Source organism: Crinia signifera, chromosome 5 (genome assembly GCF_055691185.1).
Source record: "Crinia signifera chromosome 5, ASM5569118v1, whole genome shotgun sequence".
NCBI lineage: Eukaryota > Metazoa > Chordata > Amphibia > Anura > Myobatrachidae > Crinia > Crinia signifera.
Genome location: NC_139221.1, coordinates 40,241,269 through 40,313,357, shown reverse-complemented (window position 1 = coordinate 40,313,357; position 72,089 = coordinate 40,241,269). Strand labels below are relative to the sequence as shown.

Below are 72,089 nucleotides of genomic sequence, written 5' to 3'. Positions count from 1 at the left end.
GGTATTGCACATGCCGTTATGTTATTGCGTAGAGCTACATACAGATTCATGTCTAGAGCTTTGTGCATTGCACATGCCGTTATGTTATTGCGTAGAGCTACATACAGATTCATGTCTAGAACGTTGGGTATTGCACATGGCGTTATGTTAATGAGTAGAGATACATACAGATTCATGTCTAGAACGTTGGGCATTGCACATGCCGTTATGTTATTGCGTAGAGCTACATACAGATTCATGTCTAGAACGTTGGGTATTGCACGTGGCGTTATGTTATTGCGTAGAGCTACATACAGATTCATGTCTAGAACGTTGGGTATTGCACATGGCGTTATGTTATTGCGTAGAGCTACATACAGATTCATGTCTAGAACGTTGGGTATTGCACGTGGCGTTATGTTATTGCGTAGAGCTACATACAGATTCATGTCTAGAACGTTGGATATTGCACATGGCGTTATGTTATTGCGTAGAGCTACATACAGATTCATGTCTAGAACGTTGGGTATTGCACATGCCGTTATGTTAATGAGTAGAGATACATACAGATTCATGTCTAGAACGTTGGGCATTGCACATGCCGTTATGTTATTGCGTAGAGCTACATACAGATTCATGTCTAGAGCGTTGGGCATTGCATGTGGCGTTATGTTATTGCGTAGAGCTCCATACAGATTCATGTCTAGAACGTTGGGTATTGCACATGCCGTTATGTTATTGCGTAGAGCTACATACAGATTCATGTCTAGAACGTTGGGTATTGCACATGCCGTTATGTTATTGCGTAGAGCTACATACAGATTCATGTCTAGAACGTTGGGTATTGCACATGGCGTTATGTTAATGAGTAGAGATACATACAGATTCATGTCTAGAACGTTGGGCATTGCACATGCCGTTATGTTATTGCGTAGAGCTACATACAGATTCATGTCTAGAACGTTGGGTATTGCACGTGGCGTTATGTTATTGCGTAGAGCTACATACAGATTCATGTCTAGAACGTTGGGCATTGCACATGCCGTTATGTTATTGCGTAGAGCTACATACAGATTCATGTCTAGAACGTTGGGCATTACACATGCCGTTATGTTATTGCGTAGAGCTACATACAGATTCATGTCTAGAACGTTGGGTATTGCACATGGCGTTATGTTAATGAGTAGAGATACATACAGATTCATGTCTAGAACGTTGGGCATTGCACATGCCGTTATGTTATTGCGTAGAGCTACATACAGATTCATGTCTAGAACGTTGGGTATTGCACGTGGCGTTATGTTATTGCGTAGAGCTACATACAGATTCATGTCTAGAACGTTGGGCATTGCACATGCCGTTATGTTATTGCGTAGAGCTACATACAGATTCATGTCTAGAGCGTTGGGTATTGCACATGCCGTTATGTTATTGCGTAGAGCTACATACAGATTCATGTCTAGAACGTTGGGCATTACACATGCCGTTATGTTATTGCGTAGAGATACATACAGATTCATGTCTAGAACGTTGGGCATTACACATGCCGTTATGTTATTGCGTAGAGATACATACAGATTCATGTCTAGAACGTTGGCTATTGCACATGCCGTTATGTTATTGCGTAGAGCTACATACAGATTCATGTCTAGAACGTTGGGTATTGCACATGGCGTTATGTTATTGCGTAGAGCTACATACAGATTCATGTCTAGAACGTTGGGCATTACACATGGCGTTATGTTATTGCGTAGAGATACATACAGATTCATGTCTAGAACGTTGGGCATTACACATGCCGTTATGTTATTGCGTAGAGATACATACAGATTCATGTCTAGAACGTTGGGCATTGCACATGCCGTTATGTTATTGCGTAGAGCTACATACAGATTCATGTCTAGAACGTTGGGTATTGCACATGGCGTTATGTTATTACGTATCCAGTTCGGTATATAGTCACTAGGTCGACCACAGGAAGGTTGACATGCATTTGGTCAACCACCGAAGGTCAACGGGCCTTAGGTCGACACACTCAAAAAGTCAACATGCATTTGAGTCAACAGGGTCATTAGGCCGACACAAGTATTAGGTCGACATGGGGAAGGTCGACAGTCAAAAGGTCGACATGGGATTTTAGCTTTTTTTCGGAGGCGACATTTGCCGACAGCCGGTATATCATGTCCTACCATCCACTAAGTGTAGAGGGAGAATAGAATAGTGTGCCGAGTGCAGCGAGCCATGCGAGGGGACACAGTGCACTGATAGGGTATCCATTCTGGGGGGGAAAATGTGAAAAACCCATGTCGACATTTTAACTGTCGACCTTCCCCATGTCGACACAATGCTTGTCGACCTAATGACCCTGTCGACCTAAAGTCATGTCGACCTTTACGGGTTGATGTAATGCATGTCAACCTTCCTGTGGCGACCAAATGATCCCAACCCACTGGTTCTTCATTATCTCACTCAGGGTTGCCTACTTTTAAAGTCTCCTGACGGCCCGGAGCGGAGAATGTCAGCAGCATGAAGACGTCACCAAGCATCGCCCCCAGTTCCGCAAATGCCGCAATTTGCGAGTCTTCCAGGAGGAGGCGGGGTTAAATGAAACAATTTGAATATTTAGCCCCGCCCCTGAAAAGCCGCAAATCATGGTAATTTACCAGTGCGGCCATGGAGATACGGGAGGTGCCGCTGGTATCCAGGAGGGTTCCCCACCTTTCCAGGGGTCGGGAGGGGGACCTAATTTTCCCGAGAGCGTCGGCAACCCTGATCTTACTGTATTTTCTAACTGCTCATTTTCAGTTGTGCTTTTATACCACGCTCACCACAGGATCTTATTAGCTGTCATCTCTTATTGGAATTATTTCTGATGTGCGAAGAATGTGACCCCATGCCGGCAGGCAACGTTATCAGTTTATCCTGTTCAATAAAAATAAATTACTGTTATTTGTAGCCTAATTTTTTTCCCGTTAAAAGCTTTAAAGGGTTCAAACACTTGGGTTGGCAACCAATATGTACATAATGAGCTTTTACTGAAGTAATTAAAATTTGTTTATAATTAATACAGATGAATTGGTTTCCTCACAATAAAGGAGATTAACAGAGTCCACATTTTGGCAAGAAAGACGTATTCTTTTCCAAGTGCTGTGGGATATTATCCAATACATGCCTGTGTAATCCGGCTGAGCCTCCGTTCATGCCATATGGCGCGGCTATACATTACATAAAAAAATAATAATAGGGGGGGGGGGGGGGGGCGGTTGTGCTAGAACGTTGCCAAATGACATAATCATTCTTCAAAATGTTGTCAGGAGGCTTTACCTGTGCAGGCGGCTGCGAGTTGTTTTTCCAAAAATGTAGCAAGCACGAGGCCTATTAATTATAAGCATTATAAATGTGCACGTACTGATAATACTTGGCAGCCAATCCGTGTAGTGAAACAGGCAGCTGAGCTTTCAAACGGCGGAGAATAAGAAAGCCGGTTGTTTCACTTCATGTAGGCAGCGATTGTACAGATGCCTTATCAGGAATGAGGATTTGTTCTGTTATTCGATTATTTCGCTAAAGGTTCAGAACTTGTGGACTTCTTTTGTTGAATGGAAAAAAAATATAAGACTCTGCTAACGATTTATAGGGGACTGTCCGGTAAGTATGGGCACCGCTGAGCATGACCGGTGCGATATAACGGTCAGTCTATAACTAGGACGGGGTTTTTTAAAGCAACAATATAAATATTTAGTTTATGGCATATTGATGGCAGGAGTCATATGGATTTGTACCAATAGGCTGATTAGGTCCAGGGCACCAGGACTGGGGGGGGGGCACCTTAGAGGTGACAGCCAAGGAATAAAAAGAAGGCTTAATTTACTCCATGCTCCTTAGCTATCACCTGTCCTGATGTACTGTGGGGGGTAAAGATCTTAAGGTGACTGGCGGGTGGCTTTGCCAATGTAGCTTACTGATGGAACCGTTACTTTATGTACATTGTGCTACAGCACCTGCCTAAAGCCAAAGGGTGACGGATCCCTCACACAGTGCTGCGGTAAGAAGCCCATAGGCTTCTGCAGGGGATCGCCAGCTTTTGCTGGCGATTCCCTCCACAGCGCTGACCCTGCGGAGGGGGGATAGACCATACAGAAATGCGGTAAAAACCCAGATAACAGGGTTTTTACCGCATTAATGGTTTAGAGCATCTCGCCCAAAGTCTCCTTCACACGCCACAAGCTTTAGATCCTACATGCCAGTTGTATAACCTTCATTACATGCCCATGGGCAGTATGACTGGTGAGTACCTGAGCGCCCATACACGTGTGTTCAGCAGCAGTACAAGGGCAGCTACATGTGTATTAGCCTGGGGCACCTGGAACCTTCAATCAGGCCGTGGAAGTCCCCAATAATGTGGGTTTACATGTTTGTGCATGTGTGTGTGTGTGTATGGGGGTTCTTGATAAGACAAGTTACTGCGATCAGCATCCAGATCGGAGTAAGTTTTACTAAGATGGGCATTCCATTGAAGATTGGATGTTGCCCATATTAACCAATCAGATTATCATCTAGAAGGTGAAAAATAAATACGAACTCCCATCTTAGTAATATTACCCCGTAGCGTCATGACTACTGGATTTCTCCCTTGGACCTTGCACTGTATATAAGTACCTTAATTACCAAATATGCAGTTGCTGCGCTCTACTGTACATCGTTTCTGTAGTCTATATAAATGGGGTGACCTGGGGGTGTCTCTGCTGCTTTATTTACCGTCTAAAAACATGTTATTGTTTCTCATCAGTGTGTGAGCAATACTAATGGGGAGTTGGGTGCTACATATTACACCCTGCCGGCAAATAATTGTCATATCTAGTTTGATTGCCTGTAGGTTCCTAAGATAAAATGCACCGATGATTAAGACAAAGAGAGCCACGTGCTTTATCTCTGGAGCCGCCATTGTCTACCTTTGTGCAAAGTGCTGTTATATAGAATACAACAAACTTGAATGTACTACTTCTAATTTAGCAATGGGTGGCCCTGGTTCTATCAGTTTGTACTATGGCATTTTTTTGTCTCCATTGAATACTTTTTTGTTTGTCATTCAGATGCATAATCACCTTCTTTTGTAAGATAATCACACATAATTAACTTTCCAACTGCTTTTGTCCTTAAGATTGTTAATTACCTGTCTGTGGATCTCATATCTCTACAGCTTCAAGAAAATAAAAGGAGAGAAGATAATCTGCACAATTTAAATACATTCAGGACTGTAACTGATTATGATTGCCAATTGTTTTAAATGCCTTATGCTGTATTACACCTTTCGTGCATAGTCTGTATGTCCAGCTCGGCAACTGCCTCCAGTGCTCGTTACCCATCCTTGCATTTTAATGGAGTGATTGGTTTTATACTGTATAACAATTTGAAAATGTGCTGCAAAAAATGGCCCTTATTCTGGTTCACTCGCAAAGGCAAATTCCTTCTCAAATTGACAAAACCATGTGCACTGCAGGTGGGGCAGATGTAACATGTGCAGAGAGCATTAGATTTGGCTGGGTTATTTTGTTTCTGTGCAGGGAGAATATTGACTGTTTTATTTCTACACTACAATATAAATCTCACTTTAAAGTAAAACCCCACAGAAATCTAATTCTCTCTGCACAAGTTACATCTGCCCCACCTGCGGTGCACATGGTTTTGTCTATTTGAGAAGGAATCTGCATTTGCGAGTGAACCAGAATAAGGGCCTTTGTGTAGTGTACAAATTTATTTTAACACAATTACAGAGTGTTGTGTCAGCATTTATTATTTCTGAAAAATGCACACAATATTATTATGAAATGTTTCTCTTACAGGACACTTTTATATCAGAGAACGTGACTACTGCAAATACATTAGGCTAAATATACATAGGAATTTAACCCTGTATACCTGACACATCAAGCAGAGGATCATTATATTGATCATCCTAAAAATAGCATATTGGAAATGAACAAAGGTGGAGATGCGGAGCTGGAACTAATGCGGTCTGATTCAGACCTCCCCGAAAGAGTGAAAACCCAACTGTAAGGCTGCAAATGGTTTGCGAAAATCACAACGATCGGCAGCTGGCTGTAAATCCTTCAGCACAGGGCCAGACAGGGACCAGAAATCGGCCCTGGCATTTTGGGCATACATGCACACCTGCAGCAGGCGGGACCCTTGCGCAGTGAAGCTGTGCAGCAAAAAGGCGGTGCGGCCTCATGGAAAGGAGTCATTATTACACATTATGGAACACACAGTTATGCCCATTACACATTATGGAACACACCCTTATGCCCATTACACATTATGGAACACACCCTTATGCCCATTACACATTATGGAACACACCCTTATGCCCATTACACATTATGGAAAACACCATTATGCCCATTACACATTGTGAAACACACCATTATGCCCATTACACATTATGGAACACACCATTATGCCCATTACACATTATGGAACACACCTTTATGCCCATTACACATTATGGAACACACCATTATGCTCATTACACATAATGGAACACACCATTATGCCCATTACACATTATGGAACACACCATTATGCTCATTACACATAATGGAACACACCATTATGCTCATTACACATTATGGAACACACCCTTATGCCCATTACACATTATGGAACACACCATTATGCCCATCACACATTATGGAACACACCCTTATGCCCATTACACATTATGGAACACACCCTTATGCCCATTACACATTATGGAACACACCATTATGCCCATTACACATTATGGAACACACCATTATGCCTATTACACATTATGGAACACACCCTTATGCCCATTACACATTATGGAACACACCCTTATGCCCACTACACATTATGGAACACACCGTAATGCCCATTACACATTATGGAACACACCGTTATGCCCATTACACATTATGGAACACACCTTTATGCCCATTACACATTATGGAACATACCATTATGCCCATTACACATTATGGAACACACCCTTATGCCCATTACACATTATGGAACACACCATTAGGCCCATTACACATTATGGAACACCCAGTTATGCCCATTACACATTATGAAACACACCCTTATGCCCATTACACATTATGGAACACACCATTATGCCCATTACACATTATGGAACACACCCTTATGCCCATTACACATTATGGAACACACCATTATGCTCATTACACATTATGGAACACACCGTAATGCCCATTACACATTATGAAACACACCATTATGCCCATTACACATTATGGAACACACCATTATGCCCATTACACATTATGGAACACACCCTTATGCCCATTACACATTATGGAACACACCCTTATGCCCATTACACATTATGGAACACACCATTATGCCCATTACACATTATGGAACACACCATTATGCCCATTACACATTATGGAACACACCGTTATGCCCATTACACATTATGGAACACACCCTTATGCCCATTACACATTATGGAACACACCATTATGCCCATCACACATTATGGAACACACTGTTATGCCCATTACACATTATGGAACACACCATTATGCTCATTACACATAATGGAACACACCATTATGCCCATTACACATTATGGAACACACCATTAGGCTCATTACACATAATGGAACACACCATTATGCCCATTACACATTATGGAACACACCCTTATGCCCATTACACATTATGGAACACACCATTATGCCCATCACACATTATGTAACACACCATTATGCCCATTACACATTATGGAACACACCCTTATGCCCATTACACATTATGGAACACACCATTATGCCCATTACACATTATGGAACACACCATTATGCCCATTACACATTATGGAACACACCCTTATGCCCATTACACATTATGGAACACACCCTTATGCCCACTACACATTATGGAACACACAGTTATGCCCATTACACATTATGAAACACACCCTTATGCCCATTACACATTATGGAACACACCATTATGCCCATTACACATTATGGAACACACCGTAATGCCCATTACACATTATGAAACACACCATTATGCCCATTACACATTATGGAACACACCATTATGCCCATTACACATTATGGAACACACCATTATGCCCATTACACATTATGGAACACACCCTTATGCCCATTACACATTATGGAACACACCATTATGCCCATCACACATTATGGAACACACCATTATGCCCATTACACATTATGGAACACACCCTTATGCCCATTACACATTATGGAACACACCATTATGCCCATTACACATTATGGAACACACCATTATGCCCATTACACATTATGGAACACACCCTTATGCCCATTACACATTATGGAACACACCCTTATGCCCACTACACATTATGGAACACACCGTAATGCCCATTACACATTATGGAACACACCGTTATGCCCATTACACATTATGGAACACACCTTTATGCCCATTACACATTATGGAACACACCATTATGCCCATTACACATTATGGAACACACCCTTATGCCCATTACACATTATCGAACACACCATTATGCCCATTACACATTATGGAACACACAGTTATGCCCATTACACATTATGAAACACACCCTTATGCCCATTACACATTATGGAACACACCATTATGCCCATTACACATTATGGAACACACCCTTATGCCCATTACACATTATGGAACACACCATTATGCTCATTACACATTATGGAACACACCGTAATGCCCATTACACATTATGAAACACACCATTATGCCCATTACACATTATGGAACACACTATTATGCCCATTACACATTATTGAACACACCATTATGCCCATTACACATTATGGAACACACCATTCTGCCCATTACACATTATGGAACACACCATTATGCCCATTACACATTATGGAACACACCATTATGCCCATTACACATTATGGAACACACCATTATGCCCATTACACATTATGGAACACACCATTATGCCCATTACACATTATGAAACACACCATTATGCCCATTACACATTATGGAACACACCATTATGCCCATTACACATTATGGAACACACCCTTATGCCCATTACACATTATGGAACACACCCTTATGCCCATTACACATTATGGAACACACCATTATGCCCATTACACATTATGGAACACACCATTATGCCCATTACACATTATGGAACACACCGTTATGCCCATTACACATTATGGAACACACCCTTATGCCCATTACACATTATGGAACACACCATTATGCCCATTACACAATATGAAACACACCATTATGCCCATTACACATTATGGAACACACCATTATGCCCATTACACATTATGGAACACACCCTTATGCCCATTACACATTATGGAACACACCCTTATGCCCATTACACATTATGGAACACACCATTATGCCCATTACACATTATGGAACACACCATTATGCCCATTACACATTATGGAACACACCGTTATGCCCATTACACATTATGGAACACACCCTTATGCCCATTACACATTATGGAACACACCGTTATGCCCATTACACATTATGGAACACACCGTTATGCCCATCACACATTATGGAACACACTGTTATGCCCATTACACATTAGGGAACACACCATTATGCCCATCACACATTATGTAACACACCATTATGCCCATTACACATTATGGAACACACCATTATGCCCATCACACATTATGGAAACACCATTATGCCCATCACACATTATGGAACACACCATTATGCCCATCACACATTGCTGAACACTGTATTGCCCATTACATATTATGACACACACCGTAATGCCCATTACACAGTATGGCACACACCGTGGTGTCCATTTGAGACATAGACAAAACAAGAGCACAGGACACTTACTAGCAGTAGCTAGTCTTGCAGTCTGTGGCACTGGCAGTTCAGCAGGACAGAACCGACTACACCACCCATGTGACTGGCTCTGCCTGGACCTCTGCTTAAATAGAACCACGCTGTGGGGCCATGCAGCTTTTCCTGCCGGTGGGAAATTAATGTTGTATCAGCTCCACCCTCAGACTGGATGGCATTGGCGGTCAGGTGCGTCCGCATCATGACACTGCGGCGCCATGACGTCAAATTCAAAAGACATGCTGGGGAGCGTGGCACAGAGTGATGGCCAGGAGTCAAGGACAGAGGCAGCGGACTCAGGGGCGGCCACGTCATGATGTCATGGCGCTGCATTAAATGGATGGAATGGGAATAAAAATAGGCCCTGCGTTTAAAGTACACAGGCCCACCTTGGCGACAAAAGTGAAGGATGTAGTTGTGCACGCGCTGAAGGTGCGCTTCGGAAAAGGGGGTGTGGCCACTCAAAAGGGGGTGTGTCCTTGAGTTTAGTGTACCACACCATTTACAACTTCTTCACATTATGCAACAAAATACTAGACCCATTTTACTTGCCCCTAAAACGATGCCACACGAATTGAGCTAAAATTCATATAATGCCACACTGATTGAGCCAAAATTCACATAATGCCACAGAAATTGAGCTAAAATTAACATAATGTTACACTGATTGAGCCAAAATTCACAATATTCTTTATAAAAAGGGACAAGTGCGCATTAAAAATTTACACCATAATGCCCATTACATGTTAAGCCACACACCATAAATGCCCATTACATGTTAAGCCACACACCATAAATGCCCATTACATGTTAAGCCACACACCATAATGTCCATTACGTATTATGCCAAACGCCATAATGTCCATTACGTATTAAGCTAAACTCCATAATATTTGCATTTATATCTATTTATATTTATTTTCCATAGTTATTCACAACTATTACCTTTATATTCAGGTATTCTCAGTTACACCTCCATCAATCATACTTCCACAATTATAAGTATTCACTCTTCAGTTTCAACATTTAATTGTACTAGTAATACATACCATACTATAAATATTATTAGGAGTTATTTAATGCATCTCATATCCCTAATGTGTCTTTGTCCAACGTCTTGTGTTAAATGAGCTATTCAAATTGAGCGCAAGCACAGTGCATGGACCTTCACTTCAACAGTCGACACCACCTAACAGTTGACACAGAATAAACGGAGCCCCATCCACACCATGAAATCTCCCAATCCTCTACCCTACAACAAGGTAGAGAGACAAGTGCCTGAGAGTTAGCCGTCATACTGGCACAGCGAGAGCGGACCCCGAGATAACAGCGAGGGCTGCTCTAAGCTGACAGCTGAACTTAATTGAAGATCAGCCAGTACGAGCGGCAGGAACACAAGACGCTGCGTAAGCTCCCGCCCCCCTCTCTCCGAACACAGGACAGACACGGAGCGGAAAGTGACGCCGCCCACCCGCCCCCTCACAGAGTGACGCCGCATAAACACGCCCTCTAACGCTGCCTACCCGCCCTCACAGCTGAGTAATCATCAGCGCTCCATCTACCCGCCCCCCGCACACAGCTGATAGCGGGACAGCTAATACAAACTAGCGGGAATAAGAATGAAGGGGATGACACCACGATCCAACAACCAATGATTGCTTACTAAAGTTCTAACCACGCCCACGCAAGGGCAAAAGTCACAATAAAGACAACATAAGATTGCCTGACGCCCATACTGGGGCGTATAGGAAAGAACCAATTGGAGGACAAGAAAAACGTACTTAAACCCCAGCCTGCAGGGGCACCAACCACACACATCATCCTGAAGAAGCCTATACGGCGAAACTAGTCGATGCATGTGGAGATCCCGCCTATGCCGATTGCGCAACACGGCATTGACGGGTAAGTCTGCCGGCAGACCCCTTGTACCCTGGGAACAGGTATTTTCTCCAAATCGCTCTAACAAGCGTATAAGACTCTGAACAAAACTACTCCTTTACACCCACTTGGCCAGTGCACCAGGACTATATATGTTTGTCCTGTGACCCCCTGTCCTTTTGTGTGTGTATACCGGTAGTAGCAGTCAGTAGAATTATTTTTAATATCATTATTTTTATTGAGCTGTATATAGTGTATTTTTAACAATACAGTACTTAGACATTGCCATTTAAACTGATCCTTTTATATTGTTAAACCTGTTGTAATAAAAGTTACTTCTATTTTTTATCATAACCAATGTGTATGTATATTATTTGAATATTGTTAGTAAAGCGCAGGGTGTACATCCCCATTTGCCTACTCCATAATGCCTATTAAAAATTATGCTACATAAGTGCTGCTTACCTACATGCTCATTGCCAAGGGTTCCAGGCGCATTGCCAGGGGGTTCCATGCTCGTTGCCATGTGGGATTACATGTTCATTACCAAGGGGCAATATATGCTCATGGTAACAACCGCTGCCGGGCAGAAGTGACAGCCAGGCAGAGAGCGGGGGGGGGGCTGCCCGGCTGTATTCAGGTCCCAGCTATCGAAATAATACCCCTTTCACAACAGGTAATGCATTGAATCCGGGAATATGGTCCCTGGATCATGCAAGGACATTCCCGGGTTGGCCCCTTTTACACCAGCATAGTTCCTGCATTTTCTGGTGTGAGGGGGAGAGAAAATGACCCCCCTCCCCCCATCCTTTCAGAAATAAAAAATCGGTTTATTTATTTATTAACCGTTTCTTCACATATTCCGCAGCGCTTTACAGAGAATATTTGAACATTCACATCAGTCCCTACCCCAATGGAGCTTACAATCTATATCCCCTACCACATGTACACACGCATACAAACTCCCAGGTCGTTCATAGCTCCTGTTGACTCTCAGGTCGTCAACAAGCTCCTGTCGACTCCAAGGTCATCAAGATCCCTCCGGCTCCCAGGCCGCCGACTACCCTCCGGCTCCCAGGCCGTCTACAGTACCGTGTCGGCTTCCAGGTCATCAACACTCTGTGCCGGCTCTCAAGCCACTGCTATAACTTTTTTTTCCTTCCAGGCCAGTGCAGACCTAGTTCCAAGTTCCTCAGCTCCAAGCTCACTGCCACTAGTCACCGTCCATCTCCCGTGACTGGCCAGTTAGCTGCGGGGAACTCAGGTCAGAGGGCCGCGACCTCTCCCTCGAACGCAGCGGAGTCCAAACCTCCTTCCGGGGGTCTTTGGTGAAAACCGTCGGTGGTGTTAGACTCCGCGCCTCTGACCAGAGTCTCATCAACTCCCCCCACATAGCTTTGCCCGCAGTGCCAGTGATACTTCTATGAACTGTCCCTACCTAAAGCCTCCTGTGTTCCAGTTCCCAGCATCCACCACTGGGCCACTGCTGCCACAGCCGGGAACACCAGAGACCCGAGCCCTGACACAGAATGATAAAATGGAGAGCGATAAACAAATAGTCAATCAGCTCCCAACTGTCATGTTACAGTCTGGATTTGAGAAATGACAGTTATCAGCAGATTATTTTTATAATTCTCCATTTTATCACTTTTTGAAGCTTGATGCATCTCTGGCCCAGGGTCCCAAAATTTGCAGCGCACCAATAACCCCCCTCAAAATAAAGAAATAAATATCCAGCTCATAGCTTGGAGCATACAAAGGGCTTTCAGTATCACTGAGAAAGTTTTTGTCAGGGAAATCGGGAGAGAGGACAGTGTTCAGCTTAGGGCCTCCTAGGAAAAGATAAAGAAAAAACAATGCTGAGGTAAAGTAGCAATTACACTATAGAGAATACAATAAATGGATGAAATGTCCATCTGGCATGTTCACATGTTTCACACGTATGTCAATTATTCATAGCCAGCAGTCAGTGCGCAGCTGCACGCGCTTTCACACCTATATTCTTATAGTACTTGGATAAGTAATGAGGCATGTAAACTGGTATTATTCATGACAGGGCATCCATTAGTGCCATAAGATGGCCGCTGTTATGTTATGAGCAGATCTCACCTGCTGATTGGTGGGAGAGGATAATTGTTTCTCTCAGTGTGGGCCAAATAGATCATGCAACATAAAGGGAATGACATTTTGTAATACTGAACTAGCTTTGTAACAGAGGTGGTGGCCGTGAATTCATGATGACCTGAGATTCAAAATATTCTGGGGGTTCAGAGAGAGGATGGAGAGATTAGCGGGCCCAGTTACAGTCTCTCTGCCTTTGAGTAGACTGTGGCACTGTGCTAGAATCTATTGCATGTTCACTCATCTCCAGGAACATGGCGTCTGCACCATTTTCTCGGTGACCACCCTACTGGGCATAGGCAGATCTCTGGAAAATGGCATCTGCAGTGCACCATTTTCCAGGTGATTTCTGCCTCTCCAATGGACGTGCAACATCTATGGTTTGAAGCTCTGCAGTAGGCAGTGTGGCTCATGTGCACAACACTGCATCCATAGTGGCTTCCCATTCATTTGTATTCATTTGCCTAGCTCCCCCTGCGCACCTCTCTACATCCCCTCGCCAGCTCTCTGCGTCTCCTGCCCACCTCTCTGCGCCCCCCATCCGCCTCTCTGCATAGTCCACTGACTCCTATCATCCCCGCCCCCACCAGGCTCCGGGCTGCACATAATCATTTATGTGCAGCTCTTCCGACTTCCAACTTCGATCCGATGCGCAAACACATGAGATTTGGGCCGATTTATTGACTCGATCCATCGGAATCTGTTCAGATCGGACCAAATCTCATTAGTGTATTGGGGCTTATAGATAAATCAATAATTGTACTCCAGTGACAATCAGGGCATATGTCCCACTACAAAATGCTATATTTGTGAGAGGGGAACAGTGTGAATCCTGTGAACCCTTAATAGGGGCTATGATTATACGATACCTTAAACTTTTGGTGGGTGCTGGTTCAGGCCATGGCACACCAAAAATTTGGCTGTAACAGAAGGGGACAGGACCTCCAGCAGAAGGGGCAGAGCAGAGCGCTGTGACCAGGGGTGGATTGGTAACTAAATCCGGCCCAGGAAAAATCTTGAAGCAGCCCGAGGGGGGTGGGGATGCTACTGACCCGGGGGGAAGAGGTGCCATGCTTCCACCCACCACACCGCCACGCTGAAGCCGCACAGTTCTGCACTTCAAACTGGTAAAAGCCGCAGCCAGCCATGGCCATATTCACTATGGGCAGCACAGCCAGTGGGGAAAACAGTGGCCCAGCCTGGGGTGAAAGCGGACAAATCTGGAAATGGCCCGGTTTCCCAGCAGGCCAATCCAATCCGGCTGTGACCCCATGGTTTTGTATTTTGTGGGGTGTGCCCAGTGCCCCCCGAGTAGCTGGGAAGCCCCCAGCTCCCTCCCCACATAGAAGAGATCACTGAACGGTGATCTCCGGCTCCCCCAGCTGTGTCAATGTTATAAGAAAAATTATGTGTAATTACTGCCAGAACCACAAATCTAACTAACTGTTAAGGCTTCAGTTTACATTGTGGCACACATAATATAAAGGAATATTTACTAAGATTAAATGGGTACGAATGCAACCATTCATACCCATTCGATCTTAATCACGGCCGGGACCCGCCGTTCGGCAAATTTACAAAGGGCAAAGTTGTCATTTTGTACGAACGGCGAGCTTAGTTGAATTCGGCATTATGAATAAATATACCATCAATAGAATTTGGCCACATACCTGTATGGCCATAGAGTTCTATCACATCATCATTTGTATGGCTTAATTCGGCCTTGAATTCAGCTCAAAATATGAATGGAAAATAGACCACATTTTCCATCCGTATTTGCTGAAACATCCCCGAATCTGTGTAATATATGCATGCTGTGTAATAAAAAGAAGGCTTACAAATGTAGGAGCATAACCAGGAGCATAACCAGCCCCCGGCCCTTTGAGACAGTCCTGGTTTCTGAATTAAAGGGTACAAAAGAACTGTGATGCCCCTGTATTTCAAAAACCAGCATGGGCTTTTGGACCGGTCTTGGTTACAAAAATGCAGGGGACAAAGAGAGTAGGAGGTCCCTGTATTTTTGTAACCAGCACCGGGCTCCAACAGCCATTCGGGTAATGCCACAGCCGGGGGACACTTTAGAACAGTACCTCTGTGGCTGATGCCACCCCCAGCAAGGGCTGAAGCCCTGGGCTATTCCCGTCACACCGAGATGGTGGGAGCCAGGTTGATAGTTTAAGTTTTAAAAATAGAATTAAAGAGTATTGGATTTTGCTGTGGAACAACAAGTCCCAGCAGGCACTTGGAGAATTACAAGTCTGGTCATGCCCGGCATTAAAGGATCTGCTTGGACTTGTGGTTCCACAGCAGGACCATTACAAAACCCCACACCACAGGAAGTAGAACTTTAATTACATACACGCACACACACCATACATACATACATGCATACATATATATACTCACCTAACTTGACGCGTAGGCATGACCACCTTGTCCTATAGAATCCAGTATTGATTATACTCACCTCCTCCTGCATAGATTGGTCCTCTTTGGTCCAAAGTAGGCAGCAGACTTAAAGAGCTACATGTTTACACATGCAACTCCTCCCCAAGACTCAGGAGAGAGCTCTATAGGAGTTCAACGCCTGATAGGATGTACGCCTCTCCATAGATGTCCATGTTAAGCAATTAACATGGGTGTCTATGGGTGGTTCTCACCATAGAAGCCCATGTTAATAGTTAAAATGGGTGTAAATCACCCTAGACCGCTAAGTTAATTAGAGGAAAAGGAGCTCTCTCCTGAGGAAAAGGGGCGTCCTATCGAACGATTATTGAATGCAAATCGAGCAATTATCAACCTTATCCGCATGCGTATCAGTAGCGTAACACATGCACAAAGGGAATTAGCGACTGAAATTAGATGTTTTTTGGAAATGTGAATGTATTTGCAAAATGATCATGATTAGTGATCCAATTCCCTCACAATTTTGCACTAGGCGTTTTCTCTTTCAGATTGGGTAGCGGATTTCTACTCGCAGTTCACCCACAATCCAATTACTGATCCATGCTGAATTAGGCACAAATCCTCCAGTTTACGTTATGCCAAAGTGCACCTCACACCAGGGCAGAGTGCACCCTGTGCTAACCCCACCCCCTAATCACATGACATCATGCATAGTGATCACTGATGCATGCCTGACTCCCTGTGTGACCTACCTAGCCACCCTGTTGTTAACGCAGCCCTGTTGAGGAACCTGTGACTAATCAAGCTCATCCTAAATATGTATGAAAAAATAAATAAACATAAAACAAACAAAAAAAGGACTTCCTGCAAATACCATAGCAGTGTTTAATGGGTTTATAAATTACCGCTAAGGTTATTAAAGGGTATTCATTATAATTACATGTTGCCGCTGAAGTAAGGACCTTTTTTTTTTAAATAATGGTTTATGGTTAGTAATGATTCTATGAAATACTTGTTTTTTTTTATATATTTAATGTGTTGTTCTGTACATTGCATTTTTTTGTGGTTAACTCTGAAATACTGCAGCTTTTATGGTCACATCTAATGTAATGGGTGTTGGTAAATCTCTTAGCCGTATCCATAATTTACTCCATTCAATATTTTCAGGAAAATATTCCTGTATTTGCATTTATTTGTAGACTTGGTGGTATCTCTGACCACGTAGTGCCCAATTAATTTTGGGCGTGATTTAGACTAGCGAACAGGTAAATGCCTACCGCCATCAGCCCGAATGCCCGCCTCCCCCCCACTGCACAAATCCCCTCTCTAACATGCAAGGGGATGTGTACACTAAAGGTGCCCACACACCAGAAAGATCTGCGATCGTAAGATGTGCGCATAAATTAGCTTTGAAATCTTTTGTCCGTCCTGGACAAAAGATTTCAGGCAAGCGCACATCTTTACCAAGGATTTTTCTTAAGATCCCGTGTGCGTTCCTATGGATCTTTTGTTAAAATTTCTGATCTTTCGTGCAGCACGTAAGATCAGAAGATTCAGCTAAAGATCCACGGGAGCGCGCATCGGACCGATATCGGCCGATTTTCGACCGATTATCGGTAAACATCGGACGATATATCGGCCGATTTAACGAAAATCGGCCAATCTGACCAAAAATCGTTCTAGTGTGTGGGCACCTTAACACATCCCCTCGCATGCCGCCACAAGGAGGAGATATTATTAGATGGACGCTCAACAACGAATGATTTCTCCAACCTTCAGCCTGGACTGACTTTTATAGCGCCTGCTGTCTTCCAAATTTGGGGGTGGGTGCTGCCGTCAGCCCCAAGCAGCCTGCGTCTGCAGGGAAACTCCCATAAAACTCTGGGCTTTCTCCTGCTACCCGCCCCCTTTCCACCACCTTCTGGAGCGAATGGTTCAGCGAATGTGAAACTCGACCACGCCGCTCACTCACGGGGTTTGCGCATGTACATATTTTGCATACGCATGCGAAACCCCAAACCCCGAATTCAGTGGCTTCTTTATTACCTGCAAACCTGCTGGATATTAACAATAGTTAACCAGCCAATCACACGGCAGCAACTCAGTGCTTAACACCATGCATACATGGTCAAGAGGTTCAGCTGGTTGCACAGATCTTAATGAAAGAAATGTGATCTAATTGACTTTGACCGTGGAATAATTTTTGGTGTCAGATGGGGTGGTGTGAGCGTATCAGCAATTGTTGGCAAATCCTGAAATAACCATGTGTTACACCAGTGATATGCAGTGTCACAATGGATAGAACATCATACACCAGCAGAAGACCACATGGTAGCTGTAAGATCCTAGTGGACTAAAGGACCTATGACATCACAACCACAAAGAGAGGAGAGCGAAGCAAGTCCACGAGGGTACATTTGGAGACCCATGTTCCAACTTTGCTCCTCTACTTGTTGTAGCGTGTCACATGCTTGTGCCATCCAGGGTGGTATGTAATAGGGATCAATATTTTAGTAGTTTTGGGCTAAAATACGTGTTGCATGTTTTCTGCAAACCGCACATGTAATAGGGTGTGATTTGCGGTACAAATTGCACAGTTTAGCCTGTCATAAACTTTGTACATCACAAATCGCATCCATCTGTTTTCTCATCGAAAACGGAAAAATTGCAAACGTAATAGGGTGCAAATTTCAAAACCACAAACATGACAAAAAGTCGCAAAACAAATAGACCAGGTCCAGGCTGGTGATTTTTAACACCCATACAAGTATTTTTTTTTATTAAAAATACACAAATGAGAATGTATAAAAAAAAAAATCATAAAAAAATAAATACACAAATGAACCCTATAATCACCAACAACACCCCTATATGTATACACAGGGCTATTTTTCAGCAGGCTCCAGCAGGAACTGAGGCCCTTATTCTAGTTCATTCTTTCTGACAAAATATTTCTTAGATGGACAAAACCATGTGCACTGCAGGTGAGGCAGATGTAAAACCCCACCCAAATCTAATTATCTCTGCACAAGTAACACCTGCCTCACCTGCAGTGCACATGGTTTTGTCCATCTAAGAAATATTTTGTCAGAAAGAGTGAACTAGAATAATGGCCTCAGTTCCTGCTGGAGCCTGCTGAAAAATAGCCCTGTGTATACCCCATTCTCATCAATGGCACCTGTGAGGGTGTTTGCTATGGAGTGGTTGCAGCATGACTTTGAGTTCTGTTTCTGGTATGACTTTGAGTTCTGCCTGTATTATGGCTTGTGTTTGGAGAAGCTGTGCAGGAGAAGAGCGCAGGAACAGCACCAGATCCAGGTCCCTATTCGGCTCTGTGTTCCTTGGACCTACCATTCAAGGGTGGTCCTGGACTCCCTCTCTGATCAAGAGGTGGCGCAGCTTTTTAGGCTGAACTGCATAAACCTCCTGTATTTGGGAGTTGATTTGGAGTCTTTTGCTGGTACCAACTATGAGGTGTCTGGGCTGCAAAAAAATAATATGTGCCTTCCATTTCTTTGCCACAGGCTCCTTTCAGCGTGTGAGCTTATGGTCTCTGGGGATTACACAAGCCACTTTCTCTATGCATTTAACTTACGTGTTTTATGCCATGAAGAAACGGTGGCATACATATATCACATTCCCACGTTGTCATTTCGAGTGGCAGGACCTAAAGGTGACTTTCTACTGGCTCTCAGCATTCCTTAATGTGCGGAGACATAGATTATGCAACCACTTTGGCTACTGGATAGGTAACATTTTCTATATTGCTAAATATCATGGGGGGGAAGGGGTGCTGCATGGACTCAAGTACTGTGTGTAGATAGAAAGGGGGACCATGACTGGAGTTTAAAAAGTATACTTTGTCCAAAACAAATTTCCCATTTCTCTTGAAGAAATGTAGAGGTTGGGTAGTGTGGCCAGTGTGGGGTTGATGACGTATCCCCAGTGTGGGGTGTCAGCAGCATGGGGAGGTGCCGGCAGTGGGTGTGGTATGCACCTTCGACAGTGGGGATCCCGACAGTTAGTATCCCGACGTCAGGATCCCGACTGCCGGTGGTTCGACAGGGGGGGTGCGAGCGAGAAGAAACCCCTTGCAGGCCCGCTGCACTCGCCACGCTACGGGCCCGGTGGCTCGCTTCACTCGCCACAGGTTCTGTTCTGCCTCTATGGGGGTCGTGGACCCCTACAAGGAAGAATAGCCCCTGTGAGTCGGGATCCCCCCTGTCAGAGCACCGGCAGTCGGAATCCCAAGGTTGGTTTTTTCATTACGATTCATCACTAAATAAAAATATTCGTAATCTCCAAGCAATCGCTGTACCCATTATACCATCAATAATCGATCACAAATGCCAATTTCTGCTCAAAATTTTTACATTTGCGTCTGACATTTTTCCACTAAAACCCTAGAGTCACTAATAACCTCTGCACTGAATATCTCTGAAATTGCCCGTTCATTTATAATTTGAAGAATGCTAATTATGATGTTTAACTTGAGGAACACAGCATGTCAGAGGAGACAATCTATATGAAGTTGCTGTGATTGATGATGCCTCTAATATAACGATCCAGCCTCGCATGGAGCCAGACGATAACATGTGGGCATTATTAAATTCATATAACGTCTGGTATCTCCACTTTGCCAGCCGATACCAGAGCAGTTAAATGGAAAGAAATTGACAACCATCTTTGATTGTATGATAATGCAATTAGACCTGGCCTCTCATGAGCTTATCATAATCCACAAAGCCCACTCCAGTCGTCAGGTCATAAATATATGATAATTTTTCACACTTGAAAATGTAATGATGCTCAAATGTGAATCAATAAATCTTACTGAAGTCATTTAGGTTCTTTCGTGTACTCTGTGTCGTTTTTTTTAACGTCATATTAAATCTTATTTTCTCAATTTGTACAAAGCACAGTTAACAAAAAAACTAATGTGATTCTGCCATGGTGACAGAATGGATAGAGCTGCTCAACAAATAGAATTAGGATGTTGATCGAGACGCTTTAAAGCATTTAGTCTAAGCTTGTATAATAACCATACAATGCATACTGGTGGGGCCCCGGGAGAAGGGGAGCCTCGCTGACAGAAGGAGGAAGACGAGGGAGGTGGAGATGAAGACGGAGGGTGCCGGAGCACCAAGTGTATCAGGTGGCACCACAGCTGTGGCCCGCAGCATGGCAACGCAGAGCACAGAGGGTGCAGGAGCACCAGGTGTCTAAGGTGCCGCCACAGCTGTGGCGCCCGGCATGACCCCCAGGCGCTGCAACACCATCCTGGGCCAGCAAGAACACCGGCCGCGGCTGCTACACAAAGACCCCAGAATCTCGGTCCGCGCAGCAGAGGGACTCCTGGTCTGTGGGCCCCGGCTTAAACGGCCTCTGGTGCTGGAAGAGCCCAGCTGCCCCAGCACCAGGACTGAACCCAGCGCCCCCCCCCCCCCAAGAGAACTTCAGAAGCCCCAAGGAGGAGGTATGGCTACAGTACTGGGGTGCAGCGGATGTGGACCAACTCTGGACCTAGACCTCACTGACTCTCCCTCCCCCGACACCCTGGGTCTCCCTCCAGATGTGACTCCAAGAATGGCCCCTGACATGCTGCCCCCCACCAGCCCCACAGCAGGACGGCCTCAGGATCCATCGATGCTGGCTGACTCCTGTGGGTGCTGTAGGGGAGATGGTCTGTTGAGCAGTTCCACTGCTGCCCTATGAGTAGCATGATCAAGATGGTGATGCAAATGGCTGTCTAGGAACTGTGCCACATGTGCCCCTGTGTCTCCGCTGTGTCGTACACTGGAAAGCAATCTATAACTGTACTGTCTCTGCTTATTTGTTACCTAACAGGCTATTGCAACGACCAGTGGCGCGGCTGATGGGTGCCACTGTGCAGCTCGGCGGTTACGTGTTCCCTGTCTATAATCCCCAGGGTGCATCTAGCGTATACCTGTATGTGTTATGTATATCTGTACTGTCACTGTGTAACTGTTACCTAACTGGCTGTTGCGCAGCAAACCAAATCTAATTCCTAGACTAGTTCCAAGTACTGAATACCTGGCCAATAAAGCTGATTCTGATGTTGTTTATACTGTCGGTGGGGACGATTCACCGACAGTGCGTGCCAAATTCGCTACCCCAGCCAGTCGTTGGGGTTTGCGCATGCACGAATATGCACATGTGCAAACCCCCCGTGGGGACGCATTCGGCGAGTATCAGCCAAGCTGGGGCGTTCGCTCCAGGATGAGCGGGCAGGGGGCGAACGTAGGGGACCGCCAGGTTTTTATCGGCACGCACATAGAAAAGCCTGGCATACTCTTGCAAATGCAGTCATGTCCATGCCTGCTTGGGGTAGGCGGCTGATGTCACATGACATCAGTGCCCGCCCCCAATTGGCCGGATAGCGTGCATCTGAAAAGTAAGCATAGACTTATCTTTTCAGAGAGAAGGCGAGAGAAAACATTCGATGGTGAGCAACCATCGAATGATTTCTCCTCCATGTGTAAGCATACACATCCACTCGCATGCAAGTGCAGGAACTGCTCAGAGTGGGGGGAGGGCATGTGCTTGGCGGGGCGGCTTTTACCTGATTGCTAGGCAGCAAATATATGCTGCGTAGTGAACAGGACTGAATCAGGCCCGATATACTTTAGCAATAAGAATCAGACTGTAAGCAGACTGGTTCTGGGACCTGGAATTCCTACCAGGTAATGCAATGGTAAGAGCCCAAGCATAAGGGGAGTGGACATCCACCAGAGGGGATGTGGCCAGTCACCATAGAGGAAATGAGTCATCTAATAGAAACAACATGTATAGAGTCCCTTTAATAAAGAGGGGACAAGGGTGTCAGGACCACCCTCTTTGATTGGCAGAAAGACAGATTTTTTGTTGTACAGATCTAGCCATGTACATCGTTGCTGCGTCAATTGCCAAATGCAACGCCCATGGCAATTGGCGCAATCTTGAAGCGATGTGCGTGTGTCTCCCGCGGCTCACAGAAAAGCATTGAGAGGCTATATTACAATGCAGCGATATAGCGCCACGGTTGCGAAATTGGCGAACCAAATGGGAACGAGCGGTGGCAATGAGTGCGGCTAACATAGAAACAAGCCATGCAACCATTCATCCGTGATTTTGCTCCACCCTAGAGGAGGGGGTGGGCCCTCAGGCAGTGAGATCCACCAGAGATTACCCCAGTACACCTGTGAGCGAGTCTTGCCCCAAATAAATATAACCCTAGGTGTACATTTTTTTATTTCTCGTTGCTAAATTATTCAGGGAGGCTGTTTGGCAGCAGTTGCAGCATCACCCAGAGCCCCCCCCCCCCCTGTGGAGCGACGCAGTGGCCAGCGCAGCATCACCCAGCAACACCCCCCCCCCCCCGTGGAGTGGAGTGACGCGGCGGCCGCATCACCCCCCCCCCCCCGTGGAGCAACGCGTCGCAGCCACCAAGCCCCACCCCCATTGCAGCCCTGTTGCACATACCTGAAATCTTCCCTGTAAGGTCTATGTCCTGGGCAGAGCGGGCACTCTGACCTCTCAGCTTACCAAGTCCACCAGAATCAGCCCCTTAGGGGAGAAGAGAATTAGACAGAAAGGTAGGAGAGAAAGAGACTTAGGCGGAGGAGAGAAAGAGACTGACAGTGTAGTCACTCGGTTGATAAACAGGTCTTGTTGCTTGAAACGCGTCAGCCACTATCAGCATGCTCTATGCCGGCACCAGGTCGCCAGTATTCAAATGAAAAAAAATTGGTCATTGGATTGTTTACTGCAAAATAATGTTACCTTATATAGGAAATAAAATTGATTTTTACACAACATTTTTTATTTGAATTTATATAACAAATGTGAGCGACGCCGGCATTTTTAGTGGATATTTTGAACATCTCTCACAGAGATGTTGGCACTCAAAAGGTTAATACCAATAAATAGTAAGTGCTGCCATTTGGTCCTCCAAAAGCCAGCAATGCCTAGGGGGCCTATTTTAGCCCCAATCGTTGGGCTGCGAATCTGCCACCTGAGCGATGATCGAACTACCGCACATGCGCGCGGATCGTAGTGAGGTCTCGCTGTGATGAAAGCCAGCAGGAAATACTTTTATCACTGGGTATCAGCAAACCTCCAAATTTGGAACTTAAATTAAGCAAATCATTTATGGATTTGAGAGTTTGCTTTATCTATGTTAATTAACATATTATGTATCAAGATAGTACGGATCAGTACGGATGGTGTAATGGTTAGCATTACTGCCTCACAGCGCTGAGGTCATGGGTTCGATTTCCACCATGGCTCTAACTGTGTGGAGTTTGTATATTCTCCCCGTACTTGCGTGGGTTTCCTCCGGGTACTCCAGTTTCCTCCCACAATCAAAATATATACTTGTAGGCTAATTGGCTCCGAACAAATTAACCCTAGAATGTCTGTGTGCGTGTATATGTGGTAGGAAATATAGATTGTAAGCTCCACTGGGGCAGGGACTGATGTGAATGTTCAACTATACTCTGTAAAGCGCTGCGGAATATGTGTGCGCTATATAATAAACTGTTAATAAATAAATAAATAATAATAGTATATATTCCATCTACATATACAAATATGTATTACATGACTTGTTTACATTTTGTTTATATACACATTCAATAACATTTGTGAAAGCCCAGTAATTTGTTTTATCCTTTAATCTCAATTAATGATCCTTGAAATGACAATCTCATCTGGGTGTGAGCATTCATACCTCTGTGTTCCGGCAGTTCGTACCCCCCCAAATGAGATTCATTATCATTAAAAAGTACTTAATGGAGGATCAGCTGTTCAACTCTAAATAGATCCCTGTGGACCCATTTTCCGAAGTGACCGATCTTTATACGGACTTTCTATTTTATTTTACGTATGGCAATGGCAATTACTATAATGGCAGATGTTTATGTTATTGCTCATGAAGACAATAGGGGAAAAATTTCCTAAGATGTGTATTCTACTTCACATGTGATGTTGCTATGGGCAACCAATCAGCATCTACTACTTATTTATTTAGAACCCTCTAGAAGATAGTAGACAGGATCTGATTGGTTGCCCACATCACATGTGAAGTAGAATACAGATCTTAGTAAATTTCCCCCAATAGGTTTAGATACAATTACTTTGTGTATAACATTTAAGTGTAAAGTTAAAAACTTGAAAATCAATTATTACAAATCTGCTGGCAAAATTGGAAAAGTTAAAAGTTAAGCCCCATGCACACGGGGTGATTTCAGCCAATATCACTGAGCGACCCAGTGGCGTTGCTACGTTTTGGGCGCCCCCCTGCCGTTAGGGGGGGCGCCCCCGCCACCCTGCCAAGCACCCCTACCCCCTGCCCCGCCGCCCATGCAAACCCCCCTTAATCCCCCACAGCCTTACCTATCACGCTGGTCCCGGTGGCTCCGTTCTTCTGCTGAGGACCACCAGAAAATGGCCGCCCCATACAGCAGACAGTTTCAGAGAACTGTGCGCTATATGGGGGCGGCCATTTTGTGGTGGTCCTCAGCAGAAGAACGGAGCCGCCGGGACCAGCGAGATAGGTAAGTCTGTGGGGGATTGGGGGGGGGGTTAACTATAGGTGGCGGGGGCTGCGGTGCTATAGTTACGCCGCTGGAGCGACCATATCTCTGTGTGTACGGGGTGAGAGTCGAAGCGAGCATACTCCCGCAATCAGCCCTGAAGACCAACAGCTTTCTCCGTCCAGGGGCGGATCCAGGATAAAATGACAGGGGGGGCACCATGATAAAAGAGGGTTTAGGTGGGGGAGGGGCGGTGTTAGTGGTGCCAGTGTACATGCTAAGAGAGCGGCAGAGAGAGGGTGGGAATGGAATTAAAAATAGGCCCTGGCATTTAAAGTACGCAGGCCCACCATGTTGACAAAAGTGAAGGATGTAGTTGTGCGCGCGCCGAAGGCGCACTCCGGAAAATGGGGTGTGGCCACTCAACAGGGGGCGTGTCCTTGAGTGTAGTGTACAACACCATATACAACTTCTACACATTATGCAACAAAATACTAGACCCCATTATACTTGCCCCTTACACATGATGCCAAATGGAATGAGCCAAAATTCACATAATGCCACACGGATTGAGCCAAAATTCAAATAATGCCACATGGATTGTGTCAAAATTCACATAATAACACATGGATTGAGCCAAAATCCAAATAATGCTACATGGATTGTGTCAAAATTCACATAATGCCACACGGATTGAGCCAAAGTTTACATAATAACACACGGATTGAGCCAAAATTCACATAATGCCAAATGGATTGAGCCAAAATAAACATAATGCCATATGGATTGTGCCAAAATTCACATAATGCCACACGGATTGTGACAAAATTCACATAATACCACACGGATTGAGCCAAAATTCACATAATGCCACACGGATTGAGCCAGAATTCACATAATGCCACACAGATTAAGCCAAAATTCACAATACGTTTCATAAACAGGAACATTGTTCACCAAAGGCGCGCATTAAACATTTACACCATAATGTCCATTACACGTTAAGTTACACGCCATTATGTCCATTATGTATTATGTCAAACACCATAATGCCTATTAAAAATTATGCTACATAAGTGCTGCTTATCTACATGCTCATTGCCAAGGGTTCCATGCTCATTGCCAGAGGTTCCATGCTCATTGCCATGTGGGATTACATGCTCATTGCCAAGGGGAATACATGCTCGCGGTAAATGGGGGACAGCCGCCAGGCAGAAGTGATAGCCACTGATAGTGGCAGAGACTGGCTGTATTCAGATCACTGCAGGTCCCGGCTATTTGAAATAATACCCCTTTCACACCAGAAATTGCATTCCCAGGTTGGCCCCTTTTACACCAGCCTAGTCCCTGCATTTTCTGGTGTGAGGGGGAGAGAAAACCACCCCTCCCCCCCCTTTAACCAGTTATCTTATTTAACCGGCTATATCTTCGGAACCAACTGATCCATTTACATGAGACAAGTATCATATTGAAGAACTTTTGAGTGGGCTTTGAATGATTTTGGTCCAGTGAAACTGGAACGTTTGGTTCCAGAGTAATCTGCCCTCAAAGAACAAGAGCAGCCATGAAATTACATTTCAAAAATAAAAAAAATTAGTTTACACGTAATATCTCTAGAACCGATTGACCGATATGGACCAGCCTGATATCATATTGAAGGCCCAGCGATTTGGAATTGAATGAGATCAACCAAAAGCTTCTGTGATGCCAGGGGGAGAACTGGTAGCCGTCGGAACCGGGTGGGGGTCGGAATTGACGGGTCCCATATATCCTATGGGGAAAAAATGTTACAGCTTTGCCAGGCGATATCTCTGGTTCCCGGGGGGCTAGAGACACAGGTCTGGGCTCGTTGGAAAGCCTTGGTCCTCAGCTACAAAATATAATGTCAGGGGGGCACGTGCCCGGGTGCCCCCCCCCTGAATCCGCCACTGTCTCTGTCGACTTCCCAGCGACTTTCCCCGGCAGACAGTGTCTCGTTTTAATTAGCGACCATCCCTGGCAACCTATCACTGATACTTTAAGGACAAGATTGATAACATCCGAGATTAAATGTTATGCTCTTCTACAGCCTCTAACCTACTTACTTTACCACCCAAACCCTCTGGCACTTTCTCTTCATTTGAGCCTACACATGAAAAGGACGTATCCACATTCGAAAGACTGGTATTGAACCATCTGAGGGAGGTGACAAACACCCATCTCGACCCCCTTACAGTTCGTCTACCGAGCAAACAGAAGCGTTGAGGATGCAGTTAACCTAGGGCTGCATTATATCCTGGAACACCTAGATCATCCAGGCACCTACGCGAGGGTCCTATTCATTGACTTCAGCTCTGCATTTAACACAATTGCCCCCCTGCTATCCTAAAGCCCAAGCTTCTCTCCCTAGGAGTTCCAGAATCTACCTGCTCCTGGATTGTGGACTTCCTGACGGCACGGAAACAGGTGGTGAAAGCCGGAGCCTTCACATCCGTCATTCGTACGATCAGCACTGGTGCTCCCCAGGGATGTGTCCTTTCCCCCCTGCCCTGTTCTATCCCTGTCTACAATTGTAAAAAGCAACGGAATCTGCTGCGCTATATAAGAAACTGTAAATAAAGTAATAATAAATAAATGATTCCTATCACATTGCTGATCAGCGTCAGAACTTGTGAGTTGCAGGCCCAGGTGCAAAAGTATAATTTTGGCCCCATACCAGTGGTTGACAAGTTTACAAAATGCTGGTCTGGGCAGAAGTGGGCCCCTTAAGAGCCCTACATACGCAGAGATGTGTGCCAGAGATACATAACGGGAGATTCAGCACAAGAGATTTCACTCTTGTGGCTCATTTCAGACAATGAGCCACATACAGAGAGATTTGTGTCAGAGATTCAAATTGGGAGATTCAGCACGGGAGATTTCAAATCTGTCACAGAAAGTGAAGTACAACACTGCACTTCATCACAAAAATGTTATTATTACTGAACATTACTTATTACTCTTTAATAAGTATTCTTTCACCTCCCCCTAATATTGCCCCCCCCCCCCCAAAAAAGTTAATCATTGGTGGCTAGTGGTTCCCCCTGCACCGACCGACCCCCCCATATGCAAACTTTTAAACATTGGTGGTACAGTGGGAACGGACATAAAAAAAAATACTTACCAAGTCCGGGGTCCAGCGTCTCGTCCTGTCATACAGACAATCATTTTGTAAAATAAAAAAATGGCATGGGGTCCCCCCCCCCCAGGCATGACCAGCCCCGGGCTTTTTGAGTGGTCCTGGTTCCCAAAATCCAGAGGACAAAGTGCGTGGGGTCCCCCGGATTTTGGGGACCAGCACCAGGCTCTTGAGCTGGCCCTGGTTTCCAAAATACGGGGGGACAAAATGAATAGGGGTCCCCCGTATTTTGGAGACCAGCACCAGGCTCCACTAGCAGGGGGTGTAATGCCATAGCCAGGGGACATGCTTGATGGTGTCCCGTGGCCAAAGCATTACCCACCCTAACTAGTCAGCCCAGGCCGGGAGTTTTTGGGGAGGTGGGGACCCCCCAAATAAGGGGGTCCCCCCTCTCCAGGGCACCCCAGGCCTGGGCTGCAGCCCGGGGCTATCCCCTGCACCCCTGGGCGGTGGGTGCAGGGTTGATAGCTTGTTTAACAGTTATATTGTCTTTTACAGTAGGACTACAGGTCCCAGCAAGCCTGCCCCACATGCTGGTACTTGGGAGAACCACAGGTACCAGCATGTGGGGCATTAAAGGCCCGCCGGTACCTATAGCCCCCCTGTAAAGGAAATATTAAAATAAAACACACAAACACTGGTTTTTAAATATTTTATTAATCTGATTCTTCTTTTTTCACCCAGGGGAGCTCAGCCCCCCAGGGCTTCTGCGGCATCTTCACCTGGGGGCGGCAGCCGCCTAAGCTCTTTTGCATGGCTGCCGCCTCCCAGGGCTTCTGCCTCTTCATCTGTGTTCTTCACCTGGGGGCGGCGGCCTTTTAAGCTCTTTTGCATTGGCCGCGCCTCCCAGGACTTCAGGAGCTCTTCTCTCCTTCTCTGCCGTCGGACTGACTGCCCCTACCCCGTCTCGAGCTGGCTAATATAGCCAGCTCTAGGGGGCGGGGCAATGACGCGGCGAGCCGTGATTGGCTGGCCGCGGCCATTTTGAAATTTAAATTTATTTATTTTTTTTTTTTTTTTAAACATGTCCGCCGCGCTGCCGCCGAGAGGAGAGGTGAGGTGGGGGTGGCGATGGGTGCTACAGCTGGTGGGGGAGGGGGGTCAGGGGTGGCGGCGGCGGCGGGTTCTGCGGCGCGGGGTGCGGCGGGTCTGCGGCGTCCGCAGTCGCTCGGCCCTGCTCATCTGCCCGCAGCCACACATGCGGGAGATGAGCAGGAGCTTTCTGAGCGACTGCTCTGTATTGTACAGCCCGTCCGTTCTGAATCTTGGACAGATTCAGAACGGCGGGTGCGCGCATGTAAATCGCTGTGTGGGCTATATACACAGCGATTTACATGCATCTTCAGGCATTTTCTGAGCGATTTGTTAGAATCGCTCAGAAAATGCCTGAATATCGTGCTGTATGTGGGGGCCTTTACTTCTAATGTTTATTTATAACCAAACCTGTTATTGCATTAAGGTGCTCAACCTGAGTACCCTGCTTTTCTCTTTCTGGGGGAGATGTACTACGCCTTGAAAAGTGATAACATGGAGAGTGATAAGCCTCCAACCAATCAGCTCCTACCTGTCATTGTTCAAACCCAGCCAGTGACATAACAGGTAGGAGCTGATTGGCTGGTGGTTTATCACTCTCCATTTTATTATTTTTCAAGCTCATCTCTATGCATTATTGGGTCACTCATCACAGTATCCTACCAAGACTTATCCCAATCAGTGAGGGGTAAGTATTGAAGAAATGGGTGCAGGGTGTGTTGTATGGGCCCTCACTTACCATCTCCGTCACTGTCCCCCCTGCCTCCCCAGTCACTTACCATCTCCGTCACTGTCCCCCCGGCCTCCCCAGTCACTTACTGACTCCATCATTGTCGCGCCTGCCTCCCAGTCACTTACAATCTCCATCACTGCCCCCCCTGCCTCCCCAGTCACTTACCATCTCCGTCACTGTCCCCCTGTCTCCCCAGTCACTTACCATCTCCGTCACTGTCCCCCCTGCCTCCTCAGTCACTTACCATCTCCATCACTGTCCCCCCTGCCTCCCCAGTCACTTACCATCTCCGTCACTGTCCTCCCTGCCTCCCCAGTCACTTCTCATCTTTGTCACTATACCCCCTGCCTCCCCAGTCACTTACTATCTCCGTCACTGTCCCCCTGCCTCCCAGTCACTTACCATCTCCATCACTGTCCCCCCTGCCTCCCCAGTAATTTATCAACTCTGTCACTGGCCTTCCGTCTCTCTAGTCATTTTCTACCTTTGTCACTGTCCCCTGTGCCTCACTAGTCACTTACCATCTCCATCGTTGTCCACCCTGCCTCCCCAGTCACTTACCATCTCCATAACTGTCCCCTTTGCCTCCCCAGTCACTTACCATCTCCATAACTGTCCCCTCTGCCTCCCAGTCACTTGCCATCTCCGTCACTGTCCCTCTGCCTCCCAGTCACTTGTCACCTCCGTCACTGTCCCCCTGCCTCCCAGTCACTTGCCATCTCAGTCACTGTCCCCCTGCCTCCCAGTCACTTGCCATCTCCATCACTATCCCCCCTGCCTCCCCAGTCACTTACCATCTCCATCACTGTCCCCTCTGCCTCCCAGTCACTTGTCATCTCTGTCACTGTCCCCCTGCCTCCCAGTCACTTGCCATCTAAGTCACTGTCCCCTCTGCCTCCCAGTCACTTGTCATCTCCGTCACTGTCCCCCTCCCTCCCAGTCACTTGCCATCTCAGTCACTGTCCCCCCTGCCTCCCAGTCACTTACTATCTCCATCACTGTCCCCTCTGCCTCCCAGTCACTTACCATCACCGTCACTGTCCCCCTTGCCTCTCCAGTCACTTACCATCTCCATCACTGTCCCCTCTGCCTCCCAGTCACTTGCCATCTCCATCACTGTCCCTTCTGCCTCCCAGTCACTTGTCATCTCCGTCACTGTCCCCCTGCCTCCCAGTCACTTGCCATCTCAGTCACTGTCCCCCCTGTCTCCCCAGTAACTTACCATCTCCGTCACTGTCCCCCCTGCCTCCTCAGTCACTTACCATCTCCATCACTGTCCCCCCTGCCTCCCCAGTCACTTACCATCTCCGTCACTGTCCTCCCTGCCTCCCCAGTCACTTCTCATCTTTGTCACTATACCCCCTGCCTCCCCAGTCACTTACTATCTCCGTCACTGTCCCCCTGCCTCCCAGTCACTTACCATCTCCATAACTGTCCCCTCTGCCTCCCAGTCACTTGCCATCTCCGTCACTGTCCCTCTGCCTCCCAGTCACTTGTCACCTCCGTCACTGTACCCCTGCCTCCCAGTCACTTGCCATCTCAGTCACTGTCCCCCTGCCTCCTAGTCACTTGCCATCTCCATCACTATCCCCCCTGCCTCCCCAGTCACTTACCATCTCCATCACTGTCCCCTCTGCCTCCCAGTCACTTGTCATCTCTGCCACTGTCCCCCTGCCTCCCAGTCACTTGCCATCTAAGTCACTGTCCCCTCTGCCTCCCAGTCACTTGTCATCTCCGTCACTGTCCCCCTCCCTCCGAGTCACTTGCCATCTCAGTCACAGTCCCCCCTGCCTCCCAGTCACTTACTATCTCCATCACTGTCCCCTCTGCCTCCCAGTCACTTACCATCACCGTCACTGTCCCCCTTGCCTCTCCAGTCACTTACCATCTCCATCACTGTCCCCTCTGCCTCCCAGTCACTTGCCATCTCCATCACTGTCCCCTCTGCCTCCCAGTCACTTGTCATCTCCGTCACTGTCCCCCTGCCTCCCAGTCACTTGCCATCTCAGTCACTGTCCCCCTGCCTCCCAGTCACTTACCATCTCCATCACTATCCCCCCTGCCTCCCCAGTCACTTACCATCTCCATCACTGTCCCCCTGCCTCCCAGTCACTTACCATCTCCATCACTGTCCCCTCTGCCTCCCAGTCACTTGCCATCTCCATCACTGTCCCCTCTGCCTCCCAGTCACTTTTCATCTCCGTCACTGTCCCCCTGCCTCCCAGTCACTTACCATCTCCATCACTGTCCCCTATGCCTCCCCTGTCACTTACCATCTCCATAACTGTCCCCTCTGCCTCCCAGTCACTTGCCATCTCCGTCACTGTCCCCCTGCCTCCCAGTCACTTACCATCTCCATCACTGTCCCCTCTGCCTCCCAGTCACTTACCATCTCTGTCACTGTCCCCCTGCCTCCCAGTCACTTGCCATCTCAGTCACTGTCCCCCCTGCCTCCCAGTCACTTGCCATCTCAGTCACTGTCCCCCCTGCCTCCCCAGTCACTTACCATCTCTGTCACTGTCCCCCTGCCTCCCAGTCACTTGCTATCTCCGTCACTGTCCCCCTGCCTCCCAGTCACTTGCCATCTCAGTCACTGTCCCCCCTGCCTCCCCAGTCACTTTTTATCTTTGTCACCCCCCCTTCCCCCGCCTCCTCAATAATATAAGAGAAATGAACCAGGTCTGCTCATATAGCGATATGGATTGTTTGAGGGAGGGGGGCCCAAAGCAGTATCTTGTCTAGGGCCCCATGAGGGCTAAATCTATCTCTGCACCCATCACTCATTATAGTTACACCCCTAAGAGGAAGCCATTGGAGGGGCATGCATCTGTGGCAAGCACTCAGGCTCCCATTGAAAATGCACATTAGAGTTGGAACAGATCTATTATATAGATCATGGGTTCTCAAAATCAACCCACAAGTTTTCCCAGCAGGTCATGTTTTAAGGATTTCTGTCCATGAAAACACGTGGGAGTATTACAGACCCATCAAACAGACGAACTCACCTGTGCATGATTAAAGATCTGCTGGTGGAAACTGAGGAATGAAGCTGAGATCCCCTGACACAGATATATCAAAATGTGTTCTGTTTTTCTAATACAGTAGTTCTTGAGCAATGAGTAATTTTCTGTATTTCTGTCATTGTAGAAATGTCAGATGCAAAATACAAACATACTGTCGTCTGATAACAAATTATTAAGGGTAAAGCTCATCTGTCAGTGGGACTGAGAGATTAGACCACAGAGAAATAATTCATTGATGCTATTGAACTGGCAAGAGGATATCTGCAGTGGTGGCACTGATTGGCATTGTCCCTTTCCCCATTCATCAAGCGATGCCAGACTTCCAGAATCATCTACCAGATGGGGCAGCCTGTCAGTTCAAACACCTGATATAGAGCCATTCGTCATCTGATAACATGAGGTGGTTTCGCAGCAGCTGGCTCCCAGCTCTGCATCCTAAGTACACATGTGATGGACGGCAGCCAGCGAAACAAGCGCAGCCACCCTGCAGTCCTCTGATACCACGCACAGTCCTCCACTGGACCAGAGAACAGGTGGAAGCTGATAGAATGGAAAACAATGCCATGTGTTGCAAGGATCAGAAGAGCAGGCACTACAAAAACATCACCATATGCAGGGCATAAATGCGTTATATCCATCAAGGAGAAAACATTTCTGTTCTGTGTGTGTGTGTGTGTGTGTGTACGTGTGTGAGTGGGCTGCTTCTTAATGTGATTGTTCACATACAGTACATCTTTGCACAGATCATGCAAATATGTACGGATAGTGTAATGGTTACAGGTCATGGGATCGATTCCTACCATGGCTCTAACTGTGTGGAGTTTGTATATTCTCCCCATACTTGCGTGGGTTTCCTCCGGGTACTCCGGTTTCCTCCCACAATCTAATAAACTGGTAGGCTAATTGGCTCCCTACATAATTAACCCTAGAATGTCTGTGTGCATGTACATGTGGTAGGGAATATAGATTGTAAGCTCCACTGGGGCAGGGACTGATGTGAGTGTTCAAATATTCTCTGTAAAGCGCTGCGGAATGTGTGTGCGCTATATAAGTAAATATTTATAAATAAATTAGGAAAGCCAAGGACTGGTGCCAAGCATGCCTACAGAGTCTCCTTCTTTCTATATGCATCTTATTTGCATCACTAATTACACTGCAGGGTACAGAGAACAGTAAAGCTGGCATAATCCGGGTACAAAGGCAACAGACAAGATTCTGATATGAGCGACTTGGAACATTCCCACCACTATGGCACCAGGCCCACTTGCAACGGATACCTTTAGGCTTAACCTGCGAGCTTATACCAATTCCTCAGCGACAAAAGTAATAATCTAGGGAGTCACCACAAGCGAATTTGTATACGGCTATAATGCAAATAACATGAAAAATTTAAGGAAAACAATCAAATGGTTACCATGGCAGAGAATCTACGTTGCACCAAGTGTCTTATTTATTATTTATATATTTACAGTTTCTTATATAGCGCAGCAGATTCCGTTGCGCTTTACAATAGTAGACAGTGATAAAACAAACTGGGTAACAACAGACAGACTTGGAGGTAGGAGAGCCCTGCTGCAAGCTTACACTCTATAGTCTTACATCATATTATGCAAAAACACTAGCTGAGTGACACTTTTGTGTGCACATAGCCCAATGTTATTACAATGTTATGCTAGAAGAGGCGGCCTGCTCTAGTATCCCTAAAAACGGTCTGCTGTAAGGGGGCAGACATTTTGTTGGAGGCATTATACAATAGCAGCAGGAAGAGCGCCAGGACTGCAAGCAAGATGCTGCGGTGGCAATTGGAGGACCGTAGGAGTGAATTAGATGAAACTTTACTGGTAGGGAAGGGGGAGAGAGAGAAGGGGGGGGGGGGGTGTTGGGGGGGGGGGGCAGAGGTACTTTTTAATTATTGCTTTGTTTGGCACTTTTACAAATAGGTATTTTAATATACGAAAAAGTCAAAATATTAGCGGCTGAATATTTTTTGGTGTGGACAGTTGATTTAAATGTATTATTTATTTTCTATGATGCAATAGAGGAATGATAGATAGAATAGAATATTGGTTGCTATGGGAAACATAACCAATTTTCATTTTTAAACCTTTAGTAAATTTACCCCTAAAGGCTCCCATACATTATGCAATTTGGGCCCAGTGGATCGTGGGCGATAAATCGCATGTAAGAAAAAATGGCTCATATGCGAAATTGGACATGAGGCTCATGTGGAGGGATTAGGGGCCAGATGTATCAAGCTTCAAAAGTGATAAAATGGAGAGTGATAAACAGCCAGCCAATCAGCTCCTACCTGCCATGTCACAGGCTGGGTTTGAAAAATAACAGGTAGGAGCTGATTGGCTGACTGTTTATCACTTTCCATTTTATCACTTTTGAAGCTTGATACATCTGCACCTTCGTGAGACTTCTCCCCTCGGAGTCCGCATAGTGTATGAGGACTGTATGAGAGTTGATCTGCAGCAGGGGAGACTGAGTAAAGCAGTAACCCACTATATTCATGCTTGTGTGCCTCTTGGTGTAAAGCTATTTCTGCTAGTTATTCACATCAGTGCCATCTTTGCCATTGGGCTTAATGGGCCGTTGTCCAGGGGCCCAAGGATTCTAGGCAGTGGCAGATTAGGGGGGGGGGGGGGTACCCAGGCACGTGCCCCCCCTGTCATTTCATTTTGTAGCTGAGGACCAGGGCTTTCTAACGAGCCCAGCCCCATGTCTCTAGCCCCCCGGGAACCAGAGATATCGCCTGACAAAGCTGTAAAGTTTTTACCACGTAGGATAATATGGGACCCGTCAATTCCGACCCATACCTGGTTCCGACGGCTGCCAGTTCCTCCTATAGCATCACAGAAGCTTGTGGTTGACCGCATTCAATTCCAAATCGCTGGGCCTTCAATATTATACCAGGCTGGTCCATATCGGTTAATCGATTCCAGAGATATTGCATGTAAACCGATTGTTTTATTTTTGAAATGTAATTTCATGGCTGTTCATGTTTTTTGAGGGCAGATTACTCTGGAACCAAACGTTTCAGTTTTACTGGACCAAAATCATTAAAAGCCCACTCAAAAGTTCTTCAATATGATACTTGTCTCATGTAAATGGGTCAGTTGGTTCCGAAGATATAGCCGGTTAAATGAGATAACTGGTTAAATGGGGGGAGGGGTGGTTTTCTTGGGGCCTGCCGACCACCACAATGGGGAACACTGCACTGCCTCAGGGAGATTTACATGCTCTGCCATGGGTTACATGCTTTGCCAGGGGTTAACATGCTCGTTGTCATGGAGTTACAGTACATGCTCTGCCAAGGGTTACAAGTTGACTCCGGCGCACTCCGAACCGGCGTACTCGCCGCCAAATTTTATTTTTAAACTGTGTGTCCAGACCAGGGCCCCCCTGACAGGCCTGGGCCCAAGTAAACTGTACCTGTCCCCCCCCCCCCTCTTGGCACCCCTGAATGTGACATACCTGTAAGACTTGTATTGATAAATAGCTAAATTGCTAAATAGATCTGTAGGGTTACTGTTGTATTATATTGATTTGTGCAGGGTCAGTAACATTTTATGTAGTAATAGTGAAGAGCTTGCATATTTTTATGTTCTATTGGATTTGTTTTATATTCTGCATTGTCTTTTGGGAAATCATTGCTAATTACTTCTTTAATACAAGGGTCAGATGTAATGCTCTCCGAGTCCAGCAGCGGCTGCGGGATGCCGGAGGAATTCAGACGGTATTTAAAAGGGGCAGTCATTTACAAGGAAAAACCGTGCCCTGTAAATGGTTACCCCTTTATAAAACGTTTGGCCGGCATCCTGCATGGTCACTGAAATCGGTCAGCATTACATCTGGCCCCAAGTGTACGATTCCATTTCTCAATTGGGATTATTATTTAAAACAGACACACACAGATATAGATTTATCTATCTATCTATCTATCTATCTATCTATCTATCTATCTATCTATCTATCTATCTATCTATCTATCTATATAAACTTTTTGGGCCAGATGTATTAAACTTCAAAAAGTGATAAAATGGAGAGTGATAAACCACCAGCCAATCAGCTCCTACCTGCCATGTCACAGACTGTACTTGAAAAAGGACAGGCAGGAGTTGATGGGCTGGTTGTTTATCACTCTCCATTTTATCATTTATTGAAGCTTAGTGCATCTGGTCCTTTATCTCTCAATAAACGCGAGGGTGATAAAGAATGATAAATGTCCAGTCAATCCGGACTCCAATTGGCATTTTTAACGCATACTACAACGGCAGTTAGAAGCTGATTTGCTGGAAGTTTATCACTCTTCACCCTCACATTTATCTCTTTTTAAGGCTTAATACATTTACCCCATTGTCTGTGATTTGTTGGGGAACCTATATTATGGGACTTGCTTAATAATCCCAAGTCCAGCTATCAGTTATACCAAATAGAAAACGCAAAAAAATCCCAGTATTGCGCCCCTGCATATAAATGTTTATTGAGATGGCTGGAGCTTAATATTGCGAGTGCCCAGCACACTTCATGGTTCAAATTGTGAGGCCGATTCAGTCAGACAAAGGCCCTTATTCAGATCTGATCGCAGTACAAATGTGTTCTCAAAATGTGCAAACCCATGTGCACTGCAGGTGGGGCAGATGTAATGTGCAGAGTTAGATTTGTGTGAGTTGTTTTGTTTCTGTGCAGGGTAAATTCTGTCTGCATTATTTTTACACTGCAATATAGATTTTAGTTTCAGCCCACCCAACACAAATCTAACCCTCTCTGCACATGTTACATCTGCCCCACCTGCAGTGCACATGGTTTTGCCCATTTTGAGAACACATTTGTACTGTGATCAGATCTGAATAAGGGCCAAAAAGTGTGGACTGGGGTACTGAGAGGGGTGATTACTAAATACCGGTGCACAGGCTTGTTGGAAGGACCCAACAGATGCCCTGGTACACTTCCCCGGCTACCACCACTTACTGTATCTGTCAGTATCACCAGCCAGTGTTGCTACAGTACCTGAGCCCAGAGATGCTCTGAATGGCCCTGGCAGCGGAAGCCACATTTACTACAGTATACTTCCCATGCTTGTAGCAAGGACTATCATCAACCTCTAGCTCATAGTTGCCTCCCCCCCTGCATTCTGCAGGAGACTCCCTAAAATAACACCCGTCTCCCTCTCTCCCTCATTAGTCTATCAATCTCCCTCATTTCACCTAGATCACATTACACTGTTACATTTTTGGGGAAAAAAAGAATGAGAGATAGATACATTTACATTGAATCATCAGTGACATTTCCCAGCACTTTACCAAGTATAGTAACTCTTACTACCTGCTTTGGGGCTCATCTACATTTGGGTATAAGTAGTTTTAAATTACACACCCATGCTTCTAGGTGCCACGTTCACAATCTCTTTTCACAATCTCTCCATACATGGAACTAGACACGCCCATTAAGTGGAGCAGGACACGCCACCTCAATGGGGTGCTGCGCAAAATTCTACTACCAACTACCAAAATAGTTTTCAAAAGTAGGCAAGTATGCTCTAGCTACACACCCACAATACTCCAATGACCCTAATGTGTAGTAGGGGTGCATTTAATACGATGTATACACTCCAAAGAAGCATTGTACAGAACAAATGGCTAATATAATAATATATATATATATATATATATATATATATATATATATTATTTTCTAGTTTTTGTTCTGCCAGAAAATAAAGATTTAAAAGCTGACTCATGTTAAGTCCTGCCTAATATTGTGAAACTCAGTATAATACCAGATGTAAAAATGGAATTCTCATTGCTGGCTGCCGCAGTTCTCTCTTGGCTCCACTAATTCCTGACAATAGTACAAAATGCACAGAGGGGAAGCGATCGCAACAACCTTAAAAATCATTCAAGCAAGCCTGCCACATTTTCCTGGGTGTACTGCTGGGATGATATGTCTGCACCATACTGGCTATTCAGGGACTGTCATATCCATTGTCGCACTTCGGAGTTATTTATAAATAATTGCATTGTTGTGAAAGAAAAGCCTCTTTGCCAGACTCTGCAGAAATAGCCTATCCCCAGCTGAAACGTTATTTCCAAGCAGCAAATAAATATTTACAGGATTGCTACAGTGCGTGACACATCGCCGACGGAATCCTGCCACGTGCGAGGTCCGTGGTGCTGGCTTCATTGCCCCTCATTACTATCTGCAGTCAATTGATTCTGCCTTCACGCATCCTTCCAAAATGTACCCCTTGATGTTTGTTTGCAATATACTTTAATTACAGACACAAAAACATCTCCAAATCTTCCCATTCTGTGCCGTTGGAGCCTGCATGCCTTATAAACATGGGTATTGGGGCATTTAGGCTGATTGATACATATGGCCAGATTAAGAATTGGTTTGGGACACATTCCCACCAAGCAGAAATCAGTCTGCGCATCCTGTTTTGCTTGGCAGAAAAGAAACAGCAATAGCAGCAGCAGTGCCCACTGGCATTCTACCATGCACAACTCATTCATGGAGGAATTAGCACTGTATAACATTGTGATAATCATTGAGCTGCATTCCATTGTATCATTGGTGAATTATGAAAATGTCCCCCCACTACCCCATCACCTTCTTATTCTTATGGAGGAGGTGGTAATGTAAGAGGGAGTGGCTACATCATCAGGCCGCCTTCCAGCAGTTACATTACCCTTAAGATCTGGTCACTATGGTACATCTGGAACCAGGAAGCTCGTCATTGCCAGACTCTACAGACATGTATGGGGCAAAGGGTGGACACTATGAATGTAGACCTGCATTAGGTTTACCACTAAAGGTTGTCAGGGCTTATGTTGACATGGCTAAGGTCAACAGGGTTGGAAGGTCAACACAAGCATTAGGTCGAAAACGGGAAGGTTGACAGTCAAAAAGTTCGACATGAGTATAAAAAAAGTATTTCAACGCGAGTCGACATGGGCACCATAATGGTGTACCGCGTCCCCTCACATTGCTCGCTGCGCTCGCCAAGCTTCTGGCATATGGGTATAGTCTCCCTCCATGCCCTAGTGGATGGTAGGGTATGAATTACCGCCTGTCGGCCCACGTCGTCTGAAAGAAATGTGAAAAACTCACGTCAACATTTTGACTGTCGACATTACCATTGCCGACCTAATGCTTGTGTCGACCTTCAGACCCTGTAAACCTTATCCGTGTTGATCTATTTAATGTGTTGACTTAAGCAGTGTCGACCTTTAGGGGTCAACCTAATGAATGTCGACCTTCATAGGGTTCACCTGGCGACCGTATCCCCTACAGCAGGGGTGGCCAAACCGGTCCTCGAGATCTACCAATGTTCCACGTTTTCCAGGTCACCGAGCTGGTGCACAGCTGTAGTCATTACCAACTGTCACATTTGCCAGGTCACCTAGCTGCTGCAAAGCTGTAGTCATTACTAACTGTCACATTTCCCAGGTCACCTAGCTGGTGCACAGCTGTAGTCATTACTAACTGTCACATTTCCCAGGTCACCTAGCTGGTGCACAGCTGTAGTCATCACTAACTGTCACATTTCCCAGGTCACCTAGCTGGTGCACAGCTGTAGTCATTACTAACTGTCACATTTCCCAGGTCACCTAGCTGGTGCACAACTGTAGTCATTACTAACTATCACATTTCCCAGGTCACCGAGCTGGTGCACAGCTGTAGTCATTACTAACTGTCACATTTCCCAGGTCACCTAGCTGGTGCACAACTGTAGTCATCACTACCTGTCACATTTCCCAGGTCACCTAGCTGGTGCACAGCTGTAGTCATTACTAACTGTCACATTTCCCAGGTCACCTAGCTGGTGCACAGCCGTAGTCATTACTACCGGTCACATTTCCCAGGTCACCTAGCTGGTGCACAGCTGTAGTCATTACTAACTGTCACATTTCCCAGGTCACCTAGCTGGTGCACAACTGTAGTCATCACTACCTGTCACATTTCCCAGGTCACCTAGCTGGTGCACAGCTGTAGTCATTACTAACTGTCACATTTCCCAGGCATAGGCAGGGGGTGCCGGGGGTGCACAGGCACCTCCTAATGACAGGCACCCCCGCACGACTGCAGCAGGGTCCGACATCACAGAATAGCATTAGGATACACTACATCGTAGTGAGGAACCTAGCTGCCTGTAGGGGGAGCTGAAGTGCACAGACAGCTCCTCCCAGGCATTACTGAAACAGTGCTGGCCGGGGCGAGTGGCCGGGTGAGAAGGAGTGAGGACTTCCTGATGCTGATGTTTGAAATGTGCGGCAGGTGAGCTGAAACAGGGGAGTTTGTATGTTATATGAGCACTGACTTTTGGAGGGGGAGGGGGGATGGTATAAAACATTGTGATTGTATTGGTCTAATAATGCTGGCTGCTTATTTTTGTTATGTCATAAAGGTGTGTGTTTATCAGCTTTATGTAAGTATACTGTGTGTGTATAGGGGGGCTGTGTATATGTACACTATGTGTGTGGGAGGGGGCTCTCTGTATACTACAGTACATTGTGTGTGTGCATGCTGTGCCTGTATGTATACTATGTGTGTATATATGTGTGGGCTGTGTATATCTGTGTATATGTATACTGTGCGTGTGTGTATAGATGGGCTGTGTATGTATGTATGTGTGTGCGTGTGTATATATATATATATATATATTTTGTGTGCATACTGTAGGGGGGCTATATATATGTATACTATGTGTGTGGGGGCTATTTATGTGTATACTACATCTGTATGTGTGCAGGCTGTGTGTGTATGTGGGTGTGCAAAGGGGGGCTGTGCATATGTATACTATGTGTGGGGGGCTCTGTGTGTGTGTGTGTGTGTGTGCATGCATAGAGGGCTGTGTATATGTATACTATGTGTGCGGGCGGGCATTTGCCCCTGGGTACTTGGGGTACAAGTGTCCTGGTCCCGCAGCAGCCTCCTTCCCTTTTGAGCCGCTGGCCGGATGCTGCCTGCCGCTGACAAGTAAAGTAGCTTCAGTGTGCGGCGTGCAGCATCCGGCCAGCGTCTCAAAACGGAAGGAGGCTGCGGCTCCGGTGGGCATCTTATAAGAAGAGCACCCAGCGCTACCCGGAAGCGCGGATTCCCGGGAGTGCTGACGTGCAGTGCGCACCCCCAGCAATGAGCATGAAACTCCCCTTGTCAACGATCATGTAACCACCCCCTTCCCAGGGAGCACGAAACCCATGGTAAGGAACATATGACTCCTGGCAAGGAACATTTCACACCCCTTCCCCCCATGACATAATCTGTAATGGCCATCACAGTCTGAGGCGTAACATGTAATGGGCATCACGGTGTGAGGCGTAACATGTAATGGGATCACGGTCTTAGGCGTAACCTGTAATGGGAATTACAGGTACAACGTGTAATGGGCATTATGGAATGTGATATACTATGTAATGGCGTTGTGATGTGTAATATGCATTACGGTGTCAATTTTTGGCGCGCACCTTCTACGCGCACAGTCCCTCTTTTACAAAAAATTTTTTAAGCCCTGACATAATGTGTAATGGGCATTATGGTGTGTGGAATGGGCATTACTGTGTGTGGCATGTGTGATGGGCATTATTGTGCGTGGCATTATGTCTAATGAGCATTAATGTGTTGCATTATGTGTAATAATAGGCGATGATGGACACGCCCAGTAGGTAGTGATGGACACGCCCCTCCAATGGTGCACCCCCTAAGAAAGCGGGCTGTGCACGCCTATGTTCCCAGGCCACCTAGCTGGTGCACAGCTGTAGTCATTACTAACTGTCACATTTCCCAGGTCACCTAGCTGGTGCACAGCTGTAGTCATTACTAACTGTCACATTTCCCAGGTCACCTATCTGGTGCACAGCTGTAGTCATTACTAACTGTCACATTTCCCTGGTTACCGAGCTGGTGCACAGCTGTAGTCATTACTAACTGTGAAATTTCAACAACATACATGGTGTATAGAGAATATTAGTGGTGAAAAATTGTGAAGAAAATAGTATTTCAAAATGTGGAGTCCTGTTTAGCCGTATTCTGGGATTGACTTCTATGAGGTAATCTCTGGTTTTTGCATATATAACTAGGGCTGTATTGCCACTCTGCAACTCTGTTAATTTCCTGACACAGAGCCCAGTTTTACACTCAATGGGGGTATAGGTTAATATGCTTTTTTGTAGCTATATTTTATTATATAATTTTAGCCTTTTCTTGGCCCTTAGGGCTGGGAGGTTCCCTATATCCGGAGGGATATGCGTGGTGTAGTGTTGGTGTGAGCAGGCACAATTGATATTCTTAGAACTGCGCCTGCTACTATCACATATGATGTTCAAATACTATGTATCCCTTTGTATTGAGATTCCCTAATGGTATTTATTTGCAGAGCTACAATATGGATACAATGTATTTGATGCTCCTGCGTTAGGTGACTAGGATGTTACTATATCACCTAGCTGTCCAGGGAGAGTGGGATATATGCTGGGTACACACCAGGACGACTAGGGCCCGATCCCCTCAATCTAGATCCAATTCCGACCAATTGGATGTAGATTGTGTGCTGATTGGGCCCTTTTCTGTCCTGGTGTGGACCGATACCGATCCGATGCGCGGTCCCGCGGGTCGGTCGGTCGTTATTGAGATCTTACCTGCTGCAGGTAGGATCTGAATGACGACCATACAGCTGGGTGTGGGTCGCCCTCGGATCGGACCCACTCACGGTGCACATCGTGAGCGGGTCGTGTCCCCCCGCGTCACCGTGAGCGGGTCGGACGAGACACTGACGACCCGCTCACGATGTGCATCGTGAGCGGGTCGTCGTGGTGTGTACCCTGCAATACGCTCTGCTCTAATAGCTTTAATAGTATTTTTCAGCTACTGCAGCGTATTTTGCTCCAAATTGTTCCAAGGGTAATAGTTGGGAGGAAATACCTCTCCGCTATTACCACCACTGTCCCTCAGATGGTTATTAGCTATATGAGGCTTGTACCCCTATCTGCTGTTTTACTGAAACCCTAGGACACGCCCCCTCACGTCAATCACATATACATTTTAACAATATCAGACATTTCAATTAAAGTACAGCATTAGTCAGGGCTCCATGGAGTCCGACACGTGTTTTCCCTGTCTAAAACAGGCTTTATCAAGGTGATTCAGAGTCTTGCAAGTCCACCAGACCCTGCATTGCGAATCGTGGGCTGCCACCCATTCGCAGTGTGTTCACACGCACTGGCTGCGAATGGATGTTTTACATAAATATCCATTCGCAGCCTGCAGGGGAACACCCACATCATTCGATGGTCCCCAACCATCGAATGATGTGGAAGGCACACGCACATCTAAGGTTGCTCAGAGCAACCTTAGATGTGCATGTGCACTCTGTAGGAAATGGGCGGGCAGCTGACATTCGGTGATGTCAGCTGCCCGCCACCCCGCACCTGCATCATTGGCCCATTAACATGAGAACACCCATATGCAAATGGACCAGCCCGCCCTCCACACCCCTCTCCGCCCCTTACCCGCGCACCAACAATCTGTTCATCGTGGACGCACGCACCCGGCATCAGTGCAGAAACGACCCTGCGCATACGCCCTCCATCAATGCCCTCGCGAACGGACCAGAATAAGGGCCTCTATTTAAACTTTCAATTTTGGAACGTAGAATTTCTCATTTGCTATTTTTGCACGGTAAAAGTTAACAAGATTCAGTAAGAAAGAATCCAATGTAGTTTGGGCAGTCAGAGGGGAACTTACCAAACGATTACTTAAATAACATCTTCACATACAAAACATTATGCTAGGTCACATTTAATCGTACACTTATTATTATGCCTGTGTTGTTAATCTTATTGATTATACAGAGAAGTCCATTGTTAAGGACCGATACATATTCTCTAAGACGCCTTCGTTGGAAATGATTGAATGTAGTTTTAAATTAACAGAAAATCCGATTACATGCCAAGCGCGGCATCTCCTGCTCAGCCATGAAATGGGAGAATTTGTTTCCTCCTTTGTAAATCTTGGCTGTCTGCGTGGAGACTTATAGTCAAAATTATTTTTCTCAGAAGCCTGGAACATGTTTTTTTTTTAAAGTAGGTTCATAAAACAAGATGGAAGAACCGAGTCGTAATTCTGTGTCAATAACACCAGAGATAGATTCGCAGAATTCTGGAGCCTTTGTATAGATCATTTTCTGTCTAGACTTACTATTTACCAATGTTAAATCATTATTAATGTAGTTGTATCGTTGGTGGCTGGAGACCTCTTCTTCTTCTTCTTACCAGTTCATATTGATACTGGGTTCTATTCAAAAGCAGTTTAGAGTGCTAGGGATTTGTTTCAAGCAAGTTGTTCAGTCAAGTGAATTTGCAGAGAGAGGCCTGGGATTCTCATTATTTTTCCCAAGCTACATATTCGTCTCTACGCTAAGACCCAGCTTTCCGCAAGTTACCTCGTACTAGCTTGCAACCACTTGCATAAACATTCCCAGAACAATGATCCTTTTCATAACAAGAGTTGCCTGATGTAATTATTAAGCAGAATAACGATATATTACGTGGATAAGTCACACATGTAGAAAACTCAAACCAGACACAATTCATATTTGCATATTTATAGGCTCGACCTTCTTTGCAGCCACACAAAAAGGATAAGGATGACGGTGAGTGGAAAAATATCTTAGCTAGTAATATTTTCTGTGCTTCTTATATATAAATATGTATATATTTCTGCATAATATAGTTATTTGTTTTGTTCGGCAATTCCACTTACATAAGGAGAGTTACTTAAAGTTAAACAAAGGATAAACCATTTAAAACACATTAAAAAATTCTTATTTTCTGTCCATTATCATTGACCTTCCCTCCAGCTACAAGCTGCTAGACTATAAGGTGATGCTAATTCGATGGGATGGCAAGTTTATGGGGGGATCCAGAAGGTAAACTGTGTCTAGGTCGGAAGTCTAAGGTCAACACCATGGGGAAAATGGAATAGGGTGCAAATTTTTAGCGCAAATCAGAAAACAGTTGCGATTTCTGGCGATTTTCAAGTAACAAGAATGTGCAATTTTTTTAGAAATGGTAAAGGGCGCTATATTTGTAAAAACAAAACAAACAAAAAACAACTGGCCTGGGGTCCCCCCCCCCCCCTCCTGAACATAACCAGCCCCAGGCTCTTTGAGCTGTTCCTGGTTTCAGAAATATGGTGAAAATATGGGGGACAAAAGAAGTAGTGGTCCCCGTGTTTTTTAAATCAACACTATCAGGGGCAGATTTAGGGTTGAGGATGCCTCTAGGCACATAAGTAACGGCTGCCTCCCACCTGCCTAATTTTATTAGTTTTGTTGATTGGCTATAAATCCTAATATGATGAAATATAACTTAGTAGAATAAAAAAGTTACTATAAATAACAATTTATTTATTTTTAATTATGTATACTAATTTATTAAGTAGGATAGCTTACAGGGGCAGTATGAGCATGTCCTGCCCATTTACACTCCATTGAAGATGGCATATGGTACAGTACAATGGAAATATTTTGCTGTCACTGGTACACTTTGGGATGACACTACCAACACAAGCATCCCAGTGCCACCCATAGGCAGGGGCCTCATGTGTCTAATAGTAAATTCATCACTGAGCACCGCGCTCCAACAGTCAGCAGGGTAACACCACAGCCGGAGGACACCCTATTTATGTAAGATCCCAGGGGAGCCGGGGATAGCCCCCGGCTTCAGCTCTAGCCTTGGGTAACCTTTATTTGGGGGTCCCCACTCCCCCTGGGACCCCACCCATGTCTGAGCAGTCACAGGGTAAATGCTGTGGCTGGGAGACCTTACATTAAAAGTGTCCCCAAGCTATGGGAGCCTGGTGCTGGTTTAAAGAATATGGGGGACCCCTACTTTTTGTCCCCCGTATTTTGGGAACCAGGAGCTGTCCAAATGCTGATTGTTGAAATATGCAGAACCTCGTCTTAGGGGTGCAATTTTAATAACCGTACCCCATTATATGTGTGATTTTGCGTGTTTTCCATTGGAATACAACTGGATGCGATGTTATATGTGTGAAAACGGCAAAATGTGCGGTTTTTACGGCAAATCACACATTTTTGGGTAAATGTGCAATTTCTTTTAAATTATGACCAAAAATCCTACATTTACAAAAATTGCACCCGATTACATTTACCCATATATGGACAACACAGACAAAAGGTTGATATAAGCAATCCGTCGACATAGCAATGGTTGACACCTGAAAAGGTCAAGGAAATTTGACCATGTGACCAATGTGAGCACGTAGACACCCAATTAATGTTCTGCATACCGAATTGTGAACTACAATTTTGAATGAAGCATGAAAAGCGCAATGAGCCATGCGAGGGTATACAATACATTAATTGCGGGTCTACGTGCTCAGTTGTCAACATTGACACTTAAAAATGTAAAAAAATTGAAATTAAAATGAATCTCAACTTTTTCATGTGCCAAACTTTTCCATGCCAATTTTTTTTCAGTGTCGCTTTTGAGCATGTTGACCTTTTGACATCAACCTTTGGCCTACCGACCTTAACACTACGATCCATACCCATTTGTGTTTTTTCTTTAGCGGCACTGCTCCTTCAGAAGCAGTGCCCTGAAAACCACAGCATGGGGTAGTGACAGGGAGCATACCAAAGCCAGTGGCGGCACCCTCAATGCAGTTTTACTTGCCCCGGCAGTGTCGTTTTCTCAGGGTTACTCAAATGTCTGATTGCATGACAATACTCACGTAGTTGAAAAAAATGGGCATAGCAGTGGACTGGAGAACCTGGCAGCGGGCATACACAAAAGTACCTCCTGAGCATTGGCGCATCAAGAAAGAAAGGGGCCCATTTACAGATTCTGCCTGTGCCTCTAGCTGGCAAGAGAAATAGACTCTTGGTACTAAGGTCACTAGGACCCTGGGGGCCCGAGTGCATCCCTAGAGGAGGATTTATCCCTCAGCAATGCATTGCTTATGCGATGAGCCGCTCAGTTTTCGAGTGGTCAGGAAACTGCGCAGTACCCTGTGCTGCACATGCGGAGAATGAGCAATGCGATCATATTCTAAATTTGTGAATGCCTCTGAAGAGGCATTTGAGGGGAGAGATGGGGGCATTTCCAGAAATGAGGGGGTGTCGTCCCCATTTTGTGGGAGTGGCCAATCCTTGGCCTTGCAAGCCGCCCTGCGACATTCAGAGTAAGGTTAGGTAGTAGGTGGCATGATGGCAAAACAGCTCAACCAAACTAAATTAATTGTTGCGACATAAAAAGTGACTTTCGAGCAATCAGTCAGGTAACTTTTCACTCAATTTTGCTCACCACCTCCGGGGAGTGCAGTCTGAAATGCCTAACCAGTAGCTGTTTGCGCCCAACCGTTCAATAATTAAATACCTCCGTTGAGTGCCCGGCACCAACAGCGGTTTGCACCCCAACCGAACAACAATTGAATAGCTCTATAGAATAGAATTGCGCCCTATGAGTCACTTCAGTGCGTTGTGTCTGCATTCTCTTATCCCACTTTGTATTGTGAATGGTCTGATCAGAGAATGGAGAACTATAGGAGCGATAATGGGGCTGATTCAAACATACATGCAGCTGGGCTGCGGTAACAGAAGTCTGTATGCTAGTTCCTATGTCGATTTTATTACCACCGAGTCATCCGCTTGCATCATCTTGCTGCATTCCAGTTCCATTTCAGTGCACTAATGGACACACCATCGGATGAACCATCAGACACACTTCAGTGCTAGCTCCATGTCAGGCACAGTTTCTCTCTCCGACCATGGCCTCCTGTGTGAGCAGCATGCATCTGTGGGCACAGCCATGTACAATGACACCATAGGCAATCGCAGGGGGGTGGGGGGGGGGTGGGTGTTTCTGGTTGCCAGGAACCCCCCTCCTCTTGGCAAGTGCCTTACATGACGACAACAACAGCACTGGTATGTAATATGATTATGTGTCATACTCACCTAGTTTTACTGATCAGAGAAACCAGATAGTAAGGCTGTGGAGTGGACACACTTTATCTGTTTGGAGAGCTACAGTATACAGCCATTTTCACTCTGCAAATGGAGTTGAATTTCTTGCTGTTAGAGATGACTCCTGTAGTTTTAATAGTACCCATTTTACACCTCTGTGTTGCCCTTTAGCAGAGATGCTGAGTATTACAGGTACATTCTTCTTGGTGGAAATATCAAGGAGCACTAGTACAAAAGCAATGCATTCTTCTCCATGAACTGACTGCATTGTGTAAAGCAGAGGCAGAACTCTGGGAGGCAATGGAGTCTTCTGCCGCCGGGCTCCTGCTCGCAAAGGGGCACCTCTCCCTGGAAGTTTAAATCAGTTATTTAAAAGCCAATGATATTGCTTCTGTGGCTGAGTTCTGAAATATATATACATGTTCTATCTATCTATCGATCGATCTATATGCTGAACAGAATATATATATTTTCTATAAGGTTATATAGGGTTGTGTGTGTACTTACGCCACTGCTGTAAAGGATCTATACTGACTAATAGTGAGTCTTGAGGGGAAAAGACTCTAAATACTAAAGAGTTTGTACAAATAGGGCCGTGATTTTTTTTTACAATTCACTAAGCGAGGTTACAAATTTTCATTCAGCACTTGAGTCTTTTTATTGTGTAGCAATATATTTTTATATACTTTCTAACACCAGATCAGGTTGTACTTGGTCTAGATGAAGGTATTCCGGATTCATATATATATATATTTTTTTATTCTAAACTGGGGTCCTTGCCGGAAGGTCAATCCTCATAGCCATTTGCAGAATGTTACCAAAACCGGAGTATACACTTTAACGACAGATCTGCCAAAAGAGCGACCGATATGTTAAGCTACAGTATGCACAGGGGCGTAACTATAGCACCGCAGCCCCCGCCACCGCGGGGTGGCGCTGTGCATGTGGGGGCGCCGGGGGCTGCGGTGCTATAGTTAACCCCCCCCCAATCCCCCGCAGACTGTCACTTACCTATCGCGCTGGTCCCGGCGGCTCCGTTCTTTTGCTGAGGACCACCACAAAATGGCCGCCCCCATATAGCACACAGTTCTCTGAAACTGTCTGCTGTATGGGGGCGGCCATTTTCTGGTGGTCCTCAGCAGAAGAACGGAGCCGCCGGGACCAGCGCGATAGGTAAGGCTGTGGGGGATTGAGGGGGGGTTTGCATGGGCGGCGGGGTAGGGGTGCTCGGCGGGGTAGGGGTGCTCGGCGGGGCGGCGACGGAGGGGGGGCACCCCCCCTAACGGCGGGGGGGCGCCCAAAACGTAGCTACGCCACTGAGTATGCACACTTACCGGTTGGCCACTCAATGAGGCCTGTTCAAATGTTGCATGCGCCGCCTACTGGCCATCTATAATACTGCATTTTAATCAGCTGACAGTGCTGGGTTGAGCCGTGCAAAGCATCTAATGTTGCTGTCTGGACATCTAAAAGACCATGTTTGGGCACTTTGGGCACCCAAACTACAAACTTTAAAATACATTTTGCTCACACCACCGAAGGCTGCAAGAAAATGTGTGTGTGCCTCGGGTAATGGTTTGGTAACAATTGAATAGCTCTGTAAGACTCTTATTACTACAGACGCACACAGCAATTGAATTAGCCCCAAATTGTCTAGCCAGGCCTCACAACTTGGTGGGAATTTTAATTTGCAATCCTCATTGTGATGTCATAACAAGTCAGTTGTCCGGTACTCACTGAGGGACACCAGTGATATATGGCCGTTGGCTGTGCTGCTGAGCCGATGCAATTTATCTGTGAACAATGTAGTTGAGAGACATATCTTCTGTACGCATGTGCTGGTCTGCTAGCAATATATCGTTTGTCGGCTGTTTGCCCGATATACAGTATCCCCGCCTTAGACCTTACAATTCTGCATAGACCCATAATGACATAACAGTCTTGAGAGCTTTGTTCTCCAGAAAGTTGTCCTTTAGCTAAGTGTATTGGAGAGAAGATGTAATGCCTTCTTGTCTCAGAACATGATTAATAGTTTAGCCTTGTCGTCTCAATTAGCTCTGCAAAGTGTTGGCCAACTCTGAATTAAGACAAGGTTGTTAGTGAATGAATCCTTCAGCAAAAGGCTAAAAATAATGTGAAGTAAATGACTGAACCCTTTGTCATCTTACTAAAGCATCAGTGTTAAGTGGAAAGCTTTGTACAGATGCTCCAAGTCACCGTCCACACTCTTGCCATGTATTATCCAGCTTGGCAATAAAGGGAGCACGTAAAAGACCACAAGATGCTCATTAGATCCATTGAACCATACCCTTCCCTGCTGCATGACTAACCGAGAAGTGACTATAATTTGCTGATGAATACAATTAGAAGAGAATGATACGTTACATTAGCTTTAATGACTTGCAGAAGGTCACTTGGTTATAGAGGCACTATACGGAGGTCATAGTTCAACGGGAATCAAACTCTTTGACAGACATTCCAAAAGACTTCCTCTGACTTTTGTAACCATGGGAACTTAAAAAAATCTTACTTACCTTCTTTTTTTTTTTTTATTCTGCACAGTAATTACTCTGTCTTGGATCCGGCGCGACCTGTATAATTCCCTCTCAAGGGTCTCTTTTTAAATTTTACACACCTGGGAGTTTTTCTTGGGATCAATTCATATTTCCTTCTTCCGAAAAAAAAAAAAAAAAAAAAAATGATTTACTTTTGTTTGTCTCAAATAAAGACAAAGGCGCAGAGATGTTTTCTCTCCCTTGGGAGATACATTTACTGAAGGTAGATTTTATAGTGAATTTTGAAGTGGATTTCAAAGTCGATTTAAATAACTGAAATCAACGCAAAATGGGGGGGAAATACAATGAAGCAATTCAGTGTGAATCACGTCATTACCCCAGTACACTATTACTAGGCTGTGGGGGTGTACAGGCAGCTGGAGAGGAGGGGTTTCTGAATGGTGTTGGCAGGCGCTGGGAAATTGACCCTACTTTGAGAGCACCACCAATTTTGGGGGGGTTGGGAGTGCCACACGATTTTCAGCGCTACATAATATGTGTGCGCTATATAAGAAACTGTTGATAAATACATTTTCAAACCGACTGTCAGTAAATACGGGGGTCTTGTTGTTGTAAAAGTACCAATGTTTGGTCAATATACGATTTTGGACAGGATTTGATTTTGTTGATTCTACAGGCGGTTTTGCCTTTATAGCTAATAGAGAGAGAACAATTTTATTTATTAAAAAAGGGGTTATAATATTCAGAGCACAATAGTACAAAATTAATATATAAGAGAACATTTAATTCCATATATCAATAATACTATATCATAAAACATATTGCGTTTTTTTTTTAAATGCACCATAGAGGTCCAATTAAAGTGTTTCCATTCACATAAATGGTTATGGTATACAAGATGCTATGCTCGACCTCCTTTGAAGAATAATATGATAAGCCAGTTCTCACCGCCAGTAATTTTCCATTGGTCAAGTGATTTTCATTGCACTGAGGTGACTAGTACTGAAATGAACAGCAATAAACTCACATAAATTGGTGACCATTTGTGAGAGCATGCAGTAATCACCAAACGATATGTTTAGCAGCCTGCAACCAGAGAGACAACCCTGTGTCCGCCCAATGGTCTGCAAAGGGATTCAGCCATGCACCTCGCAATCAGTGTGTGGCAGCCAGATGGTAAGAACTGTATGCCAGGTACTTGGACCCGGTCCCTAGATGTATAGCCACCAGAAAACAGGCTGATGGAGTTCACTCAGGGGTATGAGTTTATCCCAGTCACCAGAAGGCAAGGTGGAGTTTGGTGTGGGCGAAATTCGAAGCGTTGCGTGTGGATGAAACGCCGCCCACCGACACGTTCCTCCACACGGCTGCGAAAGGATGTTTAACATCCACTGTTGTCAGCTGCCTGCCCCCCGCCCCCGCGTCACAGGCGCATTTACATGGGACTGGGCATTCCCATGGGTTCCCGCCTGCACTGCCAGGTGCGAGCAGGACAGCGAACTAGCATCCAGCATCTGCACATGAGCATGAATGCACATGCGCAGATGCCAAATATCGCTCCCCTGTGCAAACGTGCGGGGGGAGTGATGGAATTAGAATAAGGTCCTTATAATAGGAATCTCGCAGACAAGACAATAGACTTAATCAGTACAGAGGAGCATCATTCGCTTATCTTGATGTGCTACTCCCGGAAAGTGATTCCAACAGTTTGCCTTTAGTAAATCTTCAACTTGCTAAATTGAATGATTATTGACAACAAAAAAAACAAAAACCCATAACTGGCCCTTAGTAAGTATAGTACGAGGTGTCTGCATAAGGATACTAGTTCTGGAGGCTTTTATTTAGTTTTACCACTCTACAGTGAAATAAATCTTTCTTGAGACATTCAAACAACATATCTAGAAACGAATAACTGAAATCTAAAAAAAGGAATAGTGATATATTCAATTATGGAAAACCGAGGCTGCCAGCAGTGTGCAGCAGACATGAGAAGAACAATGTGTCAGAGTTTGAGGTTGTCTGAACTCAGTGATTTAGAGCTGGCGATTAGGATGTGGAAGCTGCACATCGGGGGAAATAAATCTATAAAATAACATGAAGTTGAACAAAGTTTCATAATAAGCAGCTGTTTGTTCTTACAATGTATTCATAAATGGCCATTTCTTTTTTACAGCATTAAATGATACGTGAAAAAATTAGCTAAACAATAATTGTTAAATGCGCTCAGGTATTATCGGTTTACATCAATACTCACCTGTTCAGGTACGTGTGACCAGTGGCACAGAGTAGGGAGGTGGGGGGTACCCAGGCCAGAGCCGGCCCTAGCCTAAATTATGCCCTAGGCAAGATTTTGGCTGGTGCCCCCTAGCACCACCACTAGTTCCGCCTCTGACCCTGCTCCCCTTTCCCAGCACCATCAGCCCTCATCATAGCAGTCATCATTTTGGTGCTCTTACCCACAATATTGTAACTAGAAACAGTGCACACATTCGGTGCGCAGCCCAAACAGGGGTGTGTTCTTATTGGGAAGAGGTATGACCACACAATAGTACCCCCAATTCAAATTATGCCACAGAGTAGTGCAACTTTATTCACATTATATCATGCGATGGTGTCCCTTATTCACGTTACATCACACAGTAGTACCACTTTACCTTACTCCTCACATTATTCACATTATACCCTTAGAAAAAAATCCTGAGAAAATATTGTATTTTAAGCACCTCCATGGCCACACTGCAACCCAGCACAAAGCAGTGTGTGCTGGGCAGAGGAGAAGAGCTGCAGCTGCTGCTGTCACGTAAAGGGAGGGGGCCCGGGGCCCCCACTGGGCCCTTCCATCAGATTTTGGCCTGGGTAATTTGTACCCCCTACCCCTTTCTCTCGGCACCCCTGATAATACCACACAGTAATGCCCCTTACACATGACACACATTATTAATGTCCTTATAACCATAATGTCCCTTACACATTATGCCAACCTTTACTAATGCCCTTCATACACATAATGACACACATAATGCCACTTACACATATGTTGCACATTATTAATGCCCTTATACACATGACACACATAATGCCCATTACACATATGTTGCACATTATTAATGCCCTTATACACATGACACACATAATGCCTGTTACACATATGTCACACATTATTAATGCATTTATACATGACACACATAATGCCCCTTACCCATATGCCGAACACTATTGCACAACCAACCCACCCACAGACAGCACTCGCACAGCCGCTAACACTGTGACCTCTGCCTCTGCTTGGATACAGATGTTTCCTCATACTGTACATCTTGCCTCAATAGGCCATGCAGCTCCTGGCCAGTTCTGCTAACGTTCGGTCCCTTTTTTGCAAATTCATCTTATTTGCATTGTTATGTGACCAAGACACACAAGGAGCTTCTGATGATTAAAATGATATGCGGCATGCCTATATTCTGTGTGCGACTGTGGCTGTACCTGCATATGGAATGCTATGTTACAGGAATTTTCATGAATACACTATTTCATATGCAAATACAGCCTTACTCACACAGAATATAGGCATGCTGCATATCATTTCAATCAGCAGAAGCTGATGGTGCCCCTAGGCATTCCAAATGCCCTAGGTGATTGCCTAGTTTGCCTATGCCTAGGGCAGGCTCTGACCCAGGCCCAGGTGTGCTGGACGGGCCCAAGTCCCACTCCTGCTCCCCCACTGCAGGGAGCTGGGCAGAGAGATGACAGGTTGCCGCTGCAGCACAGCCTCTCTCCCCAGCTAAGCACAGTAAGTACATACTGCATGCAGGTATATGTATGCTGTGTGTACTGTATGTATGCATTGTGTGTGCATGAATATGTATGTATGCTATGTATGTGTGTATGTAAGTATGCTATGTATGTAGGATATATATATATATACATCTTGTTTTATTGTGCCATGTATGGCACAAACTGGTACACCTTGGACACCTTTAGAATCCATCTACTGTACTTGCTACATTTGGAAAAACAGCTAAGCCGTGTTTTACATGTTGTGACAAATTGAGAAAAAAAGCCAAGATGTATTTATTGTAATCAGGGCCGCCAAGAGAAATCCTGGGCCCCAGTACAACAACTTCCTGAGGCCCCCATGGACGGAGCTTCCCGCACACTCTGCGGCCCCGTTGTTATGCCACTGCTTCCAATGTGGATACAGGGACAAAAATTTACACCGTAATGCCTATTACACATGTCACACACCCATTACATATTATACTACATGCCATAATGCTCATTACACGTTATGCCACACACCGAAGTGGGCAGTACACATTATGACATACACCGTAATACCTATTACATATTTTACCACATGCCATAATGCTCATTACATGTTATTCCACACACCGTAATGCTCATTGCATATTAGGAGGTCAACATGCTTATTGCCATGGGATTAACCTGCTATGCCAGGGGTTAACATTCTCTTCCAGGGGTTAACATGCTCTTTGCCATGGGATTAACCTGCTCTGCCAGGGGTTACATGCTCTGCCAGGGGTTACATGCTCTGCCAGGGTTTAACATGCTCATTGACATGGAGTTGCATGCTCTGCCATGGCTTACATTCTCTGCCAAGGGTTACATGATGACTTCCAGAGTTGGATCTCAGCGCCAGCATCATGGAGGGAGGCAGCAGACACAGAACAACCAGCCACCCACCTTCCACCTTGGAACACAGTGACCTGGACATGGGTGCGGAACCAGGTCTGGGACTGCTAGACTGGAGACATGGCACTGGCACCTGCTGCTGCTGGTGGTGATTGGGATGGGAATGAGGGGAGTTTGGCGGGCTAGATTCTGCGGAGTGGGTGGTACTCCCATGGGAGGTGGCCTCTCTCTGACCCAGTTCCTCCTGGCACCCAGGGATTACCTACCCCAAGTATCCTCCTGTCGCCGAGCCACGGTAAACTGCCAAGTCATGTGGTTGGCTCTCAGCAGGTCCTGGAGTCAGAAAGCAGAATGACACAGAAGGACCTCTATGATGCTGCTGCCTTCATATTGGCCCACATCCGCACTTCCAATGCTGTCGGTGAACAGCTGACTCCAGCGCACTCAGACCCTGCGAACTCGCCGCCAAATTTTAAAGGAACTGTGTGTCCAAACCAGGGCCCCCCTGACAGGCTCGGGCCCGGGTAAACTGTACCTGCCCCCCCCCCCCCCCCTCAGCACCCCTGATTGTAATTATTTCTAGTGCATACATGATAATGTACCAGATTTATAACAGCAATGCACTGTAGAAAATACACCACAGTCCTGCGCATTAGAAGTAAGTTTTACATAATCTACTGTACTATGGGGGAGACTCTCTAAAGCAGAAATGCGGTAAAAACCCCGTTATCAGGGTTTTTACCGCATTTCTGTATGCTCTGTCCCTCCTCTGCAGTGTCACCACTGCGGAGGGAATCGCCAGCAAAAGCTGGTGATTCCCTGCAGAAGCCTATGGGCTTCTTACCGCAGCGCTGTGTGAGGGATCCGTCACGGATCCCTCCCAGCATGCCCTGCCGCCGGTGCCGTGCTCTGCACATGCACATATGGACTCCCGGGTCTCAGACCCAGAAGTCCAGAGCCGGCGAAGGGGGGCGAAACATGGCTGTGGTGATGTTAGAACATCCCACCCTTAAATCACTGTGCTACGCCGCATCCGGAAGGTGCTAGTGCGCATGTCCGCTCAGCACACAGCGGGCGCATGCGCACTAGACGCCGAAGCCGGGGATCGCAGAGGGGTCAGTTACCGCAAACAGATTGCGGTAGCTGAATAGGTACAGAATATGGAGAAGCGAGGAAGTATAACGTCGCGCAAATGTGCCGAAAAACCTGCGGTAAATAAACAGATTTGCCGCGAATGTTAGAGAATCTCCCCCTTTGTAATTTAAATGCACAGTCTGGAACCTTATCCCTTGAGGAGGGGTGGGGCTTTTGAAGCTTAGTGCATCTGGCCCTATATCTGTTATCTTCTAGAAGGTGCTAAAGGAATAAGTATAATCTGATTGGTTGCTATGGGCAACATCATATCTTCAATAGTAAATTTAAGCCTCTGAGATTGCACAGTGTATGCTCTGCTGCCACTGGATACTGATGCCCCACCCATCTCCGCTTACATTTACTTGCAGTTACGACCGGTGATCTGTGATCGGTGATCTGGGAGGGCAGCCGGTCACTGGATTACCGATCACCAGTGAGATAATTTTGGTGATAAATATGCCTCCATGATCTATTTATCAAACATATCAGCTGTCCAATGGTAGAGCTGGCCCCGGTTGTAGCATGACGTGGTTCCATGCTAGACCTCTGTATCTGATGGATACATTAAATAGATATAATTCTTTTAAGTCTATGTTGGATTTCTACACTTTGTTTGGGCCAAATGTAGTTATACATAAACGAATCATTAAAAGCTAAAAAATATGAATTGTGATCAATTAAATGCTGGAAAATAATGCGGCTGCACGTTCATTAGATTTAAAGCAGAAATGAGTTTAAAGACAAATACGGGAAATAATTAAATAGAGCGCTATTACATTTGGCCCTAGGTTGTGAAGATTCATATAGTATTCTTAGTTATCCCTTTAATATATGAAAGCTTTTTCTTTCTCATCACTTTTGAATTTTAAATTTAAAGTTCTGGGATTGCCTATGGCAACTAATCCGATTCTGGCTATAATTTCTCTTTTGAATTCTAGGAAATGATAGCCTGAAGCTGTGTAGTTGCTATGGGCAACACCACCAGTTGTCGCCAGTCGTCGCCTGGGCAACACCACCAGTTGTCGCATCCACCCCCTGCTCCACAGGGGGGGTGAATGTGACCGCCCACAGAAAAATGCCTAAAGCTGCCTAGTGGTGGCGCTGGCCCTGATCCTGGGTACACACTAAAATGAAAATTGACCAATTGTAGGCCAGATGTGTTGTGCCTGACTCACACCTGTGCACGTATTTACATGTGCCCTCCCAGTTGTGATACAGCAAGATATATCGTCCATCAACTGTGCTGAACCGCTAAGTCGATATATCTGTGAACAACATTGCTGGTACTCCCTCGCTGATAAATCTATGATATATATTGCCCATTCAACTGAACGGACAAAATTTTGGCCAGTGTACACAAACTACACAGTCTCCAAATCAGAATCTTTGGGTGAAATTTAATAGGATGAGTGATTCATAAAGTGAGAGATTTGGCAAGAAATCTCCATTTTTTTTAAAGCGGCAATCATTTCCACTGCAAAACCAGTTTGAATTTGTTATGTAAATGTTTGCCGCTTTCAAAAAAAAAAATGGAGATTTCTTACCAAATCTCTCTTGTTGTTTGTACAGTATGTAGAATGATTTTGCTACTATTTAACACATTTAATATGTACAAATTACACTGGGGAGACTGTGTCCGCCTATACATTAATAAAGTGTCTGAGTCCATGAGTCTAGAGGGAAAAGCTAAGAATTTATGGAATTTAGTTTCTATTTGTAGCAGAATATTTCTGTGTTCCTGTTTAAAGACATATTCCACATACAGAAATATCTTATATCTATAATAATTGGGGGGGGGGGGGGGGGGGGGGGGGGGAGTATTAGGCCAAAATGTACTCAACTGTATTACACTTTTTTTCTTCTAATTTATGAGTTTACAACACTTTTGTTTTATTTTGTTGTACAGTATATGTTACCTTTCTGTTTTCCTCCATCTGCCTTTCTGACCTTTTATGAATACTTTTAAATGTAATCTATCTTATAATTTTTTAACATTCGTCCCTTGTCTCCTTAATGTTGCATGTGTTTATCGGTTTAATTATATCCCATAAAGTTTATGCAGTTCATGCACCATTTTAGTAGCAATCCTCATATGATTTTATTTAGAATTTTTTTTTATTTTATTAATGTGTTTTTCGAGATAAATAAACTGTCCAATTATTGTAATTTTTAAAAAATTTATTTTTATTATTTCAGAGATAAAGTCCATGGAGAAAAACACCACTTTCTGGACCTCCTTCTTGGCGTTATACAGGGAGAAGGAATTCCTATGGAAGGTTAATGTCGCCACTAAGGAAAAGGTGGATTTATACAATCCGCACCACAGTTGTGCAGATGCACAGTGGGTGTGTAAAATAATCCAAAACTTCAGGGCGTAGTTCCTAAAGGAGCACCAGAAAGTTAAATCCTCCATGGCATCAGAAGCGGGAGCAGATGATCAGCATAAACCAAGTCTTTGGTATTACAACTTGATGAAATTCAATTATTTTTATCCTCCACAATAATTAAAACAATTGTGGTATATGATGTATGGTGCTCCTGCCAATTTGTTCCCAACTGTCATTTTTCAATCACATGGCAGTTCCAGGATGTGTTAATATAAAAAATGTTTATTTTGCAAGATATAAGATTGGCGTTTTTCTTAAGTACTGCTGTTTCATAACAGTAATTATAGCTTTGCAGGTCTCTGGGATGATGAGACCCAAAGCTTGAGGTGAAAAAAGGGAGCCAAAGTTCAGATCAGCCAGGAACTTGCCAATTGCTAGGAATCTCAGGATATCTACCAGCAGGGATGGCCTTCCTAAACTTGTTTTTTTTTCTCTGGGTGTAGGAAATCAACTCCTGAAAGTTGGGATCATCCATGTACATGAAGTTGCGGTGATCATCAGAATTGTTCTCCTAAAACTATATCAGCAGTGACATGTGAGTCCTTCTCCAGCAGCCAATCCTTTGTCCAGCAGGACCTCATTACTCTTTTGCTATCATAAGTCCTCACCCTATCAGCTTACACTACCCCAACAGTCCCAGAGCAGGACTGCAAAAATGGATTTTCTTTATATTCATTATGCAAATTTTGAGGAAATCTTAAAGATGGTAAGGTGTTCACTTTAACAATCCAGGTCTCATCAATGACCTTACATCGTTAATGGCACATGTACTGTATACTAGATCTGTATATTGGGTACTTGTGTTGTTTCACGGCGCCAGCATGGTGCCGTGCTACTTCTGGGTTCTACGCTCGCCACAACTATCTAAAATAAACTAACTTAACTCCATGCCAACATGGATAGTTCATATTCCCACTATCCATGTTGGCATGGAGTTGATTTTAGATAGCGTGGCGAGCGTAGCGAGCCACCGAGCCCGCAGCGTAGACGAGCAAAGCGAGCCCCACAAGGGGACTCAGACGCATGGCGCCACGCTGGCGCCGTGAAACTACACAAGTACTGTATATTGTTAGGTCGTTTTGTAACATTGCACAATGTGCACGCACTATGTCTTTCAAGGGACATCCTTGACAACATTGTGTCATTTGCACAATGTCCATTGTGTAGCCAACTTAAATAGTCCATGGAAAACTCAAAATTGATTTAAAGTTATCTTTAAATTGATTTTTTTTCAAACAAGTTCTAAAGTTCAAAAACTTCTTAAACTTTGCATTAGGTTAACACTTAGAGCAAAATACTGGCAAGTATAGTCTCACTCAGCATCAGTTTCTACCTGTTTGGATAAGGAGGCTTCTGCGCCTGTGCTGTCTAGTCCAAAGATGAGGCGAGGGATAGTCCCAGCCATTAGGGTATCGGCAGGCACCAGAACCAGCGCATGTGCACAAGTGGTGACAAGACTGCACATATGCAAAGCACAGGATTCTATGGACTGCATCTGCTGCAGCCCATGGAAGTCGGCTAGGGCTGACAATAAGTCAGGGACTGGCTTCCCGCTGAAAGCTATAAGCAATATCAGTGGCTGGGAGTTTGAGAAGTTTCGGCATGCCGACTATTTCACCTTTTCTTCACATTAGAATTTAGATTTGCTTGACGTTATGCTCACTACTGGTCATAGAGCCAGGACACATGCCCTCCATACTCCCTGAAGTTGTAGTTGCAGCTTATACAGAATAGAATGATCAAGGTGCAAAACAGATACAGTATGCAGCTCCAATATAATCTAATCTTATCCAACAAGACAAGAAACAAAATGGGATATATCAGAGTGCTATCCATGAATATGTCTTATTGAAGTGCGACACAAGACATCACTTCAAAAAGAAATATTCCGGGACTGCGCTCTGAGAAATTATATTTGTTTTTTTATTGTTTCTAGTTGCAGCTGCAGCCAGGAAGCCATGGAGGTCACCAAAAGAGGGACAGATAGGGACACAGTGGATCCATTAGCTGAACAGAAATGGTATTAAGATTAAAAACAACGTTCGTCCTTGGTATGTTGACATTCCTTGATGAGTTCCAAAATGTTTATCTGGGTAATACATGCAAGAAGATGATTATGTACAAAGAAGAGCGCAGAGTTGATCTACACTGCAACCATTTCTAACTTCCATAAAAAAAGTATAAAAAATAATTACTGCAGCCCTCCCCCAGTTTAGGGGCCAGGACTTTTCAGTTAGAGCCCAATGTTAACACATTTGATAGCCATCATTTTGTAAAGCTATAATTGTTAATAAATATGCATTTAAGGAAAATGCTCTTGTATGTTTTGCTATATGTTTTACCTTTTGTCTAAGTGATGTTTGGCATTGCACTTTCACTCTGGAAATACCATAATCACTAACTGGAGATGAAGAGCTTGCATGTCAGATCTATTATCTGTAGGGTGACCAACTCATCTCTTTAATCCGGGACATATTAATTACACAGGTTCTGTGGCTGGCTTTCACCTGGTTTTAAACTGCCACACCTCAAGACTCCATTTCACCTGGTTTTAAACTGCCACAGAACCTGTGTAATTAATATGTGTCCCGGATTAAAGGGATGAGTTGGTCACCCTAATTATCTGGTGCAACTTCAGCCCCATATCAATCAGCAAAGAAAATAATGTTATGTGTACAAATGACACTGACAATCTTAAGCCACATACATACTAGACAAGAAATGAAATGAGCAATATCTTGAACATTAATGCCCCCCCCCCCCATCCAGTCTGCTGAACATGCAGGTTGACTTTGGCTATGTTGCCAATGACCCGCTTATTCATTGAGTCCCAGTGGCATTACTGAACAATGTTGTTTACCAATATCGTTCAGTGTGTATGCTCAGTTTCATTTGACTAGCAGCACCTTTAATATAGTTAACTATATTGATGGTGCCCTTAGTCTTTTAGGCTTTATACTGTTTGTTACTTGTCTCCATAAATCTATGATGTATTTCCATATATTGTGTTAGGGCTGACATTCTGAGCTTTGCTCCCTGATGGCCTTGCCTGACTGCATGACTATTGACATGTTTTGGAAATCACTGTATTTTAAGTGCCAGAGAAAATCAGGGGTAGAGTGGGGGACTCTAAAATACAATGCATGGCACAATACATATTACTATAAATATCAGGGATAGTTGTTTGACTCTTGTGGTAAACATACCCCTGCCATAATGCATTTTGCTCCAGTTGGTGTAATGTAAATAATATATTGATGCCTCAAGAAATTCCTCTGTATTTTTACACCATTCTATTTATTTATTACTTATTAACAGTTTCTTATATAGCGCATACATATTCCGCAGCGCTTTACAGAGTATAGTTGTACATTCACATCAGGCTCTGCTCCAGTGGAGCTTACACTCTATATTCCCCATCACATGTACACATACACATTCTAGTGGGTTAATTTTTTGTTGGAAGCCAATTGACCTACCAGTATATTTTTGGATTGTGGGAGGAAACCGGAGTACCCGGAGGAAACCGGAGAACCCGGAGGAAACCCATGCAAACATGGGGAGAATATACAAACTCTGCACAGTATCAAACCCATGACCTCAGTGCTGTGAGGCAGTAATGCTAACCATTATACCATCTGTGATGCCCTATGTAAGGCAGTAACAGTGAACGCAAACAAATGTAACACTTTTTTCTTCTAAAACAATATCTATTGAGATCATAATATATTAACACCAACTTATTACAGAGCTGAAACTTTAATATTTAATATTATATAAAGTATATCTAAAATAAAAAAATATTGGCAACAGACATTCACTTTATTGGAGCTATATGGCCTGAATTTTTGCTTACACTATTTTCTGGAAAATATATGCTCTCACAATTTTATATATATATATATGCTCTCACATTTTTTTTTTGTCTTTGTTTAAAATATACAGTATAGGTTCAGATGATTTGAGATAGAAATAACAGGATCATATGAATAAAATGAGTACTGTAAATTAAGAACCAGGTTTAATTGTTCAATAACCAAGGTCAAAGCTACTCTGGTTTGGTTGTTATCTGTTGAAAATACATAAAAAAAAAATAATAGCAAGGTTTTTAATGCCTTAAATTTTTATGTCCAATAGAAATGCTATGTTTTAGAACGTCGATAATCATATTTCGGACAAAGTACATTTATGTCAAATTAAATTGTCTTAATTTATTTTTAAATATAAAATTAAATGCAAAATTATATTAAATTCCACACACAAAGTTGTTTTAAGATTTCTTATGTTTTTCACCTACTCTTTAAAATATGCTTTTTATAATCATATTGTTTTTTTCAGAATCTGTGGATAATTCTGAATGAAAAAAAAATGTTGAACAATTAATACTAATAGCACAGATAATAGACAAAAATTATATTGATTTAAAAGAAAATCAAATAATAGCGTAATTATTAAAATTGTGGATAAATAAAAATAAACTAATTTCTTTGGGCTAATGCAAATAAAATATAATTATAAAACATGAATTTTTATTTTTAGACTGTAATGGTATTTTATGCAAATATGTAAATTCAGAACATTCAATTCCATTGAAAAATGATACGCAAACTAAATGATGCATAGCATAATCAGTATAACTTAATCATTGCTATTCAGAAATATTTAAAAGCCTGGAAATGTACCTATTTGTAGAAACGACTTTTTTTTTTTTTTTTTTTACAAACTCTGCATTTTTTTAATTTGAATAGAGTGTGCTTCATGGTGTATTTAAGGAATGCAGTATTAAATTGGTAAAATACAATAATAATGTAAAAATAGTGAGCAAACTCATTCTTTGCTATTGTCAGTTATTTGTCAGGATTAAAATCAATTGAAACACAAATAATTGCCTAAGGGATATGGAACCACATAAGATTCTTTTTAAATAAATACCATTTACTGTTTTGTTTTATTTTTATGTAGTGTTACTTCCTAGAATGTATTAACATATGAATAATATCATGGTTGCAAAAGTGCAAATAATTGTACATTTACAGATACAATAAAGCTTAGGATGTGCCGTTGCAGGCATCAAACAAAGATTACCGCTTACAAAGAAAAAAAAATTATATAGCTGCAATCATCTGTCAGTCATTGGATAGAACAACCCAAATGTGCTGGTCTCTTCCAAGTGTATTGAACTTGTTTTTCGTACATCATGACAGGCGATACATAACAATTAACATTTGACAACAGTTCTCCACTTCTCAACACTGCATATAAGATTTATCTGAGAGGGGATAATGCTTGTCATGCTATTGACATAATAGCACATTACAGTCCATGATAAAGGTAGAAAAAATAAAATGATAACAGAGAGGAGTTTCCAATTACAGTTTATCAAACCTGGTCTGGGTTGCTTAACAGACTAGTACATGATTTAAATATTTAAAAATATTGAAACAGGCTTTACTGACATAAAAAACATATTGATCTATATAGTCCTTTCATATTAGGTTCTACATTTGTAGTTTTCTTTTCATGCTTTGGGGAGTTTTGGAGTGTAAAATTAATTAAATTCTTAAAATAGACTATCCTTATAATATCCTTAAATCTTTAAATATCCTTATAATACTTATTATATTTGTTCCATGTATTATTATTTTTACTCCACCATTGTTTATTTATTTTTAATTATTTAACTGTATGAGTCCCTAACTGCTGATTTTATTTTTATTTTACTATAACACATGGTAGCTTATCCAGAATTTTAGACTTTTTTTTTTTAATAAAAAAAGAGTCAGGAAAAAAATGAAAGAAAAAAAGAAAAACAATCGTCCCTCTCAGACACGCTATTGATTCTCAATCTGTAATTTACTCTCCATCAAGATGTTCAGCGCAGACAAACTAAATGAGGGTGGGTCGAGGAAAGGATCGTTAGGTGAAGAGACGGAAGGTGGGGGAAGGCAGGAGCAGACGGGTTCTTCTCATCTCCAATCTGCATAAAATTTAGTATTCAGTAAGTTACAGCACACAATGAAAAGAAAATGTCAGCGCAATCTAGGAGATATAAAGAAATGAGTGGAAAAAAAAACTGTATGCTAATAATCCACTCAGTAATTAAATGAAGATCACTGCCAAGCGCCTCTGCCACTTTCAAAGGGTAATTTGTACAGGAAATCATAGAGTCATTGTCAAATCAATTCAAGATAAAAGGAAAGTCATCAGCCGAGATAAGATAAATGTAGGGTGTCTGGCAGCATTTGCCCTAGGAAATGCCTTTGCTTTTTTTTGTAAACCCTAACAAATGCAGGGCTACACTCTCTTGACAGGTTGAATATATATGTGTTCTATTAAGAGAACGGCCTATATGTATGCACAGAGGCATTAGATAACAAGCATGAAAATGGTCAAACAAAATCAGTTAATAGCAACGTAATGTTTAACCATCAAAATTGGTAATACTGGTTAAAAAAAGCTGTTACATCGCTGTCAGAGTCAACCATAATCTTTGAACTTTATTTTCTATCATCATAAGTGCTGCTAAGTGGGAAGCTTCTTATGTGCTATGCTGTATCTTTAATTAAATTGCGTCCACCACAATATGGTATCCAGCATTTGTGTATATATAAACGCTTAGGAGCAGATTGAATTAGCTGCAAGGTTCCGTCTGAACCATTGATGCCAATATAATGTGGGTAATGCAGTAAGGAAATCTTGCTCATTTTATTGTGCACCCTATTAAGTCGCAGGCAAAAAACCTGCAAGGTTTCCATCCCATAATAACCTGCAGTGTTCATTGTAAATCTTCCTTTAGGTTAGTGGTATTTGACCAATGCGCCATCATTCATAAATGTCTCTTATTATATTTTTGTATCTCTTTTTGTTCTGTATATTCTACATAAGTGTTGTTTCTATCATATGCTACCATTCAGAGACTGTGGGGAAGATTTATCAAAGCTTGGAGAGAGGAAAAACCAATAAGGTCCTGTCATTCTTCAAAAACCGCCTTCAACATGGCAGCTATGAGCTGATTGGTTAGTACTTTTTTTCTCTTCTAGCCAGTAACATGTAATGTATACCCTACAATTGTACTTATTTTTGCTAGTACAGTAGGGTCATTTCATGAAAAAAATTTTTTTTATATAATGTAAAAAAGAAATCCTCCTTTCTTTACCAACTCTATCCGTATTAGTATATTATTATTGCTATTATTATTATTATTATTATTATTATTATTATTATCAGTTATTTATATAGAACACACATTCCAAAGCGCTGTTCAGAGAATAGTTGAACATTCATATATAAATGCACATACATTCATTCTAGGGTTAATTTTGTTGGGAGCCAATTGACCTACAGAGGGAGCAGCGCTCGATGTTGCTGCCCGCACGCCAGATGCTTTAATCTGGCGTGCAAGTGTCTCACATGCTTGGAAGTGAATGAGGCGCGTGAGTGTTGGAGATGCAAGCACGCCAGAGTCGGTGGCGGGCCCCAGTCATTGGTGCACCTGCAACAGCAACGATGAGCGTGACTCCAACTGTACCAGTGTATTTTTGAATATATCTCACAGTAAACCGCTAGGATCTCAAACCATGATACACACAAAGACTGTCACTCTAAATACTGTACATTGGAATACTCACAGCAGTAGTCGTAGTCAACTTTCTTCAAATTTGGACCTATTGTGCATCCTTGCCTTAGCTCTTTTCCCTCACATACACCATAGACATAGATAGTAAGAATAGTAATTATATTTTTGCATATTGTTTCTAATATTTGTATTAGTCCCTTGCTGACAAATAAAATGAATCATACAGTAGCTCTATCGAGAATCTAGCAATGTGGCTAGAATTTGGACATTGCAACCAATGGGCCATATGGGATGTTGTTTGATTGTTAATTTGTTGAATGGGGACAGTGCTTAACCATCATGTTTAAAGATGTAAAGCTAAATTGTTTTAAATCACATTATTATCATGTCGGCATGTCAGGTTCATTTTCAGTGTCCCCGTTCTGATTGTCAACATTTTAAGTGTCAAACTCACAAACTCAACCTGACTAATATCTATCATTTATGTCTAAATGATTCAAATGTGATCCCTGAACTTGATTCTGATATGTACACAAATTTATTGCAGCTTGATCTTTGTCTGCAGCCACTGTGCGAAAATATGCAAATGTGGCTGCCGTCTGGATTTATATTGAGTCGCCCACAAACGACTTTGCAAATCCAAGCGGCTGCAAACACGGGGGCAATATCCATCACAGATCTGCCGATGAGTTCTAAGTAGCCTAGCATGATCATGCAGCATGGGCGCACGAAGTAAGACATTGACTCTGTATGGGGGTCACAGTTACAACCTTAAGCACACCCTCAAATGGTCACAACATGTCTACATTTGTGCTGCCTCTCCATTATCTTCCTCAAGTGGTCTGATTGTCATTAAATTTAGCAAAAAATCTTGTCTGCAACCACTGTCACAAGACCATGGCAGCGTGCGCAGTGTGACAGACGCACGCTGTAAATCTCAGTAGGGGGGATTCAATCCGGGTTTCTGACAGTTGGAATCCTGGGCCGTTTTTGTCCAATCCGACAGCAACTCAACAGTTGGAATTCAATGTTCTGACTGTTGAGTGTCGGAAAGTCTGTGGATCAACGAAAACGGCCACGGATTATCAAAAAAATATGCTGTGAATTAGGCAATCCATGACCGTTTCCAACAAAACAGATCCGACTTTAAAAAACGGTCAGATCTGGCTTCCTTCAATGCCATCGGTAATAGCAGCATTGAATAGGCGAGTGCCGGTTATTTCCGCCTGTTGTCCAATAGTGGTTGACTTATTGACTGTCGACCTTCTACTTGTCGACCAAATGATTCACACCCATCTGTTTGTAGATAATAAATCTGCGAGTGCGTTCCCTTTATTTGATACATTTTTTTTTCTACCAAATAAGTGCTTTATGTATTTCTGGTGACATTGTTGTACAGTAAAGCTGAATTGGGGTCGGGTGGGGAGTATAACGCATTCAACAAAGCTCATTGAAGTGATGGCCGCAATAAAATTTCCCCTGAATGATTATCACATTCCCCACTTCTCCATAAAATGGAATATTTATACAGGAGAACTGTAGAGAGAATCTATTAACAGGCTCCCTGCCGCAGTGGCCTCACTTAGTCATGAGGGCTTCGTGTGTCACTGCTGTAATATATGTCATATGCTGGGGCTACTACTCAACAATAAATGACTGTTGTTACTCTAGTAATCAGTCTATGTCAGAGCGATTACTTAAAATCATCCATCCTAGTTGTTTGCACCATCCACATCATACTGGGAGGAACAATGCACCTGACAATCCTAACACTACAGATGGAATTGCTATAGCTTACATACTGTCTGAGTGACATGTCGGCAGGGAGGGCTGGGGGATGGGGGGGATGGACACCTTCCACTAAGGTGTGACACTAGACGGTAGCAATCACGCTGCGGAGGAGGAGTGGTGGTGAGGATAAATTGTTCAGATTTTTCTTCAGTCATTTCCAAGAGGTTAGAAGAAGCATCTATGACTAAGGCTACAGTATGTATATTCTGGCATTTTAAATGCATTTTTAAAGTACTGTATAGAACAGAATAGAATACTTTATTTGTCATTAACGATAAAACAGTCGTGTCAATGAAAATGACATACAAGTACTTGCACAATAAAAAAGCAACAAAAACATTTCCCACTTCAGTGTTGGTCATTCAGCATACGAACAGCAGTATACTGTGGTTAAACACATAAACCCCGCAGCTTTTGTGTTTGATAAACTGGTATATGAGGAAAGCCGACATGCATGGGGTCGAACACTGAAGGTCAAAATGCATGAAGGTTGACATGTCTGAAGGACGTCATTGGGTTAGGTCGACAGTGTCATTAAGTCACGCCCGACCATCCACTAAGGTGTGGTGGGAGAATAAAGTAGTGCGGCGAACTTAGCAAGGCACCATGCCCAAAGGGAACATGGTGCACTTTTTCAGTGTCCATGCAGGGACTTAGAGAACGGCCGTCTTTTTTTATGCGCACATTTTCAAGTCTAAATATCGGACTAAATCGCACCATATTTGAAATTTGATTTTCAAAGGTGCGATTTGGTGCAATTTTTAAACATGACCAAAAATCGCCACCTATTACATTTCACCCCATGTGTCTCAATCACAACATCACCTTTGTGCATACATTCAGCTATTATTAAATATTATAAAAGATTGACAATGTATAAGCAGGTGTCACAGTGACCATCCAGGTCTTAAGCCGGGTACCAAAGTCATGGGAGAAAACATCACTGCTATATTGGGGTGTATTCAATGACTTTTGCGAGCTGTGGCAGCAAGCGGTGCTGACTGCTCGCTGTCACAGCTCGCATGGTCAGTATTCAACTGACCCCCTGCACACGTCTGTCGCTAGTTTTTATAGTGACGGGGAAATGGCATGTGCGGCCGCTAAAACAGAAAGGCTCACAGCTACAGATAGAGCCCCTCTCATTCTGGCAGGGGCTGGCGGTGGATTCGCCAGCAACCATTCCCCGCCAGCTGCCAGAAGGGGATGCGCACGCACGAGACGCACACGCATCCCCTTCAACCGGAGCTCCCCCTGGGTCTGCGCCACCTCGTTGCCTTCCCCATTGCTGTCCCCCCTTCCCCGCCCCCCCCCCTAACCCTCTCCATCTCCATGAAGCGGAGAATGGGCAGGGTTCGCATCCCAGCCCACATGCTAAATAGGACGCGCAGGCTTTTTGGGGGAATCCTCGCTGTCCTCTGACAGCGAGGATTCCCCTGGAACGTAGAATAGGGTGAGCGACTGGTGAGTAGGATAAAAGGTGAGGGTCGTTTGATTTCACCATTTAACCCCCTCACCGGCCGCATTGAAGACGTCTCATAGTTTCAAAACCAGTTTTATGCTATTTCTGGGATTTTTTTTGCGCGTTAAAAGCAAATGTTTCATAAACAGCTCACATACAGAGATGTTGGCTAACTCCCTAAGTGTTACTTTCCAAAGACTTTGCAAATACCATTTGCACTAACAGTAGCAAACATGACAACAATATTGTGGAAGGTAACACACTGCTAAAATTAGACATGCAGAAAAACAATTATATCTTAGAAAAGCTGTTATAAAACCAAGAGAACCTGGAACAAATCCAAATAAATGCATAGGATCCGCAGTGAGCTATTTAAGTCTTTTGCTGGCTATGGAGTATTTATAAACCATGGGAAGCTGTTTTATATTCCTATGCCTCCAGCAGATACAGCCCTCATGAATCACTATTTGGGGCAGCCTGCGGAATATATATATATATATATATATATATATATATATATATATATATATACTGTAACATAAGACCCTCAACAAGTTGTAAGGCTGCTGCAATGACCAAAGTTCAAATATATAAATGTATAACATAAATTTTTTAAACATTCTATTTTGCCATTGTTTAACAATAAACTTGTATTTTTACACATGTGGACTTGATAAAGTAAAGTCGAAACAAGATACATATACATATATGTAAATAATAAGTGTGCACAGGCTTATGTCCACACGTAACAGATAACAGCCTGGTTACGTGTCATAACAGATTCATTCTTGATAAGTAAGTT

At 44.2% G+C, this 72,089-nt stretch overlaps 1 long non-coding RNA gene across 2 annotated transcripts; it reads left to right on the top strand.

The window, feature by feature from the left end:
- Positions 1-41,807: 41,807 nt before the first annotated feature.
- On the top strand, positions 41,808-62,763 carry LOC146079427 (uncharacterized). Of its 2 annotated transcripts, none has more exons than XR_014474525.1 (4): positions 41,808-42,066; positions 60,271-60,350; positions 60,905-60,996; positions 62,398-62,763. It is a non-coding gene; the product is annotated as an uncharacterized LOC146079427 (long non-coding RNA). The 2 variants fall into 2 exon arrangements; XR_014474524.1 differs by having other exon boundaries at positions 60,271-60,532.
- The last annotated feature ends 9,326 nt before the right edge of the window (positions 62,764-72,089 follow it).